Genomic DNA, 72,089 nt, shown 5'->3' with positions numbered 1-72,089 from the left:
CTGTGGAGGTCCCGTAATGTAGCGCCTGACACATTTCCTGTCTGCTGGAATCGTTGCCATAATCTTGAGATCACACTTTGTGGTACACGTTGGTCCCGTGCTACCACCTGCTGTGTTTTACCAGCCTCTGGTCGCCCTAGTATTCAACCCCTCATAACGTCATCAATATGTGTCCTTAGAGGCATTTTCAACACAAAGTCAACATTAGAACGTCTGAAAACGTCTGCACACTTACTCGCTGCACCGTACTCTGAAATTCACCAACATATCTTTGCGTGTGTGGACTGCTGCCAGCGCCACCGAGCGACGACCGCAGGTCAAATACACCGCATGGTCATACCCGGAGGTGATTTAAACCCGCAAACCGCTCACCAGAGCGCTGTTCACTATGTATCAGCATTATCCTTAATTTATGAGCATTAGTGTATATTGCGGCAGCAGAGAGGGCTCGAAGTACCAAGCTGCTGGAGTGTGGCTCAGTGGACGCACAACATTGAGTACGCCAGATCCTGTGCTCCCGCTGTCTGCACTAGACGCAAACTTGGTACTTCGTTACCAGTTATTCAATGCCTGCAGGGTGCTCTCAATACGTGATACCACACTATCACCTGCGTTTCTCCTGTCCTGTATCATCTGCTTTTTATTTTGTTCTGTTTCCCCACCATTTCCACTAGTTTCCTTAGAACGGGACATAACGTTCATATGATGTTTTCTCTTCAGAATTACTAATACTACATCCCCTCATAGCATGCACCTTTCCTCCTGACGCACCCTGTACAGCACGATTCTCGCCTTGTGATGTGGTTAGTTACCCTCCTGGAAGGTTACCGATCAAGCACGAAGGGAATCACCTGGTCCACAGTAATGTTCATGTAGTCCACAATTAGTATCACAGATACTGTGGAAACCGAGGAGAATGGCCCCCCTAGCATAATATTGTCCTCATCGGCCTGCATCTGTGGCACACTGGATGTTTCGAACAGCCATTCGCCTGAATAACAGCACATCTGTACACAACCACCGACCTGGTATACCATAAAAGTGATTAATTCGACCAGGCGACACGTTTCCGTTGATCCAAGGTCCAACCTCGATGATTCGGTGCCCACTGCAATTGTAGCTGACGACATTGTTAGACCACCATTCCAACACGAATGGATCGACTGCAGTGGAGATCCATGTTTAGAATGTGACTGAACAGTGTGCTCTTATATACTGTAGTCCAATTAAAATATGCGTTCGAGGTGGTTTGCTCCAATCAGAGCGCTCAACGTCACGCCTGAACCATTTGCCATTGCCTTCTCCGGAATTCTTTCTTGGTGTATTTGGAGCCCGAATAATGGGTCTGGCACTTTTATTTCGCATTTTATCACATATGATAACCACGCCAAAAACTACACACACACACACACACACACACACACACACACACACACACACACACAATGCTGCTAATGAAATATGCACATTTCATTCATAGCACTAACCAGTCAGTACTGGATACTTCCGCACAAGACGCGATTGAGCGTCACATATACGAGGGCCGTTCAGAAAGTAACCTCCGGTTGATTTAAAAAAATACACCAAGTTAAATAAAAATATTTTAATATATACATCTTACAACTACATCTTTGCACTATTTTTCTACATAGTCTCCATAGCGATTGAGGCACTTATCGTATCTCTTCACAAGCTTTGAAATTCCTTCTGCATAAAAATCACCCGCTTGTGCCTGGAGCCAGCCTGTGACCGCATCTTTGAGCTCTTCGTCGTCATCAAACTGCTGTGACCCGAGCCATTTCTTCAAATGCATGAAGAGGTGATAATCACTTGGCGCCAGGTCTGGGCTGTAAGGTGGATGGTTGATAACGTCCCACTTGAAGGACTCAAGAAGGGCCGTTGTTCTGCGAGCAGAGTGAGGACGGGCGTTATCGTGCAAAAAAACGATACCGGAAGTCAGCATACCACGGCGTTTGTTCTGTATAGCCCGTCGTAACTTTTTTATTGTTTCACAGTACACGTCTTGATTAATGGTCGTACCACGTTCCATGAATTCAACCAACAACACCCCTTTGGCATCCCAAAACACCGTTGCCATCAGTTTTCTGGCAGAAAAATCTTGCGAGGCTTTTCTTGGTTTGGTAGGCGAATTTGAATGTGCCCACATCTTTGATTGTTCTTTTGTCTCAGGGTTCACGTACTTAATCCAGGTTTCGTCACCGGTCACGATTCTGTTTAACAATGGTTCTCCTTCGTCCTCATAACGTGACAGAAAGTCTAATGCAGAGGCCATTCTTTGAGTTTTGTGGTGGTCGGTAAGAATTTTGGGCACCCATCGTGCACAGAACTTACGGTAACCCAATCTTGCTGTCACTATCTCGTACAAGAGAGTCTTAGAAATCTGTGGAAAACCAGTAGACAACTCCGACATTGAGAAACGTCGATTTTCATGAACTTTTGCATCAACTGTCTGAACGAGTTCGTCAGTCACCAATGATGGTCTACCACTCCTCTCTTCATCATGAACGTTTTCTCGTCCACTTTTAAATAAACGTACCCATTCACGGACAACTCCTTCACTCATAACTCTTGGTCCGTACACGGCACAAAGCTCACGATGAATAGCTGCTGCAGAATATCCTTTGGCTGTAAAAAACCTTATGACAGCACGCACTTCACATTTGGCGGGGTTTTCTATTGCAGCACACATTTCAAACTGCCACAAAAACTAAACTAGCGCAGGTATGACGTTCACTCGACCACGGCTTGATGCCGACTGACCTGTTGAGTGCGTGAACGCACAGATGGCGTCGCTACTCCCCCCACAACCCGCACTGTGACCAATCGGAGGTTACTTTCTGAACCGCCCTCGTACATTTATCGTAGCGACTGGTATAAAAGGACGAAAGGACGCTCATCGCGAGATGACACAATGCGGACAGCATGTAACGCCACAGAGGAGCATTAAAATTCTGCACGAGATGACCGCCGCTCCCACGTTCCTCAATCGTTTTTCTGTGGTTGAGGGCATTGTTAAGTACAGTAAAGATCCCAGAAGGTGGGCAAGAGTGAGCCTTGGGCGGTGAATGCGGAGAAAACGGCGCCAGTCTGACGACAGGGGAGCCATATACTGTAGACGCTGCGCAGGCTCTGTGAAAGCTGCAGGCATTTATGGCTCTATGCTCTCGGCACAACACGGTAGGCGAGATTGCGGATTCTATTAGTGCGAGACTGCAAACTTTCTCATCCCAAAACTACGTGTACCTGACCCCTCACTATATAAAGCAGGTACACTGTTACATTATGTTATCAAAAGTATCCGGACACCCCCAAAACATACGATTTTCATATTAGGTGCATTGTGCTGCCACCTACTGCCAGGTACTCCGTATCAGCGACATCAGTGGTCATCAGACAACGTGAGAGAGCAGAATGAGACGCTCCGCGGACCTCACGGACTTCATACACCGTCAGGTGATTGGGTGTCACTTGTGTCACACCTCTGTACGCGAGATTTCCACACTCCTAAACATCCCTAGGTCCATTATTTCCGATGTGATGTGAAGTGGAAATGTGAAGGGACACATACAGCACAAAAGCGTACTGGTCGACCTCGTCTGTCGTCTGACAGAGACAGTTGAAGAGAGTTGTAATGTGACAGACATACACTACTGGCCACTAAAATTGCTACACCAAGAAGAAATGCAGATGATAAACGGGTATTCAAGGGACAAATATATTTTACTAGAATTTACATGTGATTACATTTTGACACGATTTGGGTGAATATATCCTGAGAAATCAGTACCCAGAACAACCATCTCTGGCCATAATAACAGCCTTGATATGCCTGGACATTGAGTCAAACAGAGCTTGGATGGCGTGTACAGGTACAGCTGCCCATGCAGCTTCAACATGATACCACAGTTCGTCAAGAGTAGTGACTGGCATATTGTGACGAGCCAGTTGCTCAGCCACAATTGACCAGACTTTTCAATTGGTGAGAGATCTGGAGAATGTGCTGGACAGGGCAGCAATCGAACATTTTCTGTATCCAGAAAGGCCCGTATAGGACCTGCAACATGCGGTCGTGCATTATCCTGCTGAAATGTAGGGTTTCGCAGGGATCGAATGAAGGGTAGGGCCACGGGTCGTAACACATCTGAAATGTAACGGCCACTCTTCAAAGTGCCGTCAGTGCGAACAAGAGGTGACCGAGACATGTAACCAATGGCACCCCATACCATCACGCCGGGTGATACACCAGTATGGCGATGACGAATACACGCTTCCAATGAGCGTTCACTGCGATGTCGCCAAACACGGGTGCGACCATCATGATGCTGTAAATAGAACCTGGATTCATCCGAAAACATGACGTTTTGCCATTCGTGCACCCAGGTTCGTCGTTGAGTACACCATCGCAGGCGCTCCTGTCTGTGATGCAGCGTCAAGGGTAACCGCAGCCATGGTCTCCGAGCTGATAGTCCATGCTGCTGCAAACGTCGTCGAACTGTTCGTGCAGAGAGTTGTTGTCTTGCAAACGTCCCCCCCCCCCCCCCATCTGTTGACTCAGGGATCGAGACGTGGCTGCACGATCCGTTACAGCCATGCGGATAAGATGTAAGATGCCTGTCATCTCGACTGCTAGTGATACGAGGCCGTTGGGATCCAGCACGGTGTTCCGTATTAGCCTCCTGAACCCAACGATTCCATATTCTGATAACAGTCATTGGATCTCGACCAACGCGAGCAGTAATGTCGCGATACGATAAACCGCAATCGCGATAGGCTACTATCCGACTTTTGTCAGTCGGAAACGTGATGGTACGCACTTCTCCTCCTTACACGAGGCATCACAACAACGTTTCACCAGGCAACGCCGGTCAACTGAAAAGCTAATCATTTGCATATCACAGCATCTTCTTCCTGTCGGTTAAATTTCGCGTCTGTAGCACGTCATCTTCGTGGTGTAGCAATTTTAATGGCCAGTAGTGTATATCCAGACCATCACATAGGAATTGCAAACTGCATCAGGATCCACTGCTAGTACTATGACAGTTAGGCGACAGGTGAGAAAACTTGGATTTCATGGTCGAGCGGCTGCTCATAAGCCACACATCACGCCGGTAAGTGTCAAATGACGCCTCGCTTGGTGTAAGGAGCGTAAATATTGGACGATTGAACAGTGGAAAAACGTTGTGTGGAGTGACGAATCATGGTACACAATGTGGCGATCAGATAGCAGGGTGTGGGTATGGCGAATGCCCGGTGAACGTCATCTGCCAGTGTGTGTAGTGCCAACAGTAAAATTCGGAGGCCGTGGTCTTATGGTGTGGTCGTGTTTTTCATGGAGGGGGCTTGCATCCCTTGTTGTTCTGCGTGGCATTCTCACAGCACAGGCCTACATTGGTGTATTAAGCATCTTCTTGGTTCCCACTGTTGAAGAGCAATTCGGAGATGGCGATTGCATATTTCAACACGATCGAGAAGCTGTTCATAATGCACGGTCTGTGGCTGAGTGTTTACACGACAATAACATCCCTGTAATGGACTGCCCTGCACAGAGTCCTGACCTGAATCCTATAGAACATCTTTGGGATGTTTTGGAACGCCGACTTCGTGCCAGACCTCACCGGCCGACATCGATACTTCTCCTCAGTGCAGCATGCCGTGAAAATGGACTGCCATTCCCCAAGAAACCTTCCAGTACTGATTGAAAGCAATTGTAAAACTGAGCTTCACCATATCAGTTTAACAATTGAGCAAGAATCCGATACTAGGTCCTTAAATTTTTTGGACCTCATTTTAACTGTGGTTGACAACCGCATTGAATTTAATAATTTTCGGAAAAACACGTTTTCCGTCAATATTATACCTGCAGACTCGGCCCATCCGTACGCCCATAAGATGGCCTTTTTTCATTCTAATATTCATCTAGTTACAGCTATACCTCTTACACCAGATGCGGTAGAAACTGACCTGGTCACACTTGAGAATATTGCTATAAATAATGGCTATGGGCCTCAGTTGGTAAGACAGATGTATAACAAGAAAATAAATAAAAATAATATTACTCTTCCACCCTAGGGGATGCGTTAGATGACAAACAGGTGGCAACGATATCTATCCCTTACATAGGCAGTATAAGTTACAAATTGGGGCTTTTTCTCAGAGCCCATAATTTCAGAGTCGCCTATTCTACTAATAATAGTTTACATAGGAATTTAATTCACTTCTTGCAGAGTAAGAGCGATAAACTTCCCCAATCAGGAGTATATAAAATTACATGCGGGGATTGTCCAAAATTTTACATCGGGCAAACGGGGCGAGCTCTGGGTCTCAGGTATAAAGAGCATATTCCTACTAGAAGCGGTGACGGTACTAAGGGCTCTGCTTATGCGGAACACCTTGTGCAAACGGCTCATGCGCCGAGCCCTCCAGTTAATATCGAGTTACTTCATGCTGAGGTTACGGGCTTAAAACTGGATGTTTTGGAAGAAATGCAGAACTTTAAGCATCTGCAACATGTTAACGACAATATCCTCAATGACCAACTCATACTAGGAAATAGAAATTTTTTTGAAGGTTTCGCGCCTTTAGTTTGTTCTTCATACTTGTAAATCTGATGATCTGGGGATTATCACATGCGTGCGCTGATTGGCGAGCGCGGTTGGTCAAGCTGTTCATCTTCTTTCTTTTTATCCTCATTTTTCTTTTACGATGAAGGTGATTTTAGCCCGTTGAACACCTCACATTTTATCCCTATTTTCCTTATTACCACGACGTCTTTAGATTACGTCCCCTCAGCCCCCCCCCCCCCCCATGCTAGCTACTGGCTTTAGGTATAGTTTTTAAGAGTTCCTCCTGGTGTCATAGGTAGCTTCATATATAAGTTTCTTTACTGGCATAAGCAACCGTGTGCCTTTATTTTTAGGTTTCATCTCCTATTTAGCTCGTCTCTTGTTCTATCCATTTCATTTTTTGATACATGTTGATCCACGGTTGGGAACATATGAGCTATTTAGCCCCGACCCATGTATAAACTTTTTCATATTCGTATGAGCATGCGCATTCAAGTAACTTCCCTTGTCTTGCGCATGTGCATAGTTAGCGGGTCAGGCTTGTAAGTGAGCGACCGTTTGTAGCTGCAGTTTATGGCTAGTCATGGCCCATCGAACATAGGCCGGTGTGAGGTGGAGCGTACACCATTAAGTAGTGGCTGGCTCTGAGCACTATGGGACTCAACTGCTGAGGTCATTAGTCCCCTAGAACTTAGAACTAGTTAAACCTAACTAACCTAAGGACATCACAAACATCCATGCCCGAGGCAGGATTCGAACCTGCGACCGTAGCGGTCTTGCGGTTCCAGACTGCAGCGCCTTTAACCGCACGGCCACTTCGGCCGGCTATTAAGTAGTGGTTTTGACTTTGTACATATGTACTGTTTGTGTTTTTCTTTTCGTTTTCGTTTATAAATGTATGACTATGGTGTTCTTTTAATCATTGACAAAGATCTTCTTAGGCACTTGTGGGTTTTATTGTTGTTCTGAAGAAGGTGTAGTTATCTACACCGAGACCTGGGTTAACACTAGGTGCTTTTTTCGCAATCTAGGCGGGTTTTTAGTTTTTTAATATGATAGTTTATAGTTTCCATTGGGCATCTACATACCGATACAGGTTAATTACGTAAAGACGTAAGTGTTGGAGTAGTACAAGCTTAACAGACGAGTCTATACGCCTTTCATCATAAGGATAAATCTGATGTAAATAAATACAAATGCGATGATTGGTGAGCAGCCGTAACTAGCGTACACTGGTGCTGTTCCGCTCTTGAAAGTAGGTCCAAATTATGTATATTTTATTACTATGTCTCTGTAAATGAAACTTTAAGACATTCTGATGTATTTTTCCCTAAATAGCTCCAGCCAAATGCCGGGATGGTTCCTTTGAAATGGCACGGCCGACTTCCTTCCCCATCCTTCCATAATCCGATGAGACCGATGACCTCGCTATTTGGTCTCTTCCTCCAAACAACCCCAATCCATTATGATGTATTAACAGCTTAAAAAAGAAAAAAAAATGGTTCAAATGACTCTGAGCACTATGGGACTCAACATCTGAGGTCATCAGTCCCATAGAACTTAGATCTACTTAAACTAATCTAAGGACATCACACACGTCCATGCCCGAGGCAGGATTCGAACCTGTGACCATAGCGGTCGCGGGGTTCCAGGCTGTAGCGCCTAGAACCGCTCGGCCACATCGGCTAGCGTATTAGCAGCCATCAAAGTTTTTCTTAATATTTCAGATACGTAAATTTATTTCAAAAATCGTGAGCAGTCACAGCCTTTCTAAGCGTTACTTTTGCTCTGACTGTCTCGCTCTTCACATGTACAGTAAAAATGGGTGCCACAGCTTCCTGCTTCATAGTGAAACACACGCGCGGAACACAGTTAATGGTTTGAGACGAGTTTTTCTTAATGTTTTTCACAACACTACAGAGAAAACTGAGCTTTGACGTTTGTTGAGAAAGGCAATATAATAAATATAACAGACGCAATTATAACTGTAATCGTGGCGTAACCGGTAGTGTCGTTAGCCGGTAATCGTGTGGGCGGTGGTGCGTAATCCGGTGTGAACAACAATTTATTTTGTTCTGTTTGAATACCTAAACCATTTAAGTACGAAATTTATCAAAATGTGGTACTTACACTAGATCATCGCTTATTCGATGCACATCTTATAGATTCTGATTACGTATCATACGCAGAATTCTGTTTTTCATTGCAAATACACATTCTTGATTATCGTTGTATTAAGAAGGATTGTTACAAATTTTGAAGTTAATGAAATATTACAAAATTAAATTTTTGGAGAAAAAAGAAAAATCAAATACTCTTTGTTTGAATACGCCCACTGTTTTATAGGACAGATGTGGTCTCACACGAGCCAGAGAGGTAAGCGTCGTAGAAACACGGAAAACAATTTTCACGGCCTCGAGCACACTGTGCAAATGCTGCATTTTTACGGTTGCCACCGTACCACTGTTATCTGAACCCTGTAGAATTGATCTGGAGCAAGATAAGGGATTTGTTGTGAGAAATAGCAAGACATTTAAGGTGCCAAACTTACTGCAACTAATGCACGAAGCTTTGTGACGCGTCACTGCCGAACGATGGCGAAATGCAGAACAGCCAGAGAGGTAAGCGTCGTAGAAACACGGAAAACAATTTTCACGGCCTCGAGCACACTGTGCAAATGCTGCATTTTTACGGTTGCCACCGTACCACTGTTATCTGAACCCTGTAGAATTGATCTGGAGCAAGATAAGGGATTTGTTGTGAGAAATAGCAAGACATTTAAGGTGCCAAACTTACTGCAACTAATGCACGAAGCTTTGTGACGCGTCACTGCCGAACGATGGCGAAATGCAGAACAGCACGTCATAAAAGCGGAGGAGGAAATGTGGACTCTTATACGGAAGAATTTCAGAGATTACCAGACGATTGACTGTAATACCTTCAGTGGCTTCGATATTTAACTACATCATCTTTTACGCCGCATATACAGGGTGTTTCAAAAATGACCGGTATATTTGAAACGGCAATAAAAACTAAACGAGCAGCGATAGAAATACACCGTTTGTTGCAATATGCTTGGGACAACAGTACATTTTCAGGCGGACAAACTTTCGAAATTACAGTAGTTACAATTTTCAACAACAGATGGCGCTGCAAGTGATGTGAACGATATAGAAGACAACGCAGTCTGTGGGTGCGCCATTCTGTACGTCGTCTTTCTGCTGTAAGCGTGTGCTGTTCACAACGTGCAAGTGTGCTGTAGACAACATGGTTTATTCCTTAGAACAGAGGAATTTTCTGGTGTTGGAATTCCACCGCGTGGTTTATGCAAGATGGTGCCCGGCCACATCGCACGGCCGACGTCTTTAATTTCCTGAATGAATATTTCGATGATCGTGTGATTGCTTTGGGCTATCCGAAACATACAGGAGGCGGTGTGGATTGGCCTCCCTATTCGCCAGACCTGAACCCCTGTGACTTCTTTCTGTGGGGACACTTGAAAGACCAGGTGTACCGCCAGAATCCAGAAACAATTGAACAGCTGAAGCAGTACATCTCATCTGCATGTGAAGCCATTCCGCCAGACACGTTGTCAAAGGTTTCGGGTAATTTCATTCAGAGACTACGCCATATTATTGCTACGCATGGTGGATATGTGGAAAATATCGTACTATAGAGTTTCCCAGACCGCAGCGCCATCTGTTGTTGAAAATTGTAACTACTGTAATTTCGAAAGTTTGTCTGCCTGAAAATGTACTGTTGTCCCAAGCATATTGCAACAAACGGTGTATTTCTATCGCTGCTCGTTTAGTTTTTATTGCCGTTTCAAATATACCGGTCATTTTTGAAACACCCTGTAGCTTCATGCAGAAAAATTACGCTTGTAAAAGTCAGGAATTTTCATCACTCTCATTTTTTAATTACAGTACTACGTTAGCTAAGATCGAAAGCATGTTTCCCTTCAGATCACGTAAGATGCGTCCGTCCCCGGTAGCTGAGTGGTCAGCGAGATAGAATGTTAATCCTGAGGGCCAGGGTTCGATTCCCGGCTGGGTCGGAGATTTCCTCCGCTCAGGGACTGGGACCCAAGCGCGTCGCGACCATGTGGACACTTGACAGCGCATGCTGTAATCTCAAAAAAAGCAGACGGACACGGTGCAGTTCCTCACAGATCTCTGGGAGGAGCACGAGAGAGCCAGGCAGAAAAACAACTACCACCGCCAGACGTTCCAGAGCTATCTGCAGATCGCGCTGGACGCCGTCTTCAAGGACGCCCTCCGTGCTCACCCGCGGCGACCGCTGCCGCCGCCGCAGCCACCACATCACGCCCTGCCACAGCCCCTCACGCCGCCGTTGTTGCTGACGCAGACACCCTCCCACCCTCCAACATTCTCAAAGTGCGTGTTAAATATGTGTGCTTGTGTAAAAAGTGGCAGTGCATCATCTGTGTTCTCATATGTGAAAGAGTGCGACACAACAAATTATATCGTCACACAACTAGGGAAAAGTGTTAAAATACTGGAGATCTTCTGTGTGTCCAAAAGGTGTTTATGTAAGTATCATACCAAATAAGCAACACGACTGCAATTCATTTCAATAATCGTGCAGGTCACAAACATTGTGACTCGATGCAAATATGACGATTCGCAAAGAGTTCATTTATCATATATCAAATGTTTTCCTCTCTCTCTCCCTCTCTCTCTCTTTCTCTTACTCTCTCTCCTTGTCTCCTCTCTCCCTCTCTCTCTCACTCTCCCCCAATCATAATCTAACAACTACTTCTCACTAGAAACAATATCCATATGTATGTATATATGTGTTGAGTGTAGCCATAAGTGTATGTCATGCCTAGCTATTTTTCTTGTTGAGCACTGCTCAAAATGTTGCAATTTGCTGCTGACATTAGAGGGCTCCAAGATACCGTTAATTCATCTTCTGCAGTTTAAGCTTAGTAACCTTGCAAAGAGCTTTAAGTTACTAGAGGATGCATTTTTTATTTTTATTTTTTTATTTTTCGGGACAACCCAGAAAAACTTCTTAAACTGCCAGAGCATATGCAAGTACAGTTAACACCACTCTTCCAGTCTGTAGGTAGACGAAGTCCTACGAAACTGAACCACTTGATGGAGTGTGATACAGGAAAAATTGTCATTTCTTCTATAGGTAAATTGTTTGATCCGAGAAACATAACAAAAGGCAATTTAGACAGTGCTGAAATCTCTCAGCTGATAAAGAAAATTCCCATTCTACAATAACTTCCAACGTCAGAATTTCTTGTACCATACACATTGTTTAGGGATTTAGTAGCTAGTTCTTGTAGAGAAGGTAAATATGTTGATGTGATGGTATTCTTCTTTCCCTGAAAGCAGAGTATGGATTTTTTGTGGAAGCCGCAGTGAAGGCTTTGTGGATCCCAGTCAGTAATGCTGATAGTGAGAGATCATTTTCTAGGTATTGCAATATAATGTCTGACAGGAGAACAGCTCAGACTCCCAGTAATATGGAAGTCATGGTATCCTTGTCTTTCTCAGACTGACTTGTGTGTTGCGAACATAGACTAGGACAGGATAAATGTTTTCCAAACTTTCGTGACTTGGTATTTGTGTTTTAATAAGATTTATAATTTTTATGCTTTTTCAATTTATGTAAAATAAAAGATTTTTCACTGCAAATGTGCCATAAATGTATTTCCTTTACCTTTTACTGCTGAAAAGTGGAAATAAAATTTAGCGAAATTATTGACGAAATGGGAAAAAAACTAGCGAAAATATACCGAAATAGCTTTTTAAAAATGACGAAATCGGGCAACAATTTTCACCGCAAACAGGTGCCTCTAGTCATAGTCACTAAGTTCAAACCAAATTTAAAGGACGCCATCATTTGGCACCAATCAAAATTAATCTCACGAAATGTCATCAGTTTTTTTGAAAAGACAGCATTATCAATCTCATACAGAACTATAACTAAAACAAAAAGACAAACAACACTACCATAAATCAGGCTAGACAACAAACAAATATAACCAAGTAGATAATTAGAAACAAAAGTTGCTTATCAGAAAGAACCAAAGTAAAAATAAAACACAAGAAAAGACTCTAGCAAACGATAGGAAAAGTGTATGTGTGAAACTTAAACGTACCTTTGATCAAAGCAATGTAATTGTTAACTTGTAAATAAAAGTTTATTAGTTACAAAAAAGGTGTTTTGTTGTCCTAATCTTCATCATTTTTCATCCCCATCGACGCGCAAGTGGCATCAAATCGAAAGACGCACCCGGCGAACGGTCTACCCGAAGGGAGGCCCTAGTCACACATTTACATTTACATTTACATAAGATGCGTGTCGCCTGAATTTCAACATTATTTCCTTCTGTTCAAAAATTAAATGACATTCAAGGCTTTATTGTTCTCTGCTCGTCTCTCTTTACGTCTTTACTACAACTGTCCACATCACTGGAGGTTAGTTGGACCAGATGGCTGGCCAGGTCTTTCCAAGTTAAATGTGCCGGTAAAGCTGTTGACCCGTATTATCGCTGAGTCGATGCACCCGTAACGCACAGCATTAACCGTATCCTTATTATCGTACTTGACTACTCGAAACAGATCGGCTTCTGCTCCACGGGAAACTAAATCCAATGAGATTCCAGCAGATGCGAAAGAATACATGGTGTAATGTTTACATGAAGTTTATTCTTATGATGAACGGAGTATACACTCGGGGTTACAAAACGCGTCGTCTGCCGCAGTTGTCATTCGTCACTTAAAACCAGTTGCTCTCGCAGCAGCCACTTCCAATCCAACATTGCTCCGCTGTACACAACTACAAGGTGAGTCAACCAAGTTTCTGGGTGTACACATTGACAACAGTCTAAAATGGTCTGAACATATTTTGCACCTCCACAAAAAACTCAGCTCAGCAACATTCGCTGTTCTTATTATTTCCACTGTATGTGACCGAGGCACCACAAAAACTGCCTATTTTAGTTATTTCCATGCATTATTGCTGTATGGCATAGTTTTCTGGGGTAAGCAGCCACTATCCAAAAAAATATTTATTGCCCAAAAGAGAGTTATTAGGATAATGAGCGGAGTCCAGCTTAGACATTCTTGTAGGAACCTTTTCAGAAAATTAGGGATGCTGACAACTGCATGCCAATATACTTACTTCCTGTTATGTTTCATGGTAAAAACGGAGAATCGTACAAAACCAATGATTCATACCATACCCACAATACCAGGAGGAAGATGGACTCCCATTATGAATCAAAAAACCTTACTATTGTACAAAAAGGAGTCCATTACATGAGCTGCAAGGTGTTCAGTGCTCTCCCACCATCATTGAAATTACTTATCCACGAGCTTCCCAAATTTAAACAACAGCTCAAACAGTATTTATTAGATAATTCCTTCTATTCGGTAGAAGAATATTTCAGTAGAGTTAACTGTAATTGATTTTTTCATTTACTAATTTGATGTGCTATTGTGCATTACGATACAATCACTGTGTATTTCATTTAGCTATTAAGATCTACCATATTTTTTAATGTAATTTTTTCTATACCTATTAATGTGTATTTTGTCTTATACCAGATATCCTCTTGCAAGAGGTACTTTTATGTATTCCTTTTGTATTATTTGTAATAATTCTGACACGTCCTACATCCATGCGAATGCCTCGCAGTATTGGATTTATGGGATATAAATAAATAAATAAATGAATTAACAACATTTGCGAAGTGACAGGACAGTAGCCAGCAGCCGATGTGGCAACACTGTAGCAGCAAGTGACAGACATAAACTACGAAGTAATTCTGCATCAGCAATCTACCACTGATCGTTGTCTACGCTGCTTTACGAAGTGTGCAGGCCTCTGACCTCCACATTCTGTGATGAGGCGTCAACTTTTTGCCACGTGCTCGATTGTCCCACCGTCCTTCCACAAGATGCTCACGACAGCAGCACATGAGCAGTCGACCAGCTTTTCCATGTCCGAGATGGTCGTCGTCAGAGTTGTCAGAGTCGCCTGCGTCAGTGAATTTCTCTAACTCTGGCCCATGTCGCCAGTCATTCATTTCACTACCTTATGGAAGATTCTGTAGCAGTTGTCGTCGAACTGCGGCCCACGCGTCGCATGCCCCTGGAATCAAGTATTCATGCAGCCCTCGGTTCTCAGACGTATTTTATAACAATATGCACCTAGCAACTAACAGCCAAATCTAAAACGTCAACCAACATTAAAAGCTTAAGAGTGTGGTTTTCCTGCTCAATAACAAAGAATAATAACTCATGGAAACAATAATACAGTGTGTATCAAAAAGAATCATCCGATTTGGTACTTTTATATTTCTGAAACTAATAAATATATAAAATGAATTTTGTTTTTATGAACGGGAAACTCAAAACGTTTTTTCATACCTTTTCATAAGTGTTCAATATGCCCCCCCCCTTGAGATACACGGCATATGTCAATGCGATATTCAAATTATACCCAAGCTGTAGCGAGCATGTCTTGAGTTACAGCTTCCACAGCTGCTGTTATGTGATGTCTCAGTTCATTCATTGTTGTTGGTAACTGTGGCACATAAACAAAATCTTTTATAAACGGCCACAAGAAATAATCACATACAGTTATGTCCAGTGACCTTGGAGGCCAGTAATGTAAGGCTGAATCATCTGGTCCAGTGCCACCGATCCATCATTCAGTAATCAGTTGATTTAAAAATTCCCGCACTTTCAGATGACGGTGTGGCGGTGCCGCATACTGTTGGTAAATGAGTCATTCGAATCAGTCTTCAACTGTGGGAAAAGAAAGTTCTAAAGCATATCGAGATATGTGCTTCCTGTAACAGTGTTCTCGGCAAATAAAAATGGACCATACACCTTTTCCCGTGTAACTGCGCGAAACACATTAAATTCTGGAGAGTCCCTCTTGTTGTACAACTTCATGTGGTTGTTCTGTACCCCTTATTCTCACATTATGACAGTTCACCTTTCCATTTAAGTAGAGTGTTGTCTCGTCGCTAAACACTAAGAATGGAAGAAAACTGTCATTTTCCATCTTGCCAAGAACGAAGTTACAGAACTACACATGTTGTTGTCTGTCACCTTCCAAAGAGCTTGCAGCAGTTGAATTTTGTATGGTTTCATGTCTAAACGTTGACGTAACTCACGCCAGACAGACATCGGGGCCATGTTGAGCTATCGAGCTGCACGGCGAATGGATTTCTGTGCACTACTTGTGAGATTATGGCGGATGCGTTAAGTGTCTGTGTCAGACACTCGGGGATGGCCCAGCGATCTGAGTTTTCACAAACAACCTGTTTCTCGGAATTGTTCATGCCATCAAAAATGTTCAAATGTGTGTGAAATCTTATGGGACTTAACTGCTAAGGTCATCAATCCCTAAGCTTACACACTACTTAACCTACATTATCCTAAGGACAAACACACACACCCATGCCCGAGGGAGGACTCGAACCTCCGCCGGGACCAGCCGCACAGTCCACGACTGCGGCGCCTGAGACCGCTCGGCTAATCCCGCGCGGCTTCATGCCATCGTCTTATGCTCTGTGCTGTAGGAGGATTCACGCCATACCTAGCGTGAAAGTCACGCTGAACCGTTATTACTGACCCTCACTGCACAAAACGTAGAACACAAATCGCTTTCTGTTATCCCGACACCATTTTTACTTTACTAGAATTGAGGTGGGTGCACACTGCTGCTATCTAGCAGGAACCGTGTAAAACTCCCGAGTTTGCCCTTTCCGACAGTATGTTGTTCACATACTTATCTCAAATAACATAATAGTTATGACTTTTTTAAAAATTGCACGATTCTTTTGATACACCCTGTATATTAAGATGTTCTTAATTTTAAATGATGTTGGTGAATTCGACCGTGGACTAAGCAAAGTTGGCAGCTTACTGCAGGGGCAGATTGGTAAGTGGAATGTCCTCTGCAGGGCTAGAGGATGTGACAGATGGAATGTTTTATTGTTTGTATTCCAGCACTTACATAACTCGTGGGCGTGCGTAACTTGTTCCATTCAGCTGTTATGGTATAAATTATGATATAGAAGTAACATGAATTTGAGAATGCATATTACAGAGAGAGTCGTTTTCAAATGTGGTACACATTTGTATCAAGGAATATGAAATTAAGGTTGTTGCAATACAATGCAATGAGTAGAAGCAAAATGACATTTAAAACAAATTAGTTAACATTTGTGATCGTGGCTTATATTGCATAACGCATTTAAATGAATGTACAGTTTCTGTTAGTCGAAAACTTGGGGCTTGTTGAAGGTGGCAGCAATCAACTATAGCAATTGACACAAAGTGTTCTGAATGGTCAGTACTGAGGGGGGGGGGGGGGGGGTGCGGGAGGGGTGGCGGCCAAATGTTCGCACCTTTATTATAGCTAGTGTATAATGGGCTCATAATATAATAATTTATGTAGGTTAGCAATTATTAATATGATTAGTATACAGTGTGTAACCAGTATAAGTACAGATAATTTAACTGGTGAGTGAGTACAATGTACTGCACAACATTATATCACTATTTACTTAATTTGCACACTGATAATTCTAGCTATTAGAAGTAGTATTTTTTTAGCATGGTTAGTACCTCCAAGTACATGTGGCAAGAGCAAGTCATTAATGCTTATTTTCGCCTGGGCAATACCTCAGATGTTTAAATGTGAACATGTGGACACAAAAAAAGTAAGAGCCTACGGAATATCAGACGAGCTGTGTGGCTCGATTGAAGAGTTTTTGGCAAACAGAACACAGCATGTTGTTCTCAATGGAGAGACGTCTACAGACATTAAAGTAACCTCTGACGTGCCACAGGGGTGTGTTATGAGACCATTGCTTTTCACAATATATATAAATGATCTAGTAGATAGTGTCGGAAGTTCCATGAGGCTTTTCGTGGATGATGCTGTAGTATACAGAGAAGTTGCAGCATTAGAAATTTGCAGTGAAATGCCGGAAGACCTGCAGCGGATAGGCACTTGGTGCAGGGAGTGGCAACTGTCCCTTAACATAGAGAAATGTAATGTATTGCGAATACATAGAAAGAAGGATCCTTTATTGTATGATTATATGACAGCGGAACAAACACCGGTAGCAGTTACTTCTGTAAAATATCTGGGAGTATGCGTGCGGAACGATTTGAAGTGGAATGATCATATAAAATTAATTGTTGGTAAGGCTGGTGCCAGGTTGAGATTCATTGGGAGAGTTCTTAGAAAATGTAGTCCATCAACAAAGGAGGTGGCTTACAAAACACTCGTTCGACCTATACTTGAGTATTGCTCATCAGTGTGGGATCCGTACCAGGTCGGATTGACAGAGGAGATAGAGAAGATCCAAAGAAGAGCGGCGCGTTTCATCACAGGGTTATTTGGTAACCGTGATAGCGTTACGGAGATGTTTAGCAAACTAAAGTGGCAGACTCTGCATGAGAGGCACTCTGCATCGCGGTGTAGCTTGCTGTCCAGGTTTCGAGAGGGTACGTTTCTGGATGAGTTATCGAATATATTGCTTCCCCCTACTTATACCTCCCAAGGAGATCACGAATGTAAAATTAGAGAGATTCGAGAGCGCACGGAGGCTTTCTGACAGTCGTTCTTCCCGCGAACCATACACGACTGGAACAGGAAAGGGAGGTAATGAGAGTGGCACGTAAACTGCCCTCCGCCACACACCGCTGGGTGGCTTGCGTAGTATAAATGTAGATATAGATGAACAGAAGTCAATACTGCAGGTGTAGTCCACTCAGTGGCGCAGTTACAACTGTGCAGAAAACATCAAGTAGTAAATTATGTAATGCGACCATTTGACGCAGAAAAAAAAAAAAAATAGCCGACAACCAACAGACTAATAAAATTTTTACTCTGCAGCAGAGTGAGTGCTGATGTGGAACTTCCTGGCAGATTAAAACTGTGAGCTGAACTAAGACACAAACTCTGTGAGGCAGGAGACGAGATACCGGCAGAAGTTAAAATTTGAGGACAGGTCATGAGTCATGCTTGGGTAGCTCAGTTGGTAGAGCACTTGCCCATGAAACGCAAAGGTCCCGTGTTCGAGTCTCGCTCTGGCACACAGTTTCAATTTGCCAGGAAGTTTCAGCACATTGATGTGTGTACATATTAAGGTGCCATATATACAAATATATGAGCTTATACTAGTTACAAACTGTACATGTGGCTCGAGACGACCATTCACAATGTCAGTATTGGATCTTGAGCGAAAAAGTTTGATGAAGACGGCTACAACTGGTACGGTGCTATGTACCCTCTACCATGCACTTCACAATGATTCACTGAATGCAGATGTAGATGCAGAAATAATGTAAAGATTGTTCACACTCCCTAGGCCCAGCCAGTTGAGCCTTTTATAAGCCAACAACATAGTGAAAGTTACAGAGCTAACAGAACACATGTACAAACACAAGTGAGTGTATGTGTGTTCTGTTATCTCTAATGAAGGATTTCTCTGAAAGGTTATCAGTGTTCTAAGTCTTCTTTGTGCTATAAATGAAAAGCGCAAAATTATGCTGTTCTGCTTTATTAAATTATTTTGTTGCCAATTTATAGCTTACAAAGTCACCACAAGATCATAACTAGCTGCTCATTGTAGTATGATTATGCACTGTAAGCAGAAACTGGTTAGCAAAATAAATATGTACTGTAGAATAACAAAATTTTTGCTTATGATTTATATCCACATGAAAACAAAAAGAGGAACAATTAGGAGGTGTTGATAAAATTTGAGTTTCATTACGCAAAAAATCAATGGACAGTGTGACGTCCCTCTCGCCTTTTGTTGTCGCTGTTGATGTTGAGCCGCTCCTGCTACAGCTCGGTCGGTGGAATGGAGACGCGACGCGCAATGATGGTTGTCCACGTCGGATAATGTGGAACAGCACCTGAAAATCTCTAAAGAAAGTTGTTCCTCGCGTAATGTATGAAAGTCCGTTTGCGAGTCCGCACAGTCTTCTCAGCGATGCAAATTGCTGATTTTAATTGTCTGTTATGGTTTTATGATGATTTGCTATGCCCGGTTAGTTATTTATTGCAGTATTGAGTGAATCATTCATCACCGGCGTCGTTTCACACCACTGAAGCGAGGAAAAATTCATTTGCGGTTCAATATCTGTAGTTGTTGTTACGTTGCTGCGCAGAATTGTTCACAAATAGGCACGACGCAAATCCAGAGATAATCTATAATGCTATCTCGCTTTCGTGCGTCGTAATATTTTTTCGGCGAAACACTCCTTTCAATGCTCAATGCTCATCAAGTCACTCTTTCAATTAAAATGTTCACAGTTAATTAATTTTGATCATCAACTATCACACAGTTCAATTAATGATGGAGCCAACACGTGAGATTTCCATTACGAACAATTTTTATTGTTCTTTCTTAGCAGTTAGTTTATAATCATTAAACCACAAGCACACCGATGGATCAGATCAATTACGATTCTTTTCAGTTCGGTGATCGTAACAATTACAACTTTTACAATCGGCATATTTGTATTATCTTCGTGTTGTCGTATTAATGTTTCCTACTTAAGGTTAAACAGGTATTGCAGTCATCGATACTATGTCCATTCTTCGTTGTAACTGTTCACTTTGATGAAGGTTGAGTCCAACAATGATATCTCCAATAATTAAAGTTCATTAACTCGACGTACACTATCAGAATATCACTTCAATTCAAATTCTCAAGTCAGAATGACTGCGAACAAAGACCGCGCATGTCTATCACGCAATAGTACTTTTTTTTTTTAATAGAAACAATCTCGTAGCGTTCCGTTTGTAGTACTATAACAAACGGTGCTCTCTCACGATTTGATTGCAAGCAAGCTAGCAAGCGATTAACATTTCCACGATCGAGCATTGTAGACGCATTGAATTTCCTTTTCGCCACGTTTACAACTCTCTTTCACAATAAATGTTATCTCTGATCGACATATTACTTTGGACTTAGCTTTCGTCGTACTGATTTGCAATTATTACTGACATGTTTGATAGTTAATTAAAAATAACCTTTCTTTCTTTCTTTCTACCTTTATATCATGACATACTCAGTAATTATTGAAATTCGTGTTCATCAAAACTTTAAAGTGTTATATTATTGTCAAAGTTGTACCTGTCAGGATAACACTGTTCCCTACTTTAAATTGTCATGACATTCTTATTTGGGTTCTCGGGTTTCTTGGGGTTTTAGAACAGTCAGTATTGACATTCTTAGCCAGTGGCATCCATTGATGGGCTATATTATTAAATAATAATTAAGGCTACTGATAGTTCCATTTGGATAAGCAACACAGCATGAAGGTGGTACTGAAATTACTGCTAAAATGAGCTTCGTTGGGTCTAGTCATTGTTAGAAAGTGTTACACTTATATGAACTCGGCAACCAAAATAAATTGTATGAACAGTTGTGTTTTGAAAGCGCTCTTTTCACTTAAATGGAAGGACTAATTGATTTAATATCCATAAATACAAGAGAGACATACTTGTCCTGGCATCATAGCTAGGGTTTGTACAAAGGATGTTGTCATCTGTTTGAGTTAAGAATTAGCAAAATATTATATCTCTTTCTTACTGACTACATAATAACTGGACCAATCTCTCCTCTGCCAAACATCTAGCATGTAGAATGATTGCTCTGTGACCTGAAAAGAAAGTTTATTAGGAAATTATGACTCTCTGAGGCAGGTGTGGAGTTAAAACACAATTGCTTTGGAGCTAGAATTGGGTTTTGTCATACGATTAACTTTTAGAGTGGTTACTTTTTGCGAATCTCATGTTGGGCTACAGAGTACATTGTGATGTCTTGGAACAGTAATTAAGTCAATGATTGCTGGTGATATAGGTGATATAGGGATTTGTTTCTAACTTATTACAAGCTGTCTCAGGGTTTTATCCTACAAAACAGGGTTCCACTAGCATTTTTGCATTGGTACTGTGTAAACTTCACCAGAAACTCATAATCAACATGGAAATTGACAGGCATTTGTAATATATATACACACTGTTTTTCATTATATTTGATTTAAATATCGATTCACAGCAAGGACTTCTCATTTCCTGTACAGATTTTCCTTCTTTTTCAATTATGACAAACTTTAGGACCAAACAAAAGTTACTCAGATAGCTCATTATCAAATGCATAATATTCACTAAAGGTAGCATCTGTAGTTTTTGTTGTGGCATATACAAACATTTGTTTCAGTTCCATCTGCTTATGAGCTGCACAACATTTAAGTCTAGATTGTTGCCATTCTGCTTATGTGTAGGGTCATTTCTCCTTTTCTTGTATTAGTACCACAATAAGGAAAGAGTATCTTGCAACCTTCAATACAAAACTACTCTCTTTCAAGTGATATTCTGGTAAGATGCACCCAATACTCAAAGCTCAAAATTATCACATTCATACATTTTCATTTATTCACACATTGTGTTCCATAATAATTATAGGAATTATTTTTAGAAGTAACATCCCTGAGTGCAAATATCCATACAATGTTAAGACAAGTGTTTAATAATACTCTTTACATTGTTTTTTAATATCTTGGTATTGCCCAGTTTCTGCCTGATCTCTTCTGTCAACCTGTTAAAGACTTCTACACCAGAACACCAACTCCATTCTGAACCCTAAATAAAGATGGAAAATCTATACTGAATTAGTTTTACTTCTCTTGTTATGTCTCATCAGCATGGAGCTGTAAGACTCCCAAAGTCTCTGCAGAGCCTTCAACAATATGTTATCAACTTTACACAATATTTTTCATCCATGCTTCTGTGTGTTATGTCAGAGATTATAAAATCGAGTCAAATTTACATAGAACTTTGACACTGCTGCACTGCCCTATGAGAGTATTGAGTGATATACTGCAAAGTGTGCTACCAATTCCATCAACTGGTCGACAAAATGAGAGATTTATAAGTTCAGAAGTGAGCTTGTTGCTTTACTGAGGCGTATGTTGTTCCCACCACAGTTTGTTTTCCACCTTCATCTGAATTACACACACACACACACACACACACACACACACACACACACACACATTCATTTGGAGTTGTGATCTCTACTACTGCTGCTATTTTTAAGTCATTTTTACTTTCCTGGAATTGCATAATATGATTTTTTTTAAGGTTAAGAGTTAAGCTGTTTGCTGTGTACCAGTTGTAAGCATGTTCAGCTGTTTTCCTGACAGCATCTGGTAGTTGTGGTTTTGGGGTTGTATCATTAGCAAACACTACAGTTTTTGAAGAGGCCCCCCTCATGTGTTTGGTATGTATTTAAATCAAGAACATGAATAAGCAAACTACCAAACCTGATGGGTTCCAATATGAATAATTTCCCACTCTGAATTTAGTATATTCTTGTTAAATGCAATGTTGTACTGATAAGTGGGCTCATTCTGCCAAGTTATTTGTAAATTTGACTCAATTTTATAGTCTCTGAAATAATATTCCACATCCTCTCAACCTTAAAAGTTTTATTTCATTTCCACCTCCCTTCTGTGGTGCTTCACATTTCGTCAGGCAGCATATTTTGAGAACATGGGACAAAAAAAGAGAGAGCTATTGCTTTTTAGTGACTAATGATTTTGCAGGCTTTTTATATTTTCATGAAAAATACTAAAGAACATTTATTTATAATCATGCCTCTGAATCAACTAAAGTTTCTAACATGGCCACCCTTTGCCTCAGTTGCCTCACAGGTAATTTATTCATTTGATGCAGCATATTAGCACATTCTTACATAATTAATAGTGCTTTACAATTGCCTGTGGTAAGAAACACTGAATACTCAGCAAATATATATTTGTTTATTTTAAAGGCATTATTCCATTTTTATTTGGTGAATTGGTAATTCTGTTCTACTTCTATTTTCAGTGACAACGTGTAGAGCCATTTCTGAAGAGAACAAATGACAATAAGGTTTATATATTTTTCTCTCCATAAAACTATTTTACATTTAATGTGTACATTTGTTGTGACATAATATGATGCTAGCAAACACCAAGAGATAACAATAGGGAGGAAATAGGAGGATGAGAGAGAGAGAAATATAATCTTTGTTCTTAAGCAGGTCAAGCTCCTTCCCCACTTTCACCAACAATGCTGCACATCTCAGCAACTTCTCTGCTTTCTACAGGCACAGTATATAAGAACAGCTCAGTTACAAAGAACACTCAGTCATCACTGTGATGGAAAGTTGACTAGACTGTGCTGCAGTTGTTTATATCTCTTAAGGTTTCAGTCTTAAATCCCCGAAATGTCTACAGCATTTCCATTGTCTATTAAATATGTGAGCCCGGATATAAACAAACAGTTATTAGAAGATTTTACAGGGGAAAGAACTGGTTTTGTGCAAGTAGGTGATGACCAGTGGTTTTTCCCAAGCAAGTATGCATCTGAAGGAGTTAATTTCTACAATTTCAGTGTACGGAAAGATGACACATGGGTAGTAACATTTCCTAGATCAGGTAGGATATTTTAGATGAGTGTTTACTGCTTAAATGCCTCATTTCTGAATAGCACCGCAGTACTTACTATTGATATCTTATACAAGTTTTGAGTGTGATTTTTTTAAAAATATGTTCAAATCAGGCTTACATTGTGCAATATAGATGACTACCTTAAATTAATAAATGAAACTAAGTTTTTCTCACATAATACAGAACAACAGCAGTGCTTAAGTCATCTTTCAGAAGCTTATTTCAGACTGAGTATATACCATTTGTCAATTTAGACATCACATATATTCTTTTGAGGATATCATATAATTTTTGGTTATCACAAATGTCAAATTTCCACCTGCTTGCTGCTATTTGGAACATTTTGGAACATTTTATTAGAGGCCATATTAAGCCAATTTAGAAAAACCTGTTACACTTTTTCTTTTTTTCCTCCAAAGTGGTAAAAAAATAACTTCTTTCGTTAGTCCACTTTATATATTGGTACGTACATGATTTTTATATTATTTATGGTGTGAAGAAAAGCAACATTTTCTATCTCCAGGAACAACATGGACACAAGAACTGGTATGGTTGATAGCAAATGATCTTGACTATGATACAGCTACCAAAATTCCTCTGGTTGACAGATTTCCTTTCCTTGAGTGAGTGAGTTACTATCAATAGCTTCAGTACACTAAAAATATTTTACACCACAGTCTATTTACAATATTTAGTAGTTATTTAAGGTGACTTAACTATTATCACTTTCACTTATTTAATATATACATGCAAACTGTAAAAACCATAGAAAGTCTTCTGCTAACTTCATGATGATACACTAAAAACTGATTTTTATTTTCTGCAGATTTAGCGTATTTGTGCATGATGAAGTGAAGAAGGAGCTTCTTAATCAGTCTGAAGGTGATCCAGAAAAACAGGCCCTAATAGAAAAACTCAGTAAGCCAGGATATGAACTCCTTAGTGAAATGCCATCACCTCGCTTCATCAAAACACATTTTCCATTTAGTCTCTTGCCACAAAATCTTTTAGAAGAAGGATGCAAGGTAAACACATATATATAGGATTAAATTTGTGAATTGTCTACTGAAATATCTACTAGGTAAAAATCCACAAATTGCTTCTGATCAGTACTAAACACTGTTGTTATTTTGGTTACATTAGTTTTTACCAGCATTCATACATTTTTTAGTTAGATAACAGCCGTTAAAGACCACATTAGGTGACAGTTACCCATTACTGGAGGTCGTCTTTCTAGCGCAAAATCTTTGCGGTCTTTCTCTCACTTACGCCTATTATCTTGATCTTCATCCTTTTCATTACTTGGATGGCATTGTGTCTTTTCCCACTGTGTCATTGACCATGCATTCTTTGAGCATACCTTACTGTATAGATCAGATAGTTTTTTCCAGAGATCCAAATGAAGGACTACATCTGGAACATTTTGCTTTGAACTCAGTCATAACTATGATGATAATACTAAGGATATACATATGGATCTTTAATGGAGTTGTTTCCCCTTGCTTTCTTCATTTTATGCCGTTGACCAACTATAGTTTTATCCACCTTTAGGGGTAATTTCTTACTTGAGGGACAATAGACCCACTCATCAACCCTCCTGAGAGGTCATTGGCACCTGTTACGGAAGGACTCCTTCTCCCAGGACTCATTCAGTCCTTGCATCTATTAGCCACCTAAGTATAACAGTCTGTATATTCAAATGTTTCCTCCTCTCTACCACAAGGAAGTGGATGCCAGGAGCACCCATTCATTGAGTCTGTGAGCACAATGGCATTTCATAAACTCTCCAGTACTCTTAGAGAGGAACACGCGTACTGAATAAAATTGAAGGACAGTTTTCACTCATTTTGGAATAAAAGTTGGTGAGCATGAGAGGTGTGTGCATGAGAATTTTTCTACTGGAGGAGTGCATCTTCCAGATACCATTAGAAAAATAATATAACATAACATTCGATATAAACAAAACAGGAAAGTCTTTGACAATGTTATTACTATGCGCTAAGTACATGCTTTTAAGGCGAGTCTGCTGCTTAATGAATGCTACTTGAGGTTTCATTATTTAATGCTTTTATTTTACTCATAATTCCATCTGGGTTTGTTTGATATACATATTAATACAGTCATCTGTAGCCACTGACCTTCTGTAAAAATATGTGGGTGGTTCTTAAGAGTCTACCTGAATGATGACTTCAGCTGGTGGTGTGAAGTATTCATTGAATTTTTTGAGAGCCAGTTCTGAGTCTGTCACATTACCTCCAACAAATAATAAAGATATATTCTTTTTTATTCAGCACACCACAACGTACTTGTTTGATAACCTTTCACATACCCCTCATTTTATTTGATGATTTCCTTATTAGATCATCATTGAACATAAGTTTTACATGTTTGACAATTCTAGTAACTAGCAATGCAGTCCATCTAATCATGTGGTCCAGGCAAGAATTTGCATGCTTTTGCCATCTGGAACCAACATGCTGAGCATGTGTACCATCCTTTCATCATTGACCGATTCTTGTGAAGCTGCCATTTGTTGCCCACAATGCAACCTCGCTACGCATGTTGTGTTTTCAATGCTATGCTGGCATTTTTACAATTTTTTTTTTATCTGGAACAATGTTTGAAACAACAGACCACTTTTTCAGCAAGCCAAATACATTTGTAATGGACTCAACAGTTCCATACTCAGCATGTGGTTCCTTATCTGTCCACAGAACAACACATTAAATCATTACCTTTATTGCCCTCTAACAGTGCCAGATGAAAATATGGTCAACTAAAGTTGCATAAAGAAAATTCATGAAATAATTTCTTTTTGTGTGCTACAAATTTGTTGTATCAAACATTAAGTGTTAGAGAAACTTCCAATGTGATATATTTTGTTGGAAATTAGGGGAGATAAACTAGCAGACTGAAGCTCTGAGGCAGTCATGCGAGAAATGCTCAGTAACTCAGCCAGAAAGAGAATTCTCTATAAAAGGCAAGGATTTCAGAAAGTTTCACAATAATATACACACCACTGTGGAGTGGAAAATACATTGTATATTTTTATGATCTTTAATTCTAATCATCATTAAATCATAACTTTAAAATTTCCAGTCTATACACTATTCTGAACTGCACTGTAGTCTCTTAGCTTTTGGAATTGGAAAAAATTAGGAAATCCTCCTTATTCATTGATAAAATATGATGGAGCGTATGGAGTTGCTCTGAGCATTTTGTTTGACAGAGGGAATTATATTAAGCACATAATTTTGAAATTTTAACTAAGTAAAAATACTTGCCCACTTTTTCAGGTGATCTATGTTGCAAGAAATCCAAAAGATGTCGCTGTATCCTTTTACCATCTAAATAGACTCTTCCGTACCCAAGGATATCGAGGGGATTTTAAAAAGTACTGGGACTACTTTGAAAAAAATCTCCGTAAGTATTTCTGACTGAGTCCTTGTTCAAATATTCACACCACTTCTAGTGAAGGGTATGAACTTCATGATTCCTATGTAAAAACTAAGAATTATTTGTCGAAATAAATATGAAATAAATGAACAGGCTCAGTAAGAGGATTTCTTTCTCAATGAAACTGCTGTTTTATTTGGAAATATCAAAAGTTGTTAAAAAACTAATTTGTTTGCACAGTAGATAATAAAACGTAATTCTGAATTTCTATAGAGGATGTGAACTTTTCTAGATCCATGGACACCTTATTGGACACATGTCACTGAAGGATGGAAGAGAAGGGAACACCCAAATTTGCTGTTTCTGTTTTATGAGGAAATGAATAAGGTAAAAATAAAATTTTTGAAATTTATTCTACTGAAATGTAAATAAATGTATCCAAAATAACAATTTTATAGTGTTTTGTGTTAGTCAGATTGCTTCATGAAGAATAATATGCAGTAAAATGTAATGTAAAATATGTAGCACTGAACAAAGTGAAACAACCCATCTCAAAGGGGAACCACAAAATGTTAAGTCAATGACACTACAATGTGCTTTACAGCCAATTTATCTTCCACATTAAACAGAAAATGAGGAATGGACACTACTCATAATTTTAGTACAAGCTTGTGTCCTCTGCTGAGGATGAATCACTGAGTGTGATGGGTGTAAGGACATTACCCACATTAACTAAAATTTGTGTACTGACTCTTACAAAATGTTATGTATCCTGTGGAAGCATCCAGGATCAAATATTTGACTGTATTTAGTCAAATGTGTATGGATGAATTATTTCCAATTATGTTGACCCTAGAATGAAAGTAATGGCTTTTTTGCAACTCCCTGTTGTCTGATGAAGTTATCTTGTGGAACATTACAGCTAAAGTACATAAGCTTTCTGTTCTGCAGAAATGAGCTGTATGAACATTGTTTAAAGTAGATAACAGTGCTGGTACACATTTTCTTTGGAAATTGTTAGAATATTTTGGACACTACCAGAAAGTTTTGTCTAGCCAGAGAGTCTTCAAAATTTTGTCTGAAACTTTTGTTCCTCCATAAACTTTCATTTTCTGTAGCAACTGACTGGGTTTCATATCACCAGTTTCTTATTCACTAATTACATTATTAATTTAATGTCCACTGTCCTTAAAAGTCATTAAGTCTTTCTTTATGTTGTTTCATATGTTTGTTTATTAGCCATTCAGCATGTTTATCATGCAGTTGGCTTTGTCAAAATACATTTTACATATTTCATAAAAGTATAGTCGTTACTAATTTTTACATTATACATTATACATACATATACATACATCTTTTTAGTAGTTAGTCATTTGTACATTTTACTCACATCATCATTTTACATATACATAAATACATAAACTTCTTACTAATCAGACAATTTCAGCAATAATCATTATACAGTTTACATTCAAGAATTAATTACATGGTTTTACACATTTAGTTAATGATAGTTACATTATTTCATTGTTTATACATTCCTTTCAAATTACTTCCAAGATGTTCTTCAATTGAGTAATATGCTTTATTTTTGAGCCACGTGTCTAACACCTCCTTCAATTTAAAGTGGGTGAGGGTTTTGACGGATAGTGGCAGTTTATTATATAACTTTAGACTTAGGTGTTTGTGACTGTTGTGTGTCAGTAAAGGCCTAGAATACAGTACATAAAGCATGCAGTTGTGTCGAGTGCTGTGCAAATGTAAATTCATTCTCTGTGTAAATTGTTGTATATTTTCTTTTACATAAATTAAGCAGTTATACATATAGAGACTTGGAAGTGTCATTATGTTTAATATACTGCAGTGCTCCTTACAGCTTTCTCTTGGGCCTAATCCTTGTAATCATCTAATTGCCTTTTTTTTTGCCATTTGAATACAGTTTGTGCCTGGTAATTTACGCCATAACAGAATCCCATATTATAGCTGTGACTGAAAGAATGCGCAGTAGCGAAGCATCAATAAACTTATACTGACAGAATATCTTAGTTTATACAGCAGGAATATTATGCTTCCAAGTTTGCCTGTCAGATAGCTTATATGCTCATAGCATGAAAGCCTTTGGTCTATTTTTAGTCCCAGTAGTTTGACACTGCGATTCTCTCCTTTCCGTACCTTCAGATTAAAATAAATTTCCTTTGTTTATGTGTTGTTTGTACATAACTCATTAGCAATACACTACACCCTACATTTTTCAAGAAGTTCATTATTTTTATTTATTTTTTTTTTAACCACCTCTTGCATACTTCACCTGTGGAGATCATGTTCATATCATCAGCGTATAAAACATTTTTGCAGGCTATATAGTTTGAGAAGTCATTAACATAGATAATAAAGAGGAAGGGTCCAAGAACAGAGAACTGTGGAATTCCTCTCTTAATTTTCATTAGATCTGATCTTTCATTGTTCACACACACTGACTGTTGAGTGTTATTTAAGTACTGGTATGGCTTAAACAAATTAAGTGGTTTGTCTGCAATACCATGATGTTGTTGTTGTTGTGGTCTTCAGTCCTGAGACTGGTTTGATGCAGCTCTCCATGCTACCCTATCCTGTGCAAGCTTCTTCATCTCCCAGTACTTACTGCAACCTACATCCTTCTGAATCTGCCAAACTGGCTGTCATTAAGTAATTTATTGCTCTCAAAATACATGTAAATCTGTGTATGTGAGCAGCTGTCTATGATTTTGGCGAGTATAGGGACAATTGATATTGGTCTCCCTCTATGATTTTTACCCTCCACGCTGCCCTCCAATGCAAAATTTGTGATCCCTTAATGCCTCAGAACATGTCCTACTAACCAGTCCCTTCTTTTTGTCAAGTTGTGCCACAAACACCTCTTCTCCCCAATTCTATTCCATACTTCATCATTAGTTATGTGATCGCAATACCATAATATTCAAATTTTTTAACAATTATCTCCTGTGATATTGAATCAAATACTTTGCTTAAGACTATGGTTGTTGCATGAGTGGTCAATTTCCTTCAAAAGCATTGTGAATTTCAGTTATCAGGCTTTCAATAGCTTTTATGGTTGACTGATTGGTTCTAAATCCAAACTGGCTGCAATTAAGTAATTTATTGCTCTCAAAATACATGTAAATCTGTGTATGTGAGCAGTTGTCTATGATTTTGGCGAGTATAGGGACAACTGATATTGGTCTATAGTTATCTGGCATTCCTCTGTCACCCTTTTTGTATATGGGGAATGTAACTGTAATTTTAAGGCAATCAGGGAAAATGCCATCATCAATGATTTTATTTACAAGGTAGAGTAGAGGAGCTCATATTTCCTTAGTTATAGCCTTTATTACAAAGTTACTGAATGCCAACTAGCTCTGCTGATGACGAAGAAATTGAAGAAATGTGTGATGAAATAAAAGAAATTATTCAGATAGTGAAGGGAGAAGAAAATTTAATAGTCACGGGTAACTGGAATTTGGTAGTAGGAAAAGGGAAAGAAGGAAACGTAGTAGGTGAATATGGATTAGGGGTAAGAAATAAAAGAGGAAGCCGCCTGGTAGAATTTTGCATAGAGCACAACTTAATCATAGCTAACACTTGGTTCAAGAATCATAAAAGAAGGTTGTATATATGGAAGAAGCCTGGAGATACCGACAGGTTTCAGATAGATTATATAATGGTAAGACAGAGATTTAGGAACCAGGTTTTAAATTGTAAGACATTTCCAGGGGCAGATGTGGACTCTGACCACAATCTATTGGTTGTGAACTGTAGACTAAAACTGAAGAAACTGCCAAAAGGTGGGAATTTAAGGAGATGGGACCTGGATAAACTGACTAAACCAGAGGTTGTACAGAGTTTCAGGGAGAGCATAAGGGAACAATTGACAGGAATGGGGGAAAGAAATACAGTAGAAGAAGAATGGGTAGCTTTGAGGGATGAAGTAGTGAAGGCAGCAGAGGACCAAGTAGGTAAAAAGACAAGGTGTAGTAGAAATCCTTGGGTAACAGAAGAAATATTGAATTTAATTGATGAAAGGAGAAAATATAAAAATGCAGTAAATGAAGCAGGCAAAAAGGAATACAAACGTCTCAAAAATGAGATCGACAGGAAGTGCAAAATGGCTAAGCAGGGATGGCTAGAGGACAAATGTAAGGATGTAGAGGCTTATCTCACTAGGGCTAAGATAGATACTGCCTACAGGAAAATTAAAGAGACCTTTGGAGAAAAGAGAACCACTTGTATGAATATCAAGAGCTCAGATGGAAACCCAGTTCTAAGCAAAGAAGGAAAACCAGAAAGGTGGAAGGAGTATATAGAGGGCCTATACTTGAGAACAATATTATGGAATTGGAAGAGGATGTAGATGAAGATGAAATGGGAGATACGATACTGCGTGAAGAGTTTGACAGAGCACTGAAAGACCGGAGTCGAAACAAGGCCCCAGGAGTAGATAACATTCCATTAGAACTACTGACAGCCATGGGAGAGCCAGTCCTGACAAAACTCTACCATCTGGTGAGCAAGATGTATGAGACAGGCGAAATACCCTCAGACTTCAAGAAGAATATAATAATTCCAATCCCAAAGAAAGAAGGTGTTGACAGATGTGAAAATTACCGAACTATCAGTTTAATAAGTCACGGCTGCAAAATACTAACGTGAATCCTTTACAGACAAATGGAAAAACTAGTAGAAGCCGACCTCGGGGAAGATCAGTTTGGATTCCGTAGAAATATTGGAACACGTGAGGCAATACTGACCATACGACTTATCTTAGAAGCTAGATTAAGGAAAGGCAAACCTATGTTTCTAGCATTTGTAGACTTAGAGAAAGCTTTTGACAATGTTGACTGGAATACTCTCTTTCAGATTCTGAAGGTGGCAGGGGTAAAGTACAGGGAACGAAAGGCTATTTACAATTTGTATAGAAACCAAATGGCAGTTATAAGAGTTGATGGGCATGAAAGGGAAGCAGTGGTTGGGAAGGGAGTGAGACAGGGTTGTAGCCTCTCCCCGATGTTATTCAATCTGTATATTGTGCAAGCTGTGAAGAAAACAAAAGAAAATTTTGGAGTAGGTGTTAAAATCCATGGAGAAGAAATAAAAACTCTGAGGTTCGCCAGTGACATTGTAATTCTGTCAGAGACAGCAAAGGACTTGAAAGAGCAGCTGAACGGAATGGATAGTGTCTTGAAAGGAGGATATAAGATGAACATCAACAAAAGCAAAACGAGGATAATGGAATGTAGTTGAATTAAGTCGGGAGATGCTGAGGGAATTAGATTAGGAAATGAGACAGTTAAAGTAGTAAAGGAGTTTTGCTATTTGGGGAGTAAAATAACTGATGATGGTTGAAGTAGAGAGAATATAAATGTAGACTGGCAATGGCAAGAAAAGCGTTTCTGAAGAAGAGAAATTTGTTAACATTGAGTATAGATTTAAATGTCAGGAAGTTGTTTCTGAAAGTATTTGTATGGAGTGTAGCCATGTATGGAAGTGAAACATGGATGATAAGTAGTTTGGACAAGAAGATAAATGTGGTGCTACAGAAGAATGCTGAAGATTAGATGGGTAGATAACATAACTAATGAGGAGGTATTGAATAGGATTGGGGAGAAGAGAAGTTTGTGGCACAACTTGACTGGAAGAAGGGATCGATTGGTAGGACATGTTCTTAGGCATCAAGGGATCACCAATTTAGTATTGGAGGGCAGCGTAGAGGGTAAAAATCGTAGAGGGAGACCAAGAGATGAATACACCAAGCAGATTCAGAAGGATGTAGGTTGCAGTAGGTACTGGGGGATGAAGAAGCTTGCACAGGATAGAGTAGCATGGAGAGCTGCATCAAACCAGTCTCAGGACTGAAGACCACAACAACAACAACACTGAATCCATAGTAGTCTTCTGTTCTAGAGTTTTTCAACTTGTTTACAGAGTTATTTATATCTGTAGCAGTTATTCTACTCCAGTTAAATCTTTTATCTGTTTTATTCTGTAATTGCGAAAGATAAGCTTCTGCATCAGTTAAATCATCACTTTTTGGTACCTGAATTTATGCAGTGTTTGTTGAGAGTGTTGCAATTAATTGGGTTCTGGATCCCTCTTTCCCCATATTTAACTCACTTTTAACTATGTTCCAGGCAGGGTATTTTTAGAATTTAAAGTATACTCCTCATTTGCTTTCCTTTTTCCTGCTTTAATTTTAGATTTGTATATTTTTCTTAAGTTTATATATCTATTCTTGTTTTCTTGATTGCCTTCAATTTTATCCTTCAGCATGAGTTGAAGGACTCTAATTTTATTGATGTGCAGGGTGTACCACTTTTTTGTGTGTTGTGTTTTATGCATATTGCCACTGTTACATCTCTTAGTAATAAGAGGGCAGTAAGTGTCTAATGACTTTTTAATATTGGATATGAATGCAGAAAAGCTTTCATTTATATCTTTGTCAATGGTTAGTACTCTAGCCATTCTATTCTACTCAGTTCACTTCTCATTACTTTAATGTTCTCTTCCTTGAGAGCTCTATATGAAGTTAGCATCCTGGTATCATCAAGTGTCAGATTTCCGATTTTGAACCATATGCCATCACGGTCATATAGTCCTAATTTGATGGTATCCCATTCTACTTGATTCCTATACACATTGCTAATTATATTGTCAAGACATGCCTTCATTCTGGTCGGTTTTTCATTTGAGCAGTAGTAATTCATTGATCTTAAGATATTTAGGATGTATACCACAGTTTTTCTCTTTACTCTTACATCTATATTAATGTGTCCTGTGATAAATGTTTTATACTGCTTGTATTTGGTGGTCAGTAAGGTTAATTCAGAGATTTTTTCTGTGAATATCTCCTCATCAGAAGCTGGTGGTTGGTAAACTGTTGTAATTAATTTAGCAAATGAATATTTGTTGCTTTTGTCACTGTTCATGAGATCCCATATATTTTCAACAAATTGGGACTCTATTAAAAAGTAATTGAATTTATTACTTCATTATTAGATCTGCATCATTTACCAGTCATGACTGGACAGACTGCATCAGGATTACATACACATAAATGATTTATTTACAATTTTCATATATATATCTAAAAACAAAGATGATGTGACTTACCAAATGAAAGTGCTGGAAGGTCAACAGACACACAAACAAACACAAACATACACACAAAATTCAAGCTTTCGCAACAAACTGTTGCCTCATCAGGAAAGAGGGAAGGAGAGGGAAAGACGAAAGGATGTGGGTTTTAAGGGAGAGGGTAAGGAGTCATTCCAATCCCGGGAGCGGAAAGACTTACCCTAGGGGGAAAAAAGGACGGGTATACACTCGCACACACACACATATCCATCCACACATATACAGACACAAGCAGACATATTTAAAGACAAAGAGTTTGGGCAGAGATGTCAGTCGAGGCAGAAGTGCAGAGGCAAAGATGTTGTTGAATGACAGGTGAGGTATGAGTGGCGGCAACTTGAAATTATCGGAGATTGAGGCCTGGTGGATAACAGGAAGAGAGGATATATTGAAGAGCAAGTTCCCATCTCCGGAGTTCGGATAGGTTGGTGTTAGTGGGAAGTATCCAGATAACCCGGACGGTGTAACACTGTGCCAAGATGTGCTGGCCGTGCACCAAGGCATGTTTAGCCACAGGGTGATCCTCATTACCAACAAACACTGTCTGCCTGTGTCCATTCATGCAAATGGACAGTTTGTTGCTGGTCATTCCCACATAGAATGCATCACAGTGTAGGCAGGTCAGTTGGTAGATCACATGGGTGCTTTCACACGTGGCTCTGCCTTTGATCGTGTACACCTTCCGGGTTACAGGACTGGAGTAGGTGGTGGTGGGAGGGTGCATGGGACAGGTTTTACACCGGGGGCAGTTACAAGGGTAGGAGCCAGAGGGTAGGGAAGGTGGTTTGGGGATTTCATAGGGATGAACTAAGAGGTTACGAAGGTTAGGTGGATGGCGGAAAGACACTCTTGGTGGAGTGGGGAGGATTTCATGAAGGATGGATCTCATTCCAGGGCAGGATTTGAGGAAGTCGTATCCCTGCTGGAGAGCCACATTCAGAATCTGATCCAGTCCGGGAAAGTATCCTGTCACAAGTGGGGCACTTTTGTGGTTCTTCTGTGGGAGGTTCTGGGTTTGAGAGGATGAGGAAGTGGCTCTGGTTATTTGCTTCTGTACCAGGTTGGGAGGGTAGTTGCGGGATGCGAAAGCTGTTGTCAGGTTGTTGGTGTAATGCTTCAGGGATTCCGGACTGGAGCAGATTCGTTTGCCACGAAGACCTAGGCTGTAGGGAAGGGACCGTTTGATGTGGAATGGGTGGCAGCTGTCGTAATGGAGGTACTGTTGCTTGTTGGTGGGTTTGATGTGGACGTACGTGTGAAGCTGGCCATTGGACAGGTGGAGGTCAACATTAAGGAAAGTGGCATGGGATTTGGAGTAGGACCAGGTGAATCTGATGGAACCAAAGGAGTTGAGGTTGGAGAGGAAATTCTGGAGTTCTTCTTCACTGTGAGTCCAGATCATGAAGATGTCATCAATAAATCTGTACCAAACTTTGGGTTGGCAGGCCTGGGTAACCAAGAAGGCTTCCTCTAAGTGACCCATGAATAGGTTGGCGTATGAGGGGGCCATCCTGGTGCCCATGGCTGTTCCCTTTAATTGTTGGTATGTCTGGTCTTCAAAAGTGAAGAAGTTGTGGAAAGAGGTTTTAGGTAGGGTGGCAGGTGATCGGCGTGAAAGGAAGTGCTCCATCGCAGCGAGGCCCTGGATGTGTGGGATATTTGTGTATAAGGAAATGGCATCAATGGTTACAAGGATGGTTTCTGGGGGTAACGGATTGGGTAAGGATTCCAGGCGTTCGAGAAAGTGGTTGGTGTCTTTGATGAAGGATGGGAGACTGCATGTAATGGGTTGAAGGTGTTGATCTACGTAGGCAGAGATACGTTCTGTGGGGGCTTGGTAACCAGCTACAATGGGGTGGCCGGGATGATTGGGTTTGTGAATTTTAGGAAGAACGTAGAAGGTAGGGGTGCGGGGTGTCGGTGGGGTCAGGAGGTTGATGGAGTCAGGTGAAAGGTTTTGTAGGGGGCCTAAGGTTCTGAGGATTCCTTGAAGCTCCGCCTGGACATCAGGAATGGGATTACCTTGGCAAACTTTGTATGTGGTGTTGTCTGAAAGCTGACGCAGTCCCTCAGCCACATACTCCCGACGATCAAGTACCACGGTCGTGGAACCCTTGTCCGCCGGAAGAATGACGATGGACCGGTCAGCCTTCAGATCACGGATAGCCTGGGCTTCAGCAGTGGTGATGTTGGGAGTAGGATTAAGGTTTTTTAAGAAGGATTGAGAGGCAAGGCTGGAAGTCAGAAATTCCTGGAAGGTTTGGAGAGGGTGATTTTGAGGAAGAGGAGGTGGGTCCCGCTGTGACGGAGGACGGAACTGTTCCAGGCAGGGTTCAATTTGGATAGTATCTTGGGGAGTTGGATCATTAGGGGTAGGATTAGGATCATTTTTCTTCGTGGCAAAGTGATACTTCCAGCAGAGAGTACGAGTGTAGGACAGTAAATCTTTGACGAGGGCTGTTTGGTTGAATCTGGGAGTGGGGCTGAAGGTGAGGCCTTTGGATAGGACAGAGGTTTCGGATTGGGAGAGAGGTTTGGAGGAAAGGTTAACTACTGAATTAGGGTGTTGTGGTACCAGATTGTGTTGATTGGAATTTTGAGGTTTTGGAGGGAGTGGAGCTGGAAGTGGGAGATTGAGTAGATGGGAGAGACTGGGTTTGTGTGCAATGAGAGGTGGTTGAGGTTTGCTAGAAAGGTTGTGAAGGGTGAGTGAGTTGCCTTTCTGGAGGTGGGAAACCAGGAGATTGGATAGTTTTTTGAGGTGAAGGGTGGCATGCTGTTCTATGCCACCTTTCACCTCAAAAAACTATCCAATCTCCAATCCAATCTGGTAGCTGGTTACCAAGCCCCCACAGAACGTATCTCTGCCTACGTAGATCAACACCTTCAACCCATTACATGCAGTCTCCCATCCTTCATCAAAGACACCAACCACTTTCTCGAACGCCTGGAATCCTTACCCAATCCGTTACCCCCAGAAACCATCCTTATAACCATTGATGCCATTTCCTTATACACAAATATCCCACACGTCCAGGGCCTCACTGCGATGGAGCACTTCCTTTCACGCCGATCACCTGCCACCCTACCTAAAACCTCTTTCCTCATTACCTTAGCCAGCTTCATCCTGACCCACAACTTCTTCACTTTTGAAGACCAGACATACCAACAATTAAAGGGAACAGCCATGGGCACCAGGATGGCCCCCTCATACGCCAACCTATTCATGGGTCGCTTAGAGGAAGCCTTCTTGGTTACCCAGGCCTGCCAACCCAAAGTTTGGTACAGATTTATTGATGACATCTTCATGATCTGGACTCACAGTGAAGAAGAACTCCAGAATTTCCTCTCCAACTTCAACTCCTTTGGTTCCATCAGATTCACCTGGTCCTACTCCAAATCCCATGCCACTTTCCTTGATGTTGACCTCCACCTGTCCAGTGGCCAGCTTCACACGTCTGTCCACATCAAACCCACCAACAAGCAACAGTACCTCCATTACGACAGCTGCCACCCATTCCACATCAAATGGTCCCTTCCCTACAGCCTAGGTCTTCGTGGCAAATGAATCTGCTCCAGTCCGGAATCCCTGAAGCATTACACCAACAACCTGACAACAGCTTTCTCATCCCGCAACTACCCTCCCAACCTGGTACAGAAGCAAATAACCAGAGCCACTTCCTCATCCTCTCAAACCCAGAACCTCCCACAGAAGAACCACAAAAGTGCCCCACTTGTGACAGGATACTTCCGGGACTGGATCAGATTCTGAATGTGGCTCTCCAGCAGGGATACGACTTCCTCAAATCCTGCCCTGGAATGAGATCCATCCTTCATGAAATCCTCCCCACTCCACCAAGAGTGTCTTTCCGCCATCCACCTAACCTTCGTAACCTCTTAGTTCATCCCTATGAAATCCCCAAACCACCTTCCCTACCCTCTGGCTCCTACCCTTGTAACTGCCCCCGGTGTAAAACCTGTCCCATGCACCCTCCCACCACCACCTACTCCAGTCCTGTAACCCGGAAGGTGTACACGATCAAAGGCAGAGCCACGTGTGAAAGCACCCACGTGATCTACCAACTGACCTGCCTACACTGTGACGCATTCTATGTGGGAATGACCAGCAACAAACTGTCCATTTGCATGAATGGACACAGGCAGACAGTGTTTGTTGGTAATGAGGATCACCCTGTGGCTAAACATGCCTTGGTGCACGGCCAGCACATCTTGGCACAGTGTTACACCGTCCGGGTTATCTGGATACTTCCCACTAACACCAACCTATCCGAACTCCGGAGATGGGAACTTGCTCTTCAATATATCCTCTCTTCCCGTTATCCACCAGGCCTCAATCTCCGATAATTTCAAGTTGCCGCCACTCATACCTCACCTGTCATTCAACAACATCTTTGCCTCTGCACTTCTGCCTCGACTGACATCTCTGCCCAAACTCTTTGTCTTTAAATATGTCTGCTTGTGTCTGTATATGTGTGGATGGATATGTGTGTGTGTGCGAGTGTATACCCGTCCTTTTTTCCCCCTAGGGTAAGTCTTTCTGCTCCCGGGATTGGAATGACTCCTTACCCTCTCCCTTAAAACCCACATCCTTTCGTCTTTCCCTCTCCTTCCCTCTTTCCTGATGAGGCAACAGTTTGTTGCGAAAGCTTGAATTTTGTGTGTATGTTTGTGTTTGTTTGTGTGTCTGTTGACCTGCCAGCACTTTCATTTGGTAAGTCACATCATGTTTGTTTTTAGATATATTTTTCCTACGTGGAATGTTTCCCTCCATTATAACCAATTTTCATATATATTCAGACAAATATTCATTATATATATATAGGGCGTTCTAAAAAAAGATGTCAAATATTTTGAGAGGTGGTAGTACTAATCAAAACATTAAAAAGAAGTCCAATAAGCATGGGTCCAGAAATGCATACTTTCTGTGATAAACACATGTTTACAGGAGGTGTTGAATGTGGAGTCCATTCATGGCAGTGCACCCCTCTGGCATAAGTAATGGTGCACCCTTTGAAGTACACCCGATTATTGTTGTACTAGCTGTCACACATCAAAGACTCGACCCTGTAGTGTCTGCACATAGTGGATTAGCATAGTGTAGACCAATTTCTTCAAGTGTTCCCATAACCAAAAGTAGAGGGTCTTGAGGTCTGGGGAACAAGCAGGCCAAGGTGTGGGGGCTCCCCCAACAATCCAGTGGTCCTGAAATGTCTGCGTCAGATGTTTGTGCACATTGTGACAAAAGTGTGCTGGTGGCTCATCATGCATTAACCATATTTTTATTCATTGCTGCAATGGCACAGTCTCCAGCAAGTTAGGAAATACATTAATGAGAAAGTCCATATAATGTGCCCTAGTTAACCTTGCTTGTAGCATATGGCCCTATTAATCTATCACCAAGTACACCTGATTGAGAATCAGTGTTGATGCCCTCTTTTCTGAATTGCTTGTGGATTTATATCTGCCCATGAATTCTGGTTATTGAAATTCACAACACCATCTCTTGTGAACCCTGCTTCATTGGTAAATTAAATCTTGGATGTGAACAGTGGATCTGTGGCCCCCTTCTGCAATGGCTATTGACATAACCACCATCTGCGATGATGACTCTGTGGCCTCAATGCCTGAATGCACTACAGATGATATGGGTACAGCAATTATTCATGAAGTACCTCCCAGATAAGAGAGTGAGACATGTCTTCCGCTGCTGCTAATCATTGCACACTGGTCCCAGGGGTTTCTTCCTCTGAATGTAGCACATGCTTCTCCATGTCAGGCATGCAGACTGCGTGGGGCCTTCCACAGTCAGTCTTCTGAGCAAGAAGGGTACCTGTGTCCCTCAGACACAGGAAAAGTCTGTCAATCAGCTTATCACTTATCAGAGGGCACTCTGCGCTGTGGATATTTTTCATTGTAGAGGGTACAGGCTCGTAGGCTATATCTGTTTGCCAAACCATAGCAGAATATTGTATCCACCATTTCACTTGTTGAGTAGTAGACTTCCAATGCTAACAAGTGGTGGGAGAAAAAAATGTAAATCTATTACACCCATTGTACATACAAACACAACAATAACAGTAAAAACATAAGTGAATCACATTTGGAAGAAGGCAAAATATCATGATACCTACCCAGCATTGACAGTGCTGTACAATAAGGTGCACAAACATGACGAAAACCAATGTAGCCTACAACATGGCTTGAACCAGACAACTAACTGCAGACCACCTAATGGTAGAGAGGATACTATGAGTAATACTGCCAACATATTTGATGGAGCATCAATGCAACGGCTATGCTAAACTTTGCAACCAAGCATCGGACAGCCCTTCCTATAAACACATTTTTATCTCAGAAAGTATGCTTTTGTTCATTGGACTTATTCTTCTTTTTTTGATGGGTACTACCACATCTCCAAGCATTCCAAAGTATTTGACAGTTTTGTCTGAACACCCTATATACATCCTGGTGAGAGGGATTGCACTTCTCAGGGCAATGAGTTAAACATTTTTACAGCAACCACTGTAAAACCATCTTTTGTTCCAGACAGTCAACACCTAGGTGTATCAATGTTCCTCTTGTTGGGAGTGTCATGATTATGTATATCTTGCCTTATGCTGGAAACTCTTTGGTTTTCTTTTACACTGATGAGGTATAAAATCATGTGCTGGCTGAAGGTTTTCATTACTCCTGACCAGGTGAATATAGGCTTGTGGTGCTCCAGTCTTTCTTGATGCAATGATTCTGACTGTATTCTATTATTGCTTTAATACTTCCTTGCAACCTGCAATGTGTCCCCGTAACAGTAGGCCACAATTTTTGAGACTATGAAACAGTGCATAATGTTCTGTTGTAATGTATGAGTCAGTTAATACACCTTTTAGTTTCCTCAGAAGGTATATTATGTGGGAGGGCTTGGAGCATGCATGCATGCATGCACACACACACACACACACACACACACACACACACACAGGTCATTCATTGATAGCTCGCTGTCAATCATGAGTCCCAGCAGTTTGACAGCCCCCATATTATCATAGTATCCAATGTTGCTAAGGCTGCATAACAGATATGTTTTTTCTTCAATCATTTTCATTTTATTTTCGATGAACCATTCTTTGACATTTTCAAAGAACATATTTGTAGCTTGCAGAGCTTGTGCAGCATGTTTTTCTTTCACAAAAAGAGTAGTGTCATCAGTAAACTTTGGTTGTTACAACCCAGATTATTAAAGTAAATAAGGAACAGGAGAGACCCTATGATGAACCCCTGGGGTACAACATGCTCCAGTTTTTGTTCTTGGGAGATTGCACCAAGAAAAGATACTACTTGCTATCAGTTTTCAAGATAGGATTGGAGAGTAGCCACCACAATAACTCCAATACCATAATACTTTAATTTAATAAGCAATATCTTGTACAAGATGCAGTCAAATGTCTTCTGAGGTCACAGAGTGTCAGTGCCAGACTTTTCCTGTCTTCAAACCCCTTGCCTTATCTCCCTAATTACATCCATTGGCTTTCTCTTATGAAAACCATGCTGTTGTCCTGAAAGAGTTTATTGTCTCTGAAGTAATTTTCGTAGCTATTGTTTCATTGCAGACTGCATAACTTTAGCTAGGATGGGGATTATGGAAATTGGTATGAAACTGGACACTTCCCATTGATCGCTGTTTTTGTAGACTGGTACTGTCCATGCCAGTTTCAAGAATTCTGGGAAAACACCAAAGGAAAAACATTTGTTGATTACTGTGGCTAGTAGTTGAGCAAGCTCTGGAATAATTTCTCTCAGGACTGTGTGGCATATGTCATAGATACCTGCTCACTTTGAGTATTTATATGTATTCAATATTTTCTACAATGTTCTTAGGGTGCACTTACTTCCAGTTTTTAAGCAACACCTTACATTTTTATACGAGTTGTGGGATCTAAGCCTGAGTCTGGAATTTAATTTACAATATTTCTTACTATCTTTATGAAGTACTGATTTAAGGCATGCTCATTTATCAGAGTCCAAGCTGCTTTACACGGATTATGAGCCTCTTGAACAAACTTGTCATAATATTTCTTCTTTGCATCCTCCACTCCCTTTCTGTAAAACTTCTTGGCTCTTAAGTAGTTACCATGAAGCAGGTCTTTAGCTGGAAGTTCTAAAGCTGTCTTCATACAGTCCCTGAACATTAATACAATGCCTTTTATTTATCTAGCTCAGGTGTATACCATACCTTCCCTATAATAGCTTTTTCCTTCCTTGTAATTTACCTGCAGGATACTTCTTGAGGACTACTGGGAATATGTCATAAAATTTTGTTTTCATGGTTTGGAACACACATTTAAATGAAGCACTGGCCCCATTGCATTTTCCTGCTGCCATTTCACACCACACAGTGCTACTTTACTATCATTTAATGTCTATTCTTTAATAACCCTCCTACTGAATGTGTAGCTTGAAGGACATGTACTTGGATGCAATTTACTCTTATTCTTCATGCTGAGTTCCATTATTAATGCACTGTGGTCTGTGAAAATAAAAATAGAAAATGACCAAGAACTAATGCAGAACCATGGGAAGTAGGGGGTTTTGGTTGAGGCAAACTAAAAATATGACAATACCAACAACAGCACCACTTCAAAACAAAAATTAACCCAAAAATCAAGTGCCCAAAATTTTCATCAACTGACAACCAAAAAAAGCAAAACAATTTATACTGCAAATTTCACTTAACATAGGTCAAACAAGGAGTGCAGTACCAGTAACCCAAACACAACCCAATAACTTTGTCTCACAAATTTTGCGTGACCTATATAGTTCAAACAAAGCCCTCAATACCAAACTAAACACACGCAACTTGGAAATCCAATATCACCTACGTAGTTCAGGCGTTTACTGTGGTACCAGCAACCAATACAAATTTTGAAAACCACAAATTTTACCTCATCTATAAAGATGAAATAGGGCCCACAATATCAAAATCATAACACTCATATTGTCAAATTGTTATCCAAACCTTCACTTAACACAGCTAGATAAAACGAAGCCCTGAGTACAAGAAAACAAAATTCATTCCCATAACTAACAAAAAAATAACCTAACTAATGACAGTAAAACAATCTTGACATTCAATATTGCAGTGCCTATGTTATTCCAAATTATGATGCAAAGTTGCTTTGGGTATGCATGCATGTTCAAAGGAACAGGCACTGTGGGGACAACAACCGCCATTAAATACATTAAATACATTCACATCTGTGAGTATGGGTAACCATCAACTGTAGAGTGGAAAGATGACAGTGAAATATTTGTGCCAGACAGGGTCTCAAATCTTATTTACCACTTATCGCAAGCAGTTGCCTTACTGTTTGGGTATCCATGCATAACTCACGGCCAGCCCAAACTACCATATGTCGTCAAATGTGTCTACAACCTGTACTCATACATTCATTATGTATATTCCCATGCAGGTGAGACATTTTACTTTAAAGTGGCCTGCCTGGTGTCAGCGGATAAATACAATGTTGCATTGCCTGTGTTATTCGAATTTATGATGCAAAGTTTCTTTGGACATGCATGCAGTGACATCGGTGGAAAAATATGGTGTTGCAGTGTCTTTGTTATTCCAAATTACAATGTTGCTGCAGTGGCTGTTCCTTTGGACATGCGTGCATAATCAAAGAAGCTTTGCATCATAATTTCGAATAGCACAGGCACTGCAACATCTTATTTATGAGCCGACATGGGGCAAGCGACTTTAAAATAAAATGTCTCACCTGTATGGGAATATACATAAAGGAAGTATGAGAACAGGTTGCAGACACATAGTTGGAGAAATATGGAAGTTTGGCTGTGACTGTGAGTTTTGCACAGATAGCATAATGATAAGGCGACTGCTTGTGATAAACAAGAAATCTTGGTTCAAATGCCAGTCCGGCACAAATTTTCCCTGTTGACTTTCTATTTAACAGTAGATGGTTGTCCATATTCGCCATTGCGAGTACATTTAAAGAATATCCACATTACCTATCAACCACAAACCAATACAATTACCAAACATGAACAATAAAAACTCCAAAATTAAAAAAAAAAAAAAAGAACATGCATCATCACCTTTTTCTATATACAGACACAACTACAAACATAAACACACACATCTCATTTCCTCAAGGCACACACACATTATGTGAAACAGTCCACATAACTGTAAGAAGGAGTGAGAATTTGACAATGGGCAACATATCTTTACCCATAGCCACATACAATGACCTCCTAGTAAATTTGTCATATCCATAACTGACAGAAAAGAAAAGTAATATTAAATCTCCAGTCATAAGAAATGGAGAGCACTAAAGGTAAGAGTGCACTGAACAGAACTGCACTGCAGCAGAGCAGCACGACATGAAAATACTAAGTATTGTTTATAGGTAGCCATATGAGGCAGAATGCACTATGGGGCAGTGAAACTATGCAGCAAAGTTGACCAACTGACCAACTATGCCATGCCATGCAGCATGTTCTGTTGTTGCTAGTGCAGTATAGCAAGAGTCATAACACCACAAGTCATCCCAGTCATAGCTCTTTTGACACACGAAATGAAATTTTGTTTACCAACATAGCATTAGACAAGGAAAAGTTAATTGTGTGTACAAGTCAATACCCAGAGTTACAAGGTCTGTTCAAAAAATTCTGGAACTTTGTCGGTAAAATTTTTCTGTGCATGGTCTCCTTTGACATATTCTCCTCCACAGTTGATACACCAGTCCCAATGCTGTTTCCACTTCTGGAAGCAGTCTTGGTATGCCTCTTGCTGGATCACACAAAATGCTGTTGGTGAATTTTCTTTTATCTCGTCTACTGTTGCAAATATTCATTCTTTCAACAGGGTTTTCAACTTGGGAAATAAAAAAAAAGAGTCCACAGGAGCCAGGCCTGGAGAGTAAAGAGGATCAGGCAGCACAATGATTTTGTTTTGTGCACAATAGCCACACACCAACAGGGATGAATGTGCCAGCATGTTATTGTGATGCAAGAGCCATGAATTGTATCACCACATTACAGGCTGTTCCCTTCTCAAATATTCTCACAGGCGTCGCAACACACCCTTTCATATCAGAGTTGCACTTGCAGCCTATATCTTCAATTATTTGCTGGATGTTTTCCAGTCTCTGTCTCCCTCTACAGTTTTTACCCTCTACAGCTCCTTCTAAGACCATGGAAGTTACTCCCTGATGTCTTAACATATGTCCTAGTCTCTGTCTCCCTCTACAGTTTTCACCCTCTACAGCTCCTTCTAGGACCATGAAGTTACTCCCTGATGTCTTAACATATGTCCTATCATCCAGTCCCTTCTTCTTGTCGGTGTTTTCCATACATCCTATTCCTCTCTGATTCTGCGCAGAACCTCCTCATTTCTTACCTTATCAGTCCACCTAATTTTCAACATTTTTCTGTAGCACCATATCTTAAATGCTTTGATTTTCTTCCATTCCAGTTTTCCTAAAGTCCATGTTTCACTGCCATACATACTCCAGACATACATTCTCAGAAATTTCTTCCTCAAATTAAGTCTTATATTTGATACTAGTAAACTTCTCGTGGCCAGGAATGCCCTTTTTGCTAGTGCCAGTCTGTTTTTGATGTCCCCTTTGCTCCATCTGTCATGGGTTATTTTGGTGCCTAGGTAGCAGAACCCCTTAACTTCCTCTACTTCTTGACCATCAATCCTGTTGTTAAGTTTCTCGCTGTCCTCATTACTTTCATCTTTCTTCTGTTTACTTTCAATCCATATTCTGTACTCATTAGACTTCATTCCGTTCAACAGATCCTCTATTTCTTCATTTTCACTGACGATAGCAATATCATCATTGAATTTCATCATTGATAACCTTTCACCTTGAATTAATTCAACTCTTGAACATTTCTTTTATTTCCATCATTGCTTCATTGCTGTACAGATTGAATGGTAAGGGTAAAAGACTACATCCCTCACATACACCCTTTTTAATCCAAGCACTTTGTTCTTGGTCTTCCACTCTTATTATTCCGTCTTGGCTCTTGTATATGTTGTGTATTACCCATCTTTCCTTAGAGCTTACCCATATTTTCCACAGAATGTGAAACTTCTTGCACCATTTGACACTTTCAAACTCTTTTCCAGGTTGACAAATCTTATGAACATTTCTTGTTAATCTATGACCAACTCCAAACCTTTTATCATTTGAGGTACATGCATTAATATGCCACACAGTGGACAGTGTGTTACTGTGACTCAGATGGATTATTAATCAATCTTGTGTCCCTTACTGGCCAATTTAAAATGGACAATTTATTACATAGGAAGAAAAGTACTGATGTACCTAGTGTTAGTGATGGTGAACCTACAGCTAGTGTTAGAGCTGCTGTATGAGAAAACAATGACTAAAGCATTGACAAAAGTGTGGTAGTGACAAAAAACACTGTTTCATGAAAATAAAGCATCACATTTATCAGCCCTCATGCAGTCAGCAATTTGCATGGATCAATTACAATAAGGTAAAAGGTGTTACTTTTGCAAAAAAATGTTCAGGGAAATTTAGGAATACAAATACAAGTCCCTTAGAAAAAAAATAGAAATTGTAGGGAAGCTAAGGCGAAATGGTTGCATGAAAAATCTGAAGAAATTGAGAAAGAAATGTATATTGGAAGGGCTGACTCAGCATATGGAAAAATCAAAACAATTTTTGTTGAAATTAAAAGCAAGGGTGGTAACATTAAGAGTGCAATGGGAAGTTCACTGTTAAATGCAGAGGAGAGAGTGGATAGGTGGAGAGAGTAAGCTGGTGGCTTCAATGAGGGGGAAGACTTGTCTGATGTGATAGAAGAAGGAACAGGAATTGATGTAAATGAGATAGGGTGTCCTGTATTAGGATCAGAATTTAAGAGAGCTTTGGTAGACTTGGGATCAAATAAGGCAGAAGGGATAGATAACATTCCATCAGAATTTCTAAAATCATTGGGGGGAAGTGGCAACAAAATGATTGTTCGCATTGGTGTGCAGAATATATGAGACTGGCGATATACCATCACACTTATGGCAAAATATCATCCACACAGTTCTGAAGATAGCAAGAGCTGACAAGTGCAAGAATTATCACACAATCAGGTTAACAGCTTGTGGATCCACATTGCTGACAAGAATAATATACAGAAGAATGGAAAAGAGAAATGGGAATGTATTAGATGATGATCAGTTTGGCTTTATGAAAGGTAAAGGCACCTTAGAGGCAGTTCTGACTTGTTAGTGGGGTTGGACATAGATTAATAAAAGGTGGACACTTTTACTTGGTCCCTGGCTGTTCGGTGAAAGTTGGCTGACTTGGAGCTGCTCCGGAATGTTTGTGGTCACTGCCAACAGCAACACTATAACAGTATTGTGTCCCCTAGCAGTGAAGAGCTATTGTATGATTAGTGTAGATTCGTGTGTGGTGTTTTACCTAGTGATACTCAATATTATTTATAAAAATGGGTAAAGAATCTTTACCAGTACCTTGTCCTTTTAGTGACTCATCAACAATTTTCTTGTTATTTCTGCTATGCACTAATCTATTACACATTAATTTCTTTTATAAAATGTAAGTTGGCTGCTCTGCAAGAAAGAGGAGGGGATTGTTCAAGAAGCGCATGCGCAACAGTCTGATCATAAGCTTCTGCTCCCTGCATGTCTCTGTATAGGGGCAAAATAAAAATACGAGATCAATACAGATGCAGCGGAAACCCTCTCAGAATGATAGCTCACAATGCGTACAGGTTAGAGCAGTAGCAGGGATGAACTCTCAATAACTTGTCAAACCAGCATTTTTTCGTTATTAATTATTAAGTACTATTATGCAACAATGTAAATGCAAGTTTAGCAGATTTCCCAGTAAAGAGATGGGGGGTGGTGGTGAGAAATGTATGTTTGAACATTGGAGAAGCAAGGCCCTTACTTCTAAATAGTTGGGGAGGGGACACAAAGCACCTTGTCCCCCTCCGCTTCCCCACCCAAGTCAGTGTCTCTGATCATACTTGTTTCTAGTTTAGATAACGTTGAGGTCACCAGTTGTTGATCCTGTTGTACAGCTAAACACAAAAGCAGTTAAAATACTAATCTGTCTTGATCACAAGGATCTATTAAAAACTTAAAATCACATTTCAAAGTGGTAACTGGTTTCGATTTTATCAAAAATCGTCTTCAGACCATCTCTCTGAAATGTTAAAAAATTACACACTTCATCTACATAATAAATATGGATAGACAGATTTTAATAAAATAAAATGTTTTTATATTATCAGATGGTGAGCAGAGAGGTGGAGCATTGGGAGGTGTTTGAGAACACCACTGGTAACTGCTAAATAGTGTCAAAATGCACTATATTATAAAGACAAAGTTGCACTCCTCACCTACTGTATGACATCATTGAGAGCCAATAGGGCTTAACATATTATGGTAACATAACTGAAACATAAAACATTGATCTAGATGTAGATAAAATACAATACTAAGGATTATATAAAATAAGCAGTCCACAGTAGTAATTATTTTACACTGGCTAAAATAATTATGAACACACATAAACAACCAACAGAAACTGAGTTAAGAACACTAAACTACTATCTACAGTCATTGCATGGCAGTTCAAACTCAAATACTGAAGCAAAGGTAAGTGTATCAACACCAACTGTTGCATCCCCCCCCCCCCCCCCCCTTTCCACCAATCTCGACCACTTGACTATGTGTGCCCTCGTTTTCTGTGCCAATCAGTGCTCCTGGCTGATCTAGTGTTTAACTTCAGGGGTTCAGAGCATTCCTTTATATGAAGTTTGCACCCTGAAAGGTGTTCATATGACATCTCTTGGTGAAATTACTACATTTAGCCTCGTTATGGTATAGCGCTCTGTTTGCTCCACACTGTTATCAAAGTATTGAATCAATTGTACTTGGCTTCCTGTTCACAGAGTCTGATGAATTATCTCCCAGCTCGTTTGTACTTCACATCTACCATGTTGGCATTTGGTTATGACACAGTTGCATAGCCAGCAGGCGTGCCCCACTTAGCAATCTTTCCATCAGTTAGAAATGAAATTTCTTTCCTGTAGTTACTATTCTGCTGTGCAACAGCGCCATTACTTGTATTTTCTTGGTTTTAATGAAAACTTCGATCTGAGATTTGGTCAAACTGAAGTTGATGCCAGCATGAAATGTGAGGAGCTCTTTTCCAAATGTGGAGGCATATAATTACATTCTCTGTGAGAAAAACAGCTAAAAGAGAACTACAAGTTTACAAAATGACACCAAGTAAGTTGTATAGGAAACTAAAGCACATAACTAAATTGTGCTTGCAATATGATGACATTGTCAGTCTCCTGTTTGGTTTTATGCAGAATCTATGTTACCAAAAATTTGCATTCAAGATATCTATGAGCTGTTTGATTTGATAACTTAAAGACCAAAATATCTAAATTATTTTTGTGTGAAGGGAAAGCAAATTGTCAGTGAAGTTGGTAGCATGTTTTTTCTCATACATAAATGAATCTTTACTCCTATAAGTAACAAAATAAAAAAGAAACCTTTTTTATTATGGTTGTCCGGGACAAATCTGCAACCACACAATGATTTGATTCTGTCCTACTCTGACAGGCCACATAAACAAAATAATACATTACTTCTGATCAGTGGCCATTCCTGTCTTCCCAATAAATGGGATTCTGGTACAATAAAGAAAAATCTCTGTTCATTTGACAGCATGTATGCTCTAAAACACAATGAAGCCCTGATCATACATTAAGACAACTGATGAAATTTGAATCTCCCACACATTTTGGATTGTCATAGTTGGTGGAAAGGCTATTTAAGAAAAGCCCTGCGGCCATAAAATCACTAGGAAAGATTGTTACTGCTCAATAGAAACTTAAAGTTTTCCTTAGTGAATATCTGGAATTTAAGTACAATTCATGACAGAATGGGCATGAAACTGTCAACAAATTTGTTGATGGTTTAGGGAATCAGTCATATTCAGAATTTGCCTACCTTTCTACGTTATCCTTCTGGGGCTGTTCCAGTAGACTAAAAAACTTGGAGGATGTGAATAACATGATATAGAAGATATACTGCAGGATTTCTTTTTGATTTTATGAAAATATCTTTCAGTGTGTCAGTAATGAGGTGGACTGTGACACTGCAGATGATGTTTGTGTGAAGTATTTTACTAAAAGTGCTGAACATGTCAGATGTTTTGTAGTATTTGCATGTAAAGAGTGATTGTCACTTTGAGATCCATCTGCTTTGATGATGAAACACCTACCTTCTCTAAGTATAATCAATCATCAGTCGATATTCAATTAGTGGAGAAGCAATATAAGCATTTTCCCAAATTGTATTCTTAGGAAGTGCAACTGAGATCAATTTCAGAAGGTGAGTACACCAAAAGATTTTATATACAGTATGAGATGTGTATAAGAAAATTGAATTTCTTCTCAGTTTGGAAAATCAGACGTTTCTGCGATCATCAGTTCATTTGTAGAAGTAATCTCTAATCAGGTTATCTTAAATTTTCATTTAAACTTCCAGGTTTGCCCACTATGCTCCCTTATTTCTGACAGACACTTTTTGACAGCAGGACAGGAATCCATGTGCCATGGTTTTTGTTTGTGCATGCACGCGCGCGTGTGTGTGTGTGTGTGTGTGTGTGTGTGTGTGTGTGTGTGTGTGTGTGTGTGTGTGTGTGTGTGTTTTCCCATAGTCATTTATGGTTTGTTGTGTCTACTGATACTATGGTGATAGTTTAACTTAAGGTATAAGTATTAAAAGCTTTAATGAACATACGGTTGTAGTTCATGTGCTGAAAGTATATTTAAACTAATCACTAACTTCTTGCAGGACATTTCAGAAACTGTTGAAAGAGTGGCAGACTTCCTTGGGAAATCTCTAACTGACGAACAGGTATCAGAGCTCACATCATATTTGCATATAAATAATTTCCGTAAAAACACAGCAGTCAACATGGATCAGCTGAAAGACATTGGACTGCTGCAGAATGGAGAGCAGGATTTTATAAGGAAAGGTATTATTAACAAGTCAAGCATTATCTCAGCTACTATCAACTTTACCTACTTTTTTTTATTAGGTCATAGAATTATTATGAAACAAGTGTGAACTGACAGAAAAAGGAATTCCAAATAAAGTAGAAAAGAAAAAAAGAAGGAAGAATCATGTCATAATAGATCAAAAAATATTGTTGGGGAACTTCTTCTATTCCAATGAGGAGTCTCTTCACACAAACCCTCAAAATTAATGTTTTAGATTATGTTGTGTCTTGGTCTTCAGTCTAAAAATTGGTTTCATGAAGCTGCCCATAACAGTCTTCCCCATGTTAGTTTTTGTTTCTTTTAACTGCTGACATCATTTTCCAAAACTTTTTAGAAGGTGACGTATTCTAGAATAGTATCTCACCTGAGCAATAATAATATCCTAAGCAAATCACAGTTTGGATTTCAGAAGAGTTGCTCTACTGAGAATGCTATTTACATGCTTACCAAATTTGAGAAGCATCAAATAGTGGTGGTTAGTATTTTCTGTGACCTATCTAATGGATCTGACTGTGTGAATCACAGTCATCTCCTAGATAAATTGAAATTTTATGGGACTGATGATATAGCCAGCCAATATATAATGTCAGAAATAACCATAAAGTTGTGGTTAGCAATTCAACCAATGTAGTCCTTACAACATTATTACGACTGGGGAGAAATCATGTATGGCGTTCCCCAAGACTCAATTTCAGGTCTGCTATTGTTCCTTATATTTGCAAATGATCTTCCGTCTAGCATACAACAAGCAGAATTATATTGTTTTTGAATGTCTTTTACACACTAATATTGTAATCAAGCCAAGCATAAAGAAACAGAAGAAGTGGTAAACAATCTTCTTAAAAGTATTACTGACTGATTTTCTGCGAATGGTCTCATCCTTCATTTTAAAAAGACACAAAATATTCAGTTCTGCACAATCAGAGTGTTACACCAATGACAAGTGTAACATATGTCTTGGAAATAATAAATAGGGTGGAAACTTCAAAATTCTTAGGTGTCCATACCAATGAGAATTTAAATTGAAAAAAGTACATATGGTATTAAAGTTCCTAAAACATCTTAGCTCAGCTACATTTGCACTTAAAATCATTGCAAATCTTGGTGAGAGACAAATCATTATGTTGACATATTTTGCATATTTTCATTCAGTAATGTCACAGGGGATAATGTTCTGGGGTAGCTCATCTTTAAGCTAGAAAGTGTAGCTCAAAAATGTGCAGTAAGAATAATATGTAGTGCTCACACATGATCATCTTGTAGACATCTCTGTAAGGAGTTAGGCATTAGGACTACAGCTTCAAAACATATTTATATTCCTTCATGAAGTATGTTGTAAATAATCCACTGCAATTCAAAAGGAACAGTGATGTACATAATTACAATACCAGAAGTAAAAATGAGATTCATTACTCCATAGTAAAGTTGTCTTTAGCACAAAAAGAGGTGCACAATGCTGCAATTAAAATTTTTGACAACTTATCCAGCAACATAAAATGTCTGACAGACAGTGAAGTAAAATTTAAAGGAAAAGTTTCTCCTTGACAACTCCTCCCTATTCTGTGAAAGAATTTGGTTTATTGTTATGTACGGAAGGGGGGGGGGGGCAAGAATTACTAATTCCTATTTGTATTTTTTTAAGAGAGAGAAAGAGAGAGAGAGTGAGTGAGTGAGAGAGATAAAGCTTATATACATTCAGCATGTAGCCATATTTACAAATTAATGTGAGATGTGAACATAAAATGACTCATTCCACATCATTGCAATTTATCATGCAAATGATTTGTGGAACATGAAGCTACTAAAAACTAAACTAACTGAAAAAACTGCAACTTAAACTCTTTACTATAGTTGAATCTTGGCTACCTCTATAATTGTAGTCCTCACACTAACATCCATTACTGATTAACTGTTCAGATGTGACTTGCGATGTGCCCTATCAATGTACCCCTTTTTTAAATCAAAATGTGCAATTAATTTCTTTCCTCTCTGGTTCTATCCAGTGCCTCTTCATTAGTTACCGTTCCGTGCATGTAATCTTCAGAATTCTTCTGTAGCACCACATTTCAAAAGATTTTATTGTTTTCTTGTCTGTTTATCTTCCATGCCTGGCTACACTATACAAAAATACTTTCCTAAAATATATCCTACATATTATTATTGTAATGTATTAGCCTTGTTTTACTTGTTCTTTTATTTTTGTATGCAGAAGGTGTTACAAAAGGCAATCTACATTTATAGCATTTAGGTTATTTATTATCAATATTATAAAATAACATTTAATTATGTTTGGTCATTTCATTATAGTAGACTTAAATAAAATAAATGTCATGACTTCTTTCTGCATCCCAGGGTCCCCTCTCCTAGGGATTCACAGTAAATGACTAATGTAATGTGGTGTAATAATATAATAGTAGAAGGAAAAATATGATATAATAAGTAACAGATGTGTTTAAACTGTATAGAACTAGTCTATGTCTCAAACATGAAAAAATGTTTCAGGTCAAAATGGTTCATGGACTGATGAGTTCACCCCTGAGTTGGATAAAAGGGCAAATGAATGGATAAAAGAAAATTTGAAACACACTGACCTCCGATTTCCTGTAAAAATTGTAGAAGAATAACAATAAAACATTAGAATTTGTTTTGCTAATTGGTGTCTCTTTTTTACAAGTTGAATGGAATGTAGAAAACCAGTGAACTTGTGAATGTCCACATTTTGTGTAGTTGTTGAAGGCTTGTTACAAATTTTCTACTGCAGGTAACGTGCTCTTCTAAAAAGTAATGCTTGCTGTGTGAGAACAGCACACTTATTAAAGTACCTGTAAAGATAAAATAAGTTGAATGTAAGCTGGCTGTTTGCTACACTTTGACATGAATATTTTGTGTGCAGTATACAATCTCATCTTCCCTAATGAGATGATTCTTTGGATCAAGGATGTGAACTCTTTGGTGACCCATGGGCCTCATTCATGTAATCAAACACACAGGCCATGTAGTCATGTGATACAACAGCAGCACTCCCAATGCATGAAGTCAAAACTATAGTGTCCATGATGTTTATGTTTTTGCAATAACACACTGATATGAATGGCTCTTCTTTCCCAACATGCCACGCCATCATATTATATATCAAAGTGTATGTTTTTGAGAGTACATTCATTTTATGGTTACCCAATCTACAGATGTTTATATTTGTTTACACATCATGAAAAGGTTCCTTGCTTATGATATTTTACAATATCTGTTTTAAGAATTTCTGTTTGAATATTTTACAACATCATTAGTGAAGAAACAATGTTCACAAAACACAAATAAATTTAAACACCTGAAGACTAGATGTGGGGCATCTTGAAATATCAAACTTGAAAAATAAACACCTATAAAAGCAAGTAGTTGCAGCTAATTCACTAAATATTACCTTCCATTTCAACAGCTGTAGTGTTCTGATACAGCCACACTCTCTCTTCCATGAGTTTGTTCAATGGGCCAGATTGAAGTTAATCCATCAGTTGCCCAGCTGGGCTTTAGACATATGTTAAAATCAAATGAAGTTTGAAAAGTTGGAAAAGTGATTACTTAAAATGTCGATTCAGACAGCATGTTAATTTTTATATTTTCTGTTTCTCTACTGTCTGTATGATAATGTAACTTACATACAGGTATGAGTGGGGGTACCATATTGAATAGAAGATAGATAAGAAATATTGCAAAAGGTGGAAGTCATGGGCAGAAAGTATGTTCACTGAGTTGGGTGAGGTTGGGTTGATTTGGGGGGGAGGAGAGCAAACTGCGAAGTCATTGGTCTCATTGGATAGGGAAGGATGGGGAAGGAAGTTGGCCATGCCCTTTCAAAAGAACCATCCTGGCATTTGCCTGAGACAATTTAGGGAAATTACAGAACACCTAAATCAGGATGGCCGGATGCGGGATCGAACCGTCGTCCTCCCAAATGTAAGTCCAGTGTGGTAACCACTGTGCCACCTTGCTCGGTATGGTCACTGAGTGAGAGAAAAGCAGGAGCAGAATAAAATGATGAAAAGTATTGCACTAGTCGCTGCAGGTATGAAGCAAGGAATGCCAGAGAGGAGTCTGGATCAACAGTCTACATCAATGCTAACTATAAAATATGCTGCCAAATTTTAGACTACTTTCATAAAGTCTATAAATACTACAAAAATAGTGGAATCAGTACATCTTTTTTCAGGTTTCCAGAAGTGATATGTCACACAGGATCATCTTATAACATATTGCTGGCTGTTGTTACTGAACATACATACATATCACCACTCAAAATCAGTCTTACATGCAGTCAAAGTGTTGATATTTGTATGTTGGGAATGAGGTTGTATTGTGAATTGTGATTTATGCTAATTATTTGATTAGAGTACAGGAGACATGTGGAGATATGATTAATTCAATGTCACTGATATAAAACTATAGTTAATAAGATTGAGTAGTATTTAAACATTAATGTAAATTTTCTGTGAAAAGACACATTTACATATTTACATAAAGAGACAACTGATAAACTACATTTTGCTCAAATATTCAATTCATCCTTTGTGATATCTTCAACTGATTAGTAGTGTTGCTGATGTGGAGTATGATCTAGCTTTCTTCTCCGTGAATCTAGGGTCATAGTCAGAATGTTCTTGGCTTTTAGTTTGTTGAAATTTTGATTCTCATATACTTCAGAGTGTTGCATATAACTTTAAACGATCATTAGTGAGCATAAAATTGTCTTTATTTCTTGTATTATTAGTGTAATCAACGCAGTGCCCCTTGCATAATTCTTCATTGCTATGTAAAAGACAATAATATCATAGATGTTTAGAGAGGGAACTGTAAAAAATTTCAGATTTTTAAATAATGGGTGACATAATTTCCTCAGATGCACATCACACATGTTTCTAATAATTCTTTTCTCTATATAAGTATGTGGATTATGTTGCTTGAATTTCCCTAAATAGCAATACTGTACTTTATAACTAACTGGAAGTAACTATGGTATGCAATTTTCTTTGTGTCCATGTCAGTGAAATTAGCTAATATGTTTGTTTACTAGGTATACCATAAGTTTACTCCAATTTAAATTCTTGTCAATGTTAAACCCCAAAAATTTTATAGAATTCACTTCTTACAGATGATGCTGACTGTTTTGTTCTGAATTGGATTGTATGATTTTTTGGGGTGTACTGGATTAATCCACTGAGATGAAAACGTATTCGTAAACAATCTATTGTATTGATGATTCAGACTGGAATATTTTCTGACTCAAGCTTCTCAGTTAATACAAGTATATCATCTGCATATAAAACCAATGGGACATTTCTATTGATTGGCTGATCTTTAATATAGAACAAAAACAAAGTAAATATTAGGATATAACCTTGAGGGACACCTTGTGTTATTGTCTTCCATTTCAAATAATAATTTTCTGCATTGAAAGTGATAATCATTCTGTTTCTTATTGCATAGGTATGAAGTAAGCCAATATAGAACACCACTAATCCCACACCTGTCAAATTTATCGATAAAAAGTGCATTATTTACTAAGTAAGAGGCTTTAGTGAGGCCACAAAAGATCCCTGCAACTTTTCTCATGTTGTCTAACGATGTGCTAATCTTGTCAACAAAGTTGTTAGTTGTATCCATAATGCTATTTCATCTCTGGAACCTAAATTTGTTTTTCAAAATAATCTTTTATTTTTCAATAAAATTTTGAATCTGGATCGCAGTAGCTTCTTTGAATACTTTTGACGGGTCTTGAGGAAGAGGTGGGATGATAATTTCCCATATTGTCTCCTGACTGTTTTTGAACAGGGATTTTACTTCTGCATACTTTAGCACATCTGTGAAAAGTAGTAGTATGGTATTCTGCCTTATGGCAGGTATTGTCGTGGGTTAAGCCTGTTCAACTTTTGTCCGTCCATAGCCAGTCTTTTCATTTCTAAATATTTGCCTCCTTTGATATTGTCCAGCATTTGATGTCTTCTTTTTCCTCTTCCCCTTTTTCCCTCCACCATTCCTTCTATTCCTTCCTTCAGTAAACAGCCACTCCTCAAACGATGTCCAATCCAGTTCCGTTTTCTCTTTCTGATGACTTTCAGCATGTTTCTTTCTTCTCCAGCTCTTCTTAATACTTCTTCATTCCTTACTCGGTCTTCCCATTTCACTTTTTTTATTCTTCTCCATATCCACATCTCTAGGGCCTCCAATCTTCTTTCATCTTCCTTCCTCAATGTCCAGGTCTCCGCACCCTATAGTGCAACGCTCCAGATGTAACATTTGGCAAGTCTTTTCCTCAGATCTTTGTTTAGTGGTCCACAAAATAATTACTGTTTCCTCTTGAATTCTTCCTTTGCCATTGCAATTCTTTTCCTAATTTCTGTTGAGCAATACATATCATCCGTTATTACACTTCCCAAGTGATTGAAGTTATTCACTTGCTCTATTTCCTCTCCCCCTATTTTCATGTGGCATTTTCTCCCCTTTCCTCCAATTATAATGCTTTTCGTTTTCTTCTTGTTAATCTTCATTCCATATTCTTCTAATTTTGTGTTTAGATCATCTAACATTTGTTCCATCTCTGTTGCACACTCTGCCATCACAACCATGTCATCTGCAAATCTGATACACTCCACTCTCTGGCTCCCTTTACAAACTCCTCTCGTTCCATCAAAACTTTCACTAATAATTTCCTCCAGATATATATTGAACAGTGCTGGTGATAAACAACAACCTTGTCTTACACCTCTTCCCAGTTCTATTTCTTCACTCATCACACCTATTCTTACTCTTGCTCTCTGGTTCGAATATAAATTTCTAATTAGCCATCTATCCCTCCAGTCAACTCCATGTTTCCTTAGGATTTCCATCAGTTTGTCCCATCTGATACAGTCAGAAACCTTCTCAAGACCAATGAACACAACCTACACCTTCCTTTTCTTCTCTATGTAGCTCTTCCCTATCACTCTCAGTAGTCCAATGGCATCTCTAGTTCCCACTCATCACCTGACGCCAAATTGTTCATCTTCTATTATGCAATTCAGCTTTCCATATAGCCTTCTGTTGAGTGTCCTCAGCAAGACTTTGGCTGCATGCAATATCAGGCTCACTGTTCAATATTCCTCATACTTTTTGCTTGTCTTTTTCTTTTCTATAGGTATTAAGATACTTTCTGTAAAGCCCTTTGGCCATTTTCCTGTCATGTATATTTGATTACACAATTCAATCAACTTCCTTTTCCCTTCTTTCTCCAATGACTTTAACAGTTCTGCAGGAATCTCATCAGTTCCCATTGCCTTTCCATTTTTCATCTCCTTCATTGATTCTTCAATCTCACTAGTTAGTATTGCATTTCCTTTGTTGTCATCTGCAACTAAAGCTTCTTCTTCTATCCCATGGTCTTCTTCACTTGGTCGGCTGTCTGCAGCGTATAGCCATTCTATATATTCTTCCCGTCTTCTCATTATTTCTTGGGGTTCACTCACCATTTTCCTGTCTGCTGCCACTACTTCCTTTAGTCCATTGTTGTTTCTCTTTTCCCTGAATGTCAAATCCATTGCTTCTTTGTACATCAAATTATATTTTCCTTCTTTCTCTAATTTCTCTATCTTGTCACACTTTTCTGTCAGCCATTTCTCCTTTGCTTTTTGTGAAAAACCCATGTTCAAAAGATTGGTGTATTATTTAAGGTAGTGTGTGTCCTACTACAAGTTTATGAAGAAATTTGAAAACTTTTGTGGGTATGCCATCCCAAGCTCCAGAATATTTGTGTTTCTACTTCTACTGCTGACACGGTTTTAAATTATGTGAGGCATTCAGACATGTGATCTGGTCTGAAGGGAAATACTTCATTGTCATTATCTGCAACTTTGACATCTGGTTTAGCTACAGTAATGAAGAATTCATTGCAGCCTTCCAAAATTTGAGCTGGATTTACAATAATTTATCCTCAAAATTTTATAAATTTCATGACTAGAGGCTCTAATATCTAATTCAGATTTCACAACTGACCAAACTGCCTTTGATTTACTCTCATGTCTTAAAATTACTATATTTGCCATTTGTTTTGCTGGCTTGATAACTTTATTAAATGTAATTTTGTATTACCTAACATATTCAACAAAATCAGTATTTTTATTATATCTTAGTTTCTTGTGTAGCTGTCTTTTCTTAGCACTAGAGATTTTTATATGTTTAGTAATCTATTTAAATTTATTTGTCATTCATTAAAACAAGTTTTAGGTGGAATCATTTCACTGAATACATTTAAAACACTACTTCGGAATGATTTAAAATTCACAGGACTTGAAATATTTTGCTCAAAGTGCTATTCTGTCTCACTCAGCTTGTCATGAAATGAAATCATGTTTTCCTGATTTAAATTTCTTTTTACATAGAACTTCCTTACATAATCTTGGCAGCTCAATGAATAATGCTGAATGATTGGAAACCTGTAAATTAAAAACAAACAAACAAACAAACAAACTGCAAAACGTCAAAAATGTAATTTGATATAGTGTCAATATATGTAGCTAACTGAGCATTTTCTCTTGTTGTTTCCAAACAAATTTAATTTAAAATATTTTTTATTACACAAATGAATTTTAATGCTTCACAGTTTTCACTCAACATATTGATGCTTAAATCAGCAGCAATATCCTCACTGAAGCTATGCTTCACTGTGATGTATTCTTAGATTTGTATTGTTCCCTACTGCTTTGTGTTCAGCTAATTTAATACTGGCATTTTTCCCTCATTTGTTCATTCTTGATTCCTTGTGTTCAGTAGAGCCCATAAAAAAAAAAGAAGCTTCAGGGATGTGGAATGCGTGAATGTATAAGAAACTCATACAGCTTAATCTGTACACTGTAGTACAACAATATGTAGTTAGTATACTGCTTAATACTACTTTTGGGTGTACCACTTACGTGGAAGCTAATGAATTATATGGAAATTTTGTACTTTGATAAGAGCCACTGCTTCCTCACTCAAATTAAGTTTCATGTTGGATGTGCTAAGGCAGTTTTAGAATCTGTTTACAGAAATTTGGTGTGGACTGATCCTTACTTACAGTTGGATATTATGTATACCGTGGATCATATAATCTGGGCTTATACTACGGTAACCATCTTCTGACATTAATTAATTGGAAATTTTGAAAATTTGTGGTAAGTTCCTAAGGGACAAAACTGCTGAGGTCATCGGTCCTAGGGCTTACATACTACTTAATCTAACTTCACTTACGCTAAGGACAATACACACATCCTTGCCCGATGGAGGACTTGAACTTCTGATGGGGGAAGCCGCACGAGCCATGGCAAGGCGCCTCAGTCTGTGTGGCTACCCCACACGGCATTAATTAATTCACACATTTCATATATCCCTTCACTAAGGAAAAGTAACAAGAATGCTTCTGTTTATGCTTGTGCAAAGCCAGGGATAAGTGACAGAATATGTCTTTAGGACACATCAGCATGAGGAAATGAGGAACACACAATTTGCAATTGTATAAAAGTGATATTTCACCATTATTTAGAGTAACTACAGTATGAGGTGGTTAGCCTTTTTTACTTTATTGAATTTAGCAATGCTACTTCAGATGATGATTCCACAGTTCATCAATGAGTGAAAGTGCACCATGGAAGGTGGCAGTAACTGAACAATGAGGGCTACTTTTGTGATCAAAATTTACTGAATGAGCTCTTGATTATCTTGTGAATGTTCTAGTTGCATTTCCATCAGAATGAAATTTTCACTCTGCAGAAGAGTGTGTGCCAATATAAAACTTCCCGGTAGATTATAACTTCGTCCTGGTCAGAGACTCAGTCGGGACCCTTTCATTTTGCGAGTAAGTGCTCTACTGACTGCCCAACCACAGCTCAGGACCTACCTTCACAGCTTTGTTTCTGCCAGTACCTCATCTCCTACCTTCCAAACTTTATAGAAGTTCTCCTGCAAAACTTGCAGCATTAGCCCTCCTAGGAGAAGGGATACTGTGGAAACATTAAATGCCATGTTACAAAGGGGTTCATTTAGTATTTGACCATTATGTCCAATGTCCCATTAGCTACTTATTTGAAACTGCATTACGATGAGCTTTTGAAATGTTTGGAGATCTTACTCTGATTCATTCCTCATGTTCAGTAGATTGCATCATGAAGAACCTTAAGATATATGGACTGAACCATGATCTACACATATGTTAGCAAAGAGAAGCAACTGTTTAAAACTAATTCTGTACACAACATTAGTAGTTAACAATCATTAACAAATAATTTTAACACTAGGGCAGCCGCAGCTAAAGTAAACAATTGATTGACCATTCATACAGTGTAACAAACGTGTTTACATACAGATGTTAAAACTATTGAAATATGATACTGAATGAAAAGTCCAATAATCCACAATAGCTGTATTTATAGAAGTCGAACAGAGACTCACACAACCAGTTTCACAACTTCAAGTGCATCTTATGGTGTATATCAGTACCGAAAATTTTTATAAATTAATATATCTAAAAACAAAGATGATGTAACTTACCAAATGAAAGTCCTGGCAGGTCGTTTGACAATAGGGAAATGTTATCAAAGATATTTTAAAGTACAGAGTAAACAGATTTAAACAAGGAAGAAAATGTTATGTATCTACTTAGGGAACTAGGTGTGGATCACATATGCCATACAAAGAACAGGGCTATTCCTATATCATAAATAAGATAAACACAGTGAAGTAACTCAGATGTAAAAGAGATGGGGACAGTCCCATGTAACATGAAACAGCTGACAAGAACAGGACTGACCTGTGGTAAAATCTCACTGAGGTGTCATTACTTGACCAATTAAAATATGTTCATGTGGGCCTATGTTAAGCAACAGGCAATGCCCCTAGTAAATGTTATCCAGGTAATGTATTCTGGAATGATTCAAGAATACAATAAAGTTATTAATAAAAGTAATGTATAAAAATACACCAAATACATTTTTAATAAACAATTTATTGCAGCAAAATAGCCATTATAGTTATACATTAAATTACAATCATTTGAGAGTGAATAACAAGGATGTATTGAGTGTCTGCATAATTCTTAGTAGATTACATTCAGTGCAGGTATTATAACAGATTATCATTTGAACCATATATTGCATAGTCTCTAATTGATCTAGTCCTCTTGTTGCATATTTCTATATGGTATCTCTCACAAGACTGTCCACATAGTGTACACTTGCAAAGGTTTGACGGTTCGTGGAATGTCGTATTTGCACAAATTTCATGGTGGAATCCGTGTACTGCAAGTCTTGTAAGTACGTGTCTCATCTCAAAATTTGCAGCTGTCCAAGTGCGGTCGATCAAGGCCCCAGATCCATAGAATTCCGTTGGTACTTCCTCTCTTTTCTTGAGTAGTGATCTTAGTAGGTTCTCCGATGATGATGTGTTGGGAAGTAAGAACTTTGTCCTTAGATCCTCGATGAGGAAAGATTCTCTGGCGAGAAGGTAGACTAATCTTGATCTTGTGGTTTTTGCTACCCCTAATGCTCTTTTGATATAGGTTGCTTTTACTCTTTCCATTGTTTCTAAGTTCTTTTCATTTAGGTGTATCTACATGATTTCTATCCCATAAGCCAGTATCGGTATTATTTTGGATTTGAAGAGTGCCATAGTTGTGTCTAGATTTAGTGTTCTCATGGAACTTATTTCGTTTATCGCTCTGATGGCCTGTGTCACTTTCTCTGTTGTGTGTTTAGTGAAGCACTTCGCGGACGGCTGGAGTGTTATCCCTAGATATTTGTAATATTTTGTGATAGATATTTGCTTTCCTTGTAGTGCAATTCTTGTCGTTTTTGGGATTTGCCCGCCTGGTCTGAATACCATCATTTCCGTTTTGTCGGTGTTGATTAAAAACTTGTGTTTTGTGCACCATTTTTCCACGTCTTCTATAGTCTCCTGTAGTTTCTTTAAGTTTTTTGAGCCTATCACAATGTCGTCCGCGTAGGCATATGCTTCGACATCTTCGTCATGAGCGATTTCCATAATGTCCTTTGCTGCCAGAATGAACAGGAGCGGGCTTAGTGGGTCTCCTTCATCTACATCTACATCTACATCTACATCAATACTCCGCAAGCCACCTGGCGGTGTGTGGCGGAGGGCACTTTACGTGCCACGGTCATTACCTCCCTTTTCTGTTCCAGTTGCGTATGGTTCGCGGGAAGAACGACTGTCTGAAAGCCTCCGTACACGTTCTAATCTCTCTAATTTTACATTCGTTATCTCCTCGGGAGGTATAAGTAGGGGGAAGCAATATATTCGATACCTCATCCAGAAACGCACCCTCTCGAAACCTGGCGAGCAAGCTACACCGCGATGCAGAGTGCCTCTCTTGCAGAGTCTGCCACTTGAGTTTGCTAAACATCTCCGTAACGCTATCACGGTTACCAAATAACCGTGTGATGAAACGCGCCGCTCTTCTTTGGATCTTCTCTATCTCCTCCGTCAACCCAATCTGGTACGGATCCCACACTGATGAGCAATACTCAAGTATAGGTCAACGAGTGTTTTGTAAGCCACCTCCTTTGTTGATGGACTACATTTTCTAAGGACTCTCCCAATGAATCTCCACCTGGCACCCGCCTTACCAACAATTAATTTTATATGATCATTCCACTTCAAATCGTTCTGCACGCATACTCCCAGATATTTTACAGAAGTAACTGCTACCAGTGTTTGTTCCGCTATCATATAATCATACAATAAAGGCTCCTTCTTTCTATGTATTCGCAATACATTACATTTGTCTATGTTAACGGTTAGTTGCCACTCCCTGCACCAAGTGCCTATCGGCTGCAGATCTTCCTGCATTTCGCTACAATTTTCTAATGCTGCAACTTCTCTGTATACTACAGCATCATCCGCGAAAAGCCGCATGGAGGTCATTTATATATATTGTGAAAAGCAATGGTCCCATAACACTCCCCTGTGGCACGCCAGAGGTTACTTTAACGTCTGTAGACGTCTCTCCATGGATAACAACATGCTGTGTTCTGTTTGCTAAAAACTCCTCAATCCAGCCACACAGATGATCTGATATTCCGTAGGCTCTTACTTTGTTTATCGGGCGACAGTGCGGAACTGTATCGAACACCATCCGGAAGTCAAGGAAAATAGCATCTACCTGGGAGCCTGTATCTAATATTTTCTGGGTCTCATGAACAAATAAAGCGAGTTGGGTCTCACACGATCGCTGTTTCCGGAATCCATGTTGATTCCTACAGAGTAGATTCTGGGTTTCCAAAAACGACATGATATGCGAGCAAAAAACATGCCCTAAAATTCTACAACAGATCGACGTCAGAGATATAGGTCTATAGTTTTGTGCATCTGCTCGACGACCTTTCTTGAAGACTGGGACTACATGTGCTCTTTTCCAATAATTTGGAACCTTCCGTTCCTCTAGAGACTTGCGGGACACGGCTGTTAGAAGGGGGGCAAGTTCTTTCGCGTACTCTGTGTAGAATCGAATTGGTATCCCGTCAGGTCCAGTGGACTTTCTTCTGTTGAGTGATTCCAGTTGCTTTTCTATTCCTTGGACACTTATTTCGATGTCAGCCATTTTTTCGTTTGTGCGAGGATTTAGATAAGGAACTGCAGTGCTGTCTTCATCTGTGAAACAGCTTTGGAAAAAGGTGTTTAGTATTTCAGCTTTACGCGTGTCATCCTCTGTTTCAATGCCATCATCATCCCGGAGTGTCTGGATATGCTGTTTCGAGCCACTTACTGATTTAACGTAAGACCAGAACTTCCTAGGATTTTCTGTCAAGTCGGTACATAGAATTTTACTTTCGAATTCACTGAACGCTTCACGCATAGCCCTCCTTACGCTAACTTTGACATCGTTTAGCTTCTGTTTGTCTGAGAGGTTTTGGCTGCGTTTACACTTGGAGTGAAGCTCTCTTTGCTTTCGCAGTAGTTTCCTAACTTTGTTGTTGAACCACGGTGGGTTTTTCCCGTCCTTCACAGTTTTACTCGGCACGTACCTGTCTAAAATGCATTTTACGATTGCCTTGAACTTTTTCCATAAAAACTCAACATTGCCAGTGTCGGAACAGAAATTTTCGTTTTGATCTGTTAGGTAGTCTGAAATCTGCCTTCTATTACTCTTGCTAAACAGATAAACCTTCCTCTCTTTTTTTACATTCCTATTAACCTCCATATTCAGGGATGCTGCAACGGCCTTATGATCACTGATTCCCTGTTCTGCACTTACAGAGTCGAAAAGTTCAGGTCTGTTTGTTATCAGTAGGTCCAAGATGTTATCTCCACGAGTCGGTTCTCTGTTCAATTGCTCGAGGTAATTTTCGGATAGTGCACTCAGTATAATATCACTCGATGCTCTGTCCCTACCACCCGTCCTAAACATTTGAGTGTCCCAGTCTATATCTGGTAAATTGAAATCTCCACCTAAGACTATAACATGCTGAGAAAATTTATGTGAAATGTATTCCAAATTTTCTCTCAGTTTTTCTGCCACTAAAGCTGCTGAGTAGGGATGTCGGTAAAAGGAGCCAACTATTAACCTAGCACGGTTGTTGAGTGTAACCTCCACCCATAATAATTCACAGGAACTATCCACTTCTACTTCACTACAGGATAAACTGTTACTAACAGCGACAAACACGCCACCACCGGTTGTATGCAATCTATCCTTTCTAAACACCGTCTGTGCCTTTGTAAAAATTGCGGCAGAATTTATCTCTGGCGTCAGCCAGCTTTCTGTACTGATAACGATTTCAGCTTCGGTGCTTTCTATCAGCGCTTGAAGTTCCGGTACTTTACCAATGCAACTTCGACAGTTTACAATTACAATACCGATTGCTGCTTGGTCCCTACAAGTCCTGACTTTGCCCCGTACCCTTTGAGGCTGCTGCCCTTTCTTTACTTGCCTGAGGCCACGTAACCTTAAAAACCGCCCAGTCCACGCCATACAACCCCTGCTACCCGTGTAGCTGCTTGCTGCATGTAGTGGACTCCTGACCTATCCAGTGGAACCCGAAACCCCACCACCCTATGGCCCAAGTCGAGGAATCTGCAGCCCACATGGTCGCAGAACCGTCTCAGCCTCTGATTCAGACCCTCCACTCGGCTCTGTACCAAAGGTCCACAGTCAGTCCTGTCGATGACGCTGCAGATGGTGAGCTCTGCTTTCATCCCGCTAGCGAGACTGGCACTCTTCACCAAATCAGATAGCCGCCGGAAGCCAGAGAGGATTTCCTCCAATCCATAGCGACACACATCATTGGTGCCGACATAAGCGACCACCTGCAGATGGGTGCACCCTGTATCCTTCATGGCATCCGGAAGGACCCTTTCCACATCTGGAATGCCTCCCCCCGGTATGCACATGGAGTGCACATTGGTTTTCTTCCCCTCTCTTGCTGCCATATCCCTAAGGGGCCCCATTACGCAACTGATGTTGGATCTCCCAACTACCAGTAAGCCCACCCTCTGTGACTGCCTGGATCTTGCAGACTGAGGGGCAACCTCTGGAACAGGACAAGCAGCCATGTCCAGCCGAAGATCAGTATCAGCCTGAGACAGAGCCTGAAACCGGTTCGTCAGACAAACTGGAGAGGCCTTCCGTTCAGCCCTCCGGAATGTCTTTCGCCCCCTGCCACACCTCGAGACGACCTCCCACTCTACCACAGGTGAGGGATCAGCCTCAATGTGGGCAGTATCCAGGGCAGCCACAGTCTTAGTCCGATCGGGGGATGAGTGGATGAGTGGGACGAGCTGGCCGTCCCCAACAAACCCCCATCCGGACCACCACAGTGATGCCCATTGGCAACAGCCTCAAGCTGTGTGACTGAAGCCAACACTGCCTGAAGCTGGGAGTGAAGGGATGCCAACTCAGCCTGCATCCGAACACAGCAGTTGCAGTCCCTACTCCTGTCCCTTGGAGTACTCCGTTTGTTTGCCTTATTGGTTCAGACAGGTTGAGGTTGTCCGAGATCCTTATCTCATTCCATTCATTTATGGAGTTTATAATCCTCGTCCAGACGCTGTCTCTTTCCAGGGTTTCGTCGAGCATCCTTTTTACTAATGATCGATCGAGGAGGTCGAAGGCCTTTGTGAAGTCTATGAATACAGCATAATATTTTTGCTTCTTATCGATGGTTTCCCACATGTTTTTTAAAAGCAGCTCCACTGCCGTGATAGTGGATCTTTTTTCCCTGACCCCGAATTGAGATTCTGGGAGGTGGTCTTCCAAAGTGTGTCTTACTCTTCCTGTGATTAGTTTTGTGAATACGTTAAAGGGGTTGTTTTCCAAGGCTATTCCTCTGTATTTGTTTGTGTCCTTTGGGTCGCCCTTCCCTTTGTACATTACCCTATTGATTTTCTCCACTGGCCTGGGATTTTTGCTGTTTCAATGCATTTGTTATAAAGTTTTGTCCAGGTTGGTGCTAGCAGATGGGCTGTGTCTTTAAGGTATTCGTTGTAAAGCATGTCCGGTCCCGCTGCTTTCTTCCTTTTTGTTGATTCAATGATGTTTCGGACTTCATTCGGAAGGAGTGGGGACCAGGCTGCCATCTCTTGCGGTGCGAGCTCTTGACTTGCTACCTGTGCTCCTTCTCTACCATCTTTGTTGAGAATGTCTTTGAAATGTCTCGTCCATTCTTCCATGCTTATATAGTGTGACTGTGCCTGCTTTCGGTGGCGGATTGCAATGAATGTGTCTCTCCTGGCTTCTTCAGCTAGTCTTCTTCCCTCTTCTTCCCTGTGTGCCATTCTCTTCTCCCTTGTTAGTGTTTTGTAGGATCTTCTTTTCTCAGCGTATGTTTGTAGTAGTGAGTGATTATCTGCGTGCGTTTTTAGTCGGTGTAAAGCTTGGAGTACTTCTTTTCTTTGCTGATAACACTCTTGATCGAACCATGGTTTAGCTCTTCTCACTTTCCTGGGGGTAGTTGCTTGTTTTAAGAGTTTCTCCAGTTCAAGTGCTGCCTCCTCTACTTTTGAGTTGTCGATTAAGGACTCAATTTGTTCTATCTGGTCGTGGTATTCTTCCACTTTCCTTGGATCCAGTCTCCTTGAGAGCAGTCTCTTCTCTTGGTTCTCTCTTGCCTTCCAATCACTTTGTATGACTATGTTCATCGGGATGTGTTTTCTTATAGGCGTGTGGTTTGCATTCCAAAGTAGACTTATGTCCCCTTTTATGTTTCCTCATATGAGGGCGATATCAATAGCACTTTTGTCGTTATGGCAGAAGTACGTAGGGACGTTTGTGTCGTTTAGCAGGGTGGGGCCTTCTTCTTGTAGTGATTCGATTACTAATTTTGTTTTATGATTCTGTACATCCAACCGAAAGTTTAAATCCCCTGCGATAAGTAACGGGATGTCTTTCTTGCTCCGTCTTATTTGTTGGCCCAGTTCATCGATTATGTCTATGGCCGATTCGCTTGGCTGGAAGTAGGTTGCTAATATTGTGATGTGTTTTACTTCTATTAGAATGGAGTGATTTAGTTCTGTTGTCGCTATAATTGGTTTTTATCCACGGTTTCAGTAGGACTGTTATTCCCCCTTGGGGTCGCCCCCTTTCTCCTTGCTTTGCCAGCATATTTATGCTATAGAATTTAGGGTGTTGCCAATGATATGTGAGAAAAGTTTCTGTGAATATTGCAACGTCATAACCTACGAGAAAGTCTGTTGGAGCTATGCATGCTGCCTTTTTCAATCCTTCTACATTCCATAACATTATCTTCATGTTTTTTCTCCCTTCATTTTCTCCTGGTTTTGTCGTCTCCAGGTACATCTGGTTTTGACACTCTAGTACTGGTGTGCTTCTCAGATTGTCTGCTATGTTGTGGCATACGCTGCCCTCCAATACTAAATTGGTGATCCCTTGATGCCTAAGAACATGTCCTACCAACTGGTCCCTTCTTCTTGTCAGGTTGTGCCACAAACTCCTCTTCTCCCCAATTCTATTCAATACCTCCTCATTAGTTACGTGATCTACCCATCGAATCTTCGGCATTCTTCTGTAGCACCACATTTCGAAAGCTTCTATTCTCTTCTTGTCTGAACTATTTATCGTCCATGTTTCACTTCCATACATGGCTACACTCCATACAAATACTTTCGGAAACGACTTCCTGACACTTAAATCTATACTCGATGTTAACAAATTTCTCTTCTTCAGAAACGCTTTCCTTGCCATTGCCAGTCTACATTTTATATCCTCTCTACTTCGACCATCATAAGTTATTTTGCTCCCCAAATTGCAAAACTCCTTTACTGCTTTAACTGTCTCATTTCCTAATCTAATTCCCTCAGCATCACCCGACTAATTCGACTACATTCCATTATCCTCGTTTTGGTTTTGTTGATGTTCATCTTATATCCATTCCGTTCAACTGCTCTTCCAAGTCCTTTGCTGTCTCTGACAGAATTACAATGTCATCAGCGAACCTTAGCGTTTTTATTTCTTCTCCATGGACTTTAATACCTACTCCGAACTTTTCTTTTGTTTCCTTTACTGCTTGCTCAATACACAGATTGAATAACATCGGGGACAGGCTACAAGCCTGTCTCACTCCCTTCCCAACCACTGCTTCCCTTTCATGCCCCTCGACTCTTATAACTGCCGTCTGATTTCTGTACAAATTGCTAATAGCCTTTCGCTCCCTGTATTTACCCCTGCCACCTTTAGAATTTGAAAGAGAGTATTCCAATCAACATTGTCAAAAGCTTTCTCTAAGTCTACAAATGCTAGAAATGTAGGTTTGCCTTTCCTTAATCTTTCTTCTAAGATAAGTCGTAAGGTCAGTATTGCTTCACGTGTTCCAATATTTCTACGGAATCCAAACTGATCTTCCCCGAGGTCGGCTTCTACCAGTTTTTCCATTCGTCTGTAAAGAATTCGCGTTAGTAATTTGCAGCTGTGACTTATTAAACTGATAGTTCGGTAATTTTCACATCTGTCAACACCTGCTTTCTTTGGGATTGGAATTATTATATTCTTCTTGAAGTCTGACGGTATTTCGCCTGTCTCATACATCTTGCTCACCAGATGGTAGAGTTTTGTCAGGACTGGCTCTCCCAAGGCCGTCAGTAGTTCCAATGGAATGTTGTCTACTCCCGGGGCTTTGTTTCGACTCAGGTCTTTCAGTGCTCTGTCAAACTCTTCACGCAGTATCGTATCTCCCATTTCATCTTCATCTACATCCTGTTCCATTTCCATAATATTGTCCTCAAGTACATCGCCCTTATATAGACCCTCTATATACTCCTGCCATCTTTCTGATTTCCCTTCTTTCCTTAGAACTGGGTTTCCATCTGGGCTCTTGATATTCATACAAGTGGCTCCCTTTTCTCCAAAGGTCTCCTTAATTTTCCTGTAGGCAGTATCTATCTTAGCTCTAGTGAGATAAGCCTCTACATCCTTACATTTGTCCTCTAGCTATCCCTGCTTAGCCATTTTGCACTTCCTGGCGATCTCATTTTTGTCAATGTTAGGTCATACAAACTACACTGTAGCATGGACACTAGGATGAGACAGGTCATGCAGCAATGCGACTGCTTACTGTCAAGAACCATGAGTCATGAAGACTTGTGGATTTGACATGGAGACATCACAATACAACAGCATGTTTGTTGGTGGCACACGAATGTGATGGAGCTGAAGACTAGATGGCCATGCCAATACAGCTCGCAGTTCATTATGTGACTGTTGTGGAAAGGCTACTGCCTCGCATTCTATTGCACTCAAGATCACCACAATGCGAGAGAGAGCATCTATTAGGACAATGTTGGTTATAAACTGCCCTACGAAGTCCAAATGACGAATCTGCCGTAGTGAATCTTTGTCTGCGCACTGACGAAATGCGTACTTCAGTGTTTTGTGGTCTGTGACGAGAGTGAAGTTTCTACTTTCGAGCATGTGTCGGAATTTCATGATGGGAGGATATGCTGCATACAGTTCGCCGTCATAGGTAGATCAGTTCTGCCAATTCTGATGTGAAGAAGACAGCTGTTTGCCATAGAAAGCCATAGGTTGCCACTGATCGTCTATCTGCTGTTGTAGCACGCCACCTATTGCTGTTGCCCGTGCATCAGCCATTAAGGAAAAGGGTGCACCAACAGAGAGGCCTCGACAATAGCAGCCTTTACAGTGTTGGAAGCTAGCTTCTCTATTCCACTGCAGTCTGTCGCTTGGTCTGTGTGATCTGTGTAGCAGATCATTCAGAGGAGTAGCTAACAATGCATGGTCCCACACACACAATGAGGGTAGAAGTCGGTG

General features: G+C 39.8%; 1 protein-coding gene across 1 annotated transcript; it reads left to right on the top strand.

Moving 5' to 3' along the window:
- Positions 1–23,502: 23,502 nt before the first annotated feature.
- On the top strand, positions 23,503–54,417 carry LOC126233203 (sulfotransferase 1C4). Its single transcript, XM_049942847.1, has 8 exons — positions 23,503–23,549; positions 23,701–24,097; positions 24,633–24,732; positions 24,936–25,134; positions 27,406–27,532; positions 27,798–27,892; positions 51,585–51,768; positions 54,296–54,417. The coding sequence occupies exons 2-8, from the start codon at positions 23,887–23,889 to the stop codon at positions 54,415–54,417; spliced, it is 1,038 nt and encodes a 345-aa protein (XP_049798804.1). The 5' UTR covers positions 23,503–23,549; positions 23,701–23,886.
- The last annotated feature ends 17,672 nt before the right edge of the window (positions 54,418–72,089 follow it).

The sequence above is a fragment of the Schistocerca nitens genome, chromosome 1 (genome assembly GCF_023898315.1).
Source record: "Schistocerca nitens isolate TAMUIC-IGC-003100 chromosome 1, iqSchNite1.1, whole genome shotgun sequence".
Lineage (NCBI taxonomy): Eukaryota > Metazoa > Arthropoda > Insecta > Orthoptera > Acrididae > Schistocerca > Schistocerca nitens.
The sequence above is the reverse complement of the archived record's forward strand: the minus strand, read 5'-3'. Positions and strand labels throughout refer to the sequence as shown.

Excerpts from the sequence above, each read along its gene's own strand:
- LOC126233203 (XM_049942847.1), top strand. The coding sequence starts at position 23,887 with ATGTCTACAGCATTTCCATTGTCTATTAAATATGTGAGCCCGGATATA. Across the intron at positions 24,098-24,632 it reads AGTAACATTTCCTAGATCAG|GAACAACATGGACACAAGAA; the intron begins GTAGGATATTTT and ends TTCTATCTCCAG. Across the intron at positions 25,135-27,405 it reads TTTTAGAAGAAGGATGCAAG|GTGATCTATGTTGCAAGAAA; the intron begins GTAAACACATAT and ends CCACTTTTTCAG.